General features: G+C 37.2%; 1 protein-coding gene across 1 annotated transcript; it reads right to left on the bottom strand.

Moving 5' to 3' along the window:
* Positions 1 to 25,211: 25,211 nt before the first annotated feature.
* On the bottom strand, positions 25,212 to 50,113 carry LOC139732373 (uncharacterized). The gene is made up of 2 exons (XM_071643240.1): positions 49,501 to 50,113; positions 25,212 to 25,522 (listed from the first exon to the last, which is right to left on the bottom strand). Exons 1-2 carry the CDS (start codon positions 50,111 to 50,113, stop codon positions 25,212 to 25,214), a joined length of 924 nt encoding a protein of 307 aa, XP_071499341.1.
* Between the last annotated feature and the right edge of the window lie 7,544 nt (positions 50,114 to 57,657).

Raw genomic sequence — 57,657 nt, 5'->3', positions numbered from 1 at the left:
GAAAACAAAAACAAATTTAAGTCAGGAAAGATTAAAGAACACATGAGAAAGAAAAACGCGTACAGAGGACATCCTCTGACATCACAATCCCAGGTGCCGTTCAGAGAAATCGGAAATGTCTTTGTTTTAGTTTACTTCCGTTTAACTGTTTAACAGCTGGTGTGGAGCAATATTATTTGCCCGTGAGCATTACGTGGGCATCCCATCCGATACTGCACAAACTTTCACGTCGAACTGACTCACATCCGAGTAAAAGTGATAAAGAAGAAGGTCAATCGGTACAAATTCACAGAAAGACGGACTTAACTTAGTCCTGATTAGGGTCAGCATGGATGTGAAGTTCTCAGAGGAGGAAATGATGCAGGTAGTTTTAGTGTCGGTGACTATCATCCCGTGGCACCAGTCCTGACAGTGAAACTGGGGTTAACAGTTTAATGTCACCCGCTGGATGTAACCCATACTTCGTTGGTAGTTATTTGACACAGCTTAGTTAAGATAAGACATTCGTTTCGCTATGGAAATTATTGATAAAATCGCACTAACTATTGCTGCCTGTGAAACGGGTGAACATTGTATACAAATTAATGAGCATAATCTGTTTTAAACGCTCTCGCCGTCGTGACATTAAACTGTTTCATTCCATACACTTTCCCGTGCTCCATCCTTTTTATATACACAACATGTGACAACATTGTGCACGCCGCAGCGGCAATGATTTTTTTTTTTTCGTTTTTAAGCTGTCAAGGTTAAGAAAAAGAAAACATGTTTGCGGTTTTGTTTTTTGTTTTTAGATTAAAAAAAAAATTGTCATTGTGTGGTATTAATGACAGACTGTATAAAGCCTTTATAACAATAATGCACCGTGATTTTTTGTAAACTTACTGTGTGATGACCTTTGCATGTTCAGGTGTATTGATATGCATACATTGATACAACGAAGTGAGTGGCGTATTTACGTTTATGATACTCACTTGCTATCGAACAAGGCCGATGATGTAGTTTTTATTTCGAAAGTCTATATTTGCCTGCAGGATTATACTCTGAGAAAAAGTCTGAGAAAACAAGGTGTCCACCAACACAAACCTGAATCAGGAAATTTACTGTGCCAACGAAAAAAAATATTATCTAAACAAGAAGAATCCACAATAATGCAAAGAACAAGTCAAAAGAAGAAGAAGAAGAAGACGAAGAAGAAGAAGAAGAAGAAGAAGAAGAAGAAGGAGAAGGAGAAGGAGAAGAAGAAGAAGAAGAAGAAGAAGAAGAAGAAGAAGAAGAAGAAGAAGAAGATGTACTATACTCTGGCCACAATGTGCTCGGTTGAGTGAAAAAGTAATGAAGAAGTGCAATAAATCATAATCTCAAATAATACTGGTACCATCACCGATATTTTGTCACAACTCATTTACGAGTCCTATTCACAAGCATACATATTTTAAGCAAACCATTTATCTTTACACTTTGAACTACTAGTAATAGAACAACCCCGACGTCAATCATATTTATGAAAGTGCTTTGTCATATCATCGTGTTGAGTGTTCACCTAGGAAGTACGAGATAGACTTATAACCACACAAATTATGCTTATGCCATTGTTCCATTAATATAAAAAAAAAACCAAAAAAACCAAACAAACAAACAACAGACAAAAGAAGCAATTCTGGGCACTTACACTTGTAAAAGTGCTCGTCAATTGTCAATGTGTAGATTAAAATAAGGTAATGTAGGATACATCATCTTCATCACTGAACTGAGCGATCTAAAAGACTACGAAGATTTTTTCCCCCTCTTAGAATCAAACGGTGCACATGACTCTGTTAAAACGTAGGCATGATTAAGGAGGTTCGAGAAATGGAGTCACAAATTACAGTCTTATTCGCTTTGATCCCATGCTCGAAGCCGCCACTCAAAGGTATTTGAAGTAAATGTGTCAAACTGGATCCCCCCCCCCCCCCCCATAAAATGAATTCACGTCTCATTGCATAATGACCAGCCACTGTCTAAGGAAGATAAGATATGTCTTTATGATGGTAATTACTTTTCGCTATCCATTCTTACAAGCGATGGGCGGTAGACAATGGCAAAGGCACGGGGGTGCGCGAATAGAAATTGCTCAAATATTACTGAAATAAATATCAAAATTACTTGATTCTACTTGTCTGTACGCTAATCTGACATATTAATTTATAAAGAACTATACTTGAAGATGATACCATTTTCATTTGGCGGAAATAATCAGAAAAGTAATAAAACCAGCTTTCCATTAGGGTAAAATTTCAAACATTTTCACAAAATACAGCTCAGATTTACACTTTTGCACATATTTTCGAACGGAATTGATTTTTGTTTTATAATTATGCTTTATCATTAGGCCTAGGTGAAATTTCATTGCATTTGATATACAAACGAGCAGCATATACTCGATACTATGTTAGCGTTAAAAATGAATCTTCAGATTGCTCAGAAAGATGTACATCAAAGGCATGAATGCTCTAGTCCTTTGGAATTCATTTGTCCATCCATAGAAAACTGACAGCTGATTGAATAATTATGGTCAGTTATAAATCCATCTCTCGAACCTCCTTGGCATGACAAAACAATATGTGCACAGTGTACCGTCTGTGCTCGGAAGGAGTCTGCCAAGAGAGGGCGCTATTACACGAAGGTTGCAGGGACATGATTACCCCCGCCTTACCAGGCCCTAGGCTGTCCGGGCTAGCTACCTGGGCTTGTTGCGAGTAGGGATTTTTCGGCACGCAGGATAATTTTCTGCGGGCGGACAAGAATGTTTGCGAGTTTCGCACTTGTGTCTTACCTGCTAGACGCGTGCTACTTACCTTCTACTTGCGTGTGAACTGCGTAAGAGCTTTGAAACCGATCCGTTTTCTGTTACGAGCGACTTACGGGTACTGTGAGGTACATATACCTGCGTTGGGGTTGCCTGCGAGGTGCTGCCGGTAAGGGTCTCCTACTGTTTTTCTGCTTATGCCCGTAAGTCACTTAACTCGGAACATGCTATGAGCATGCTCAAGGCCTTGTCATACCGAATCTGGGGAAGTTTTGTGGGTTGACTTGCGGGAAAAGGAATTTGCTAGCCGGAGCTCTCCGCGTGGTCCGCACCTGACAGTATCTAGCGCGTATCTCGCCTGTATACCCTGAGGTGCGCATGCAAGGCCGATTTACCCGCAGTTTTGAGCATGACCAAAACTTTTCGCGGGTGAGGCCCGGGGATTGCCCGCAAAGGTCCACGCAGAACGCCAGTAGGAGGCCCTTGGCAGCAGCACCTCGCAGGCAACTCCCACGCAGGTACTTCGCTGTCCCCGTGTACTGCCAAGATAATGACATTCTGTTGGACTTCTGCCATTCCTTCAGAGGAATTCATTCACTGAGTTGTCAGCCCCAACGCGCCTGGCAGGCAGGTCACACAGAATACCCGTAAGTAACATTTAAGTAGAACGCGTCCAGCAAGTAAGACACATGCAAAACTCTCCCAAATCCTTGTCCGCCCTTAGAAAATTGTTCGGTATGATGGAAAATCCCCACGAGCAATAATCCCGCGCAGCTTGCCTGGAAAGGTGTGACAGGGCCTAAACATGGTTGCGGGTAAAAAGGATTTGCGTGCGCACCTCCCGGCGACTAAGGGTGAGATACGTGCTAGGCACTGGCAGGTGAGGGTCATCTGCGGGGACCTCCGGGTAGTAAAAATTGTTCTTCGCAAGTCGCAGGCAAGGCTTGCCCGGAAAGGTGTGACACGACCCTTAACGGTAAACAAGTTTGCCTGTACAATTAGACAGACCACTCTAGGAAACCTCCATCCCCCTCAGGTTGAAACTACACCGCAATATTTGAGATTGCATTCACGTGGATGACTGCAGAGTCGTACGCTTGTATCAAATCTCATTTCACCGTGAAGGGGAAAGAGGGGAATTTTAGGGGAATTTTTAGGGCAATCTTTATATTGTGCATTTAACTTTTGCATATAACACTGATATGAACTCGGAAAATAATATTCTTACATTCTGAACCTGTGTCTGTGTGTGTTATGCTCTGCAAATAACTTCTGTTCGGCGGCGTCGAGGCGTGACCGAGCCAGATAGATTGTCATGCCTGGTTTCACACTTTTACCCAGACTTTTCTTTTTTCCAGTGCTGCGTAAATGCTTTGTGTGGGAATTGATAGAAAAATACTTTATTGCCAGAATCGTTTGCCAGCTTAGGAGTATAAGTTTGGAACGACGGCTCGTAACTGCCAGAAAATATCATTGTACATGATCCAAGTTGTCACGCCAGTCTGCATCTGTTCCATCTACTCCCGTGGATTGTTCACAGGACTGCCAAACACACATTGTGGAAGTTCCATTGGTCTGGTCATGGATATTGGCAAGTCGATTTTGGTTCTGACGGTTCTGGCCGTGGTAAGTTGTAATTATTTCAAATGCTGGTGCATAACACATTCACTATTAGTAGATTGTTGTTACCTTAATCTAGACAAATCTCAATGTAATCTTACACTTTTTTGTTACCCTTTTTGACTAATTTGACAATGGCCTGATATCAAGTTGCCAAGCATCACAGAACCATCAAAAATTCGCCAGACATAATTTTTTCGTTAGGGAGAGATTCTGAAAGAGCAGATTCTAAGCTTTGAAATGCTGTTTTAATATAAAGTCAATACTCATAGATATTTCCAAACTACAAAACTTAAATAAGTGGAAGAAATACACACTTAAGGAAAGTATGAACGAAGAAAATAGCCCCTAAAGTTGTGGGTCAGTTTGATTTCTTAACCTTTTAATACCAAGCTGTACTCTGGTCAATGAATGGGACCAGAGAGAGAGAGGAAGGTCTCAGGACTAATTCCAACTTTCAGAGCAGTAGTATTATCATATGAAAATGTATTAGAGTTGAACGTAGAGAGAGTATGTATAATAGAGAGTTATTGGGAAATGAAAAGGGGTCTTTAGAGACAAAACAAGTGAACTATTCTACACACACACACGCACACACAAAAGGTGTTCTGGAAGAAAAAAAAAACAAGAATGTCAAAAAACATCATTTCCCATTCGTTTGTGGTCCTCAAATTTAGTATGATGTTGGAGACCCTTTTACAGAAGATATATCAGTTCTCAAATTAAATCAGGGCATGCGACTTTTTGTTGGTTTTGTGATGCACGGTCACATATTGTGAGGACGCTTTGGTGCTCCCCAATTTACAGCATTGATAGTTTGTCTTCATTGGAAGAAAAAAACACATAGACATAATTATAGAAGTACGCTATCTATTCAAACGAAATACAGAATAATGCAGTATAATGCGATTATCATTAGACATCGGACTTGCGTCATGTAATCAAAAACATTCAAGAAAGTCGGCTATCCATTATAAAAGTCTATTAGAAAAATTGTTTGTGAAGATAGGTCGATATCTGATAAAATTAACTTAATTGGTGTTTCCTTATTGAAACAGGAAACCACCCTTGTCGTATGAAGTTACTTAAATGAAAGTTAAGATTATTAAAGAACAAATAAAAACTACACATAATGTCGGACGCGGCATGGGACGAATTTTGTTTTCGAAATCCAGCGATTGTTGAAGAGAGCATAACCAACAGATTTGCAAGTGAATGACAGTGATGTGCACTACATTTAGTATCTTTTTGTGACTAAGATAATCCTCCTAACGAATCAATGCGTTTTACGCATTTATTATGAAACTAAGTTGAGCTATGAGAGCATAGAATGTGAATCAAAAGCACACATTTTTTTTCTTAAACTGTGAGTTCAAAATAAGTGCCGACTTATTCACAATTTGTACCCACAATAATGACTATCGCAATGCATCGGTCCGTGTCACTTTCTATGCCCGAGCGTGTATTTTACCTACAGACCGGCTCCAACAGTCCAAGACCTGTTACTGTCTATTACATGCTGTCGTGCTTGGTTGTGTTCACTCCGTTTTATTACAGCCTATAAGGTTTAGCACTACGACTGCCGTAGTAAATTTTTTGACAGTTAAAATCTGGTTGCCGGGAACATGGTGTAAACGCAGCCCTACATCCTGATCTATTGTGCACCCAAAAAAAAAAAAAAAGATTTGTCAAAAAGCAGTATTAGCTACCTACTAGGTGTTTCAAAAAACATTTTCCACTTTTCATTCTTAATAATTAAAAAACTATATATCAGATAGCATTGTCATTGATATGAGTGATAGCTGAATAGTGTACAATTTGGTTGAACGTGGTTTAAATATGAAAGCATAAATCAGTTTCATGAAATCCATGATTAATTTCACAGTTAGGTTCCAGAGTTTGCCCTATTTTCAACCCTCTGTACAAAATTTCACTTTGCACAGGGGTCAATGGGTGTGTATGGGAGTGTGTGGTTAACACCCTGACAATGGTCCTGAACAATAGCCAGGGTTTGAATGCTTCATTATTTATTCATGAGAAATTCCACTATCACAACTAGTCTTTATTCAGCCCCTGGCAGTATCTGTGTAAAGTCAAACGCCTGCCGATACTGTCGTTGAGTCTTGACAGTGCTCTCCCTACTTCTGAAACACGAAATTACAATGAAAACCTTCTGTTCTATCGTAAACATGGTGACAGGAAGCAAAGAGTATACACTTGTGTATATGGAGCCTTAAATTAATCTACTGTGAAACAAATTGCCCCAATGATAAATGCTGCTGAACTCTTTACCAAAAATGATCTCTTTTTATCGAAAAAGCGAAAAATTTGTCAGACTATCTATCAGTTATAGACAGTTGTATTAAAATGAGGAACTTTAGATAATTTATTCTTATTTATATCCCAAATTTAGTGATATGTGAAGCAAAATTTGAAAACGATCGCCAGCTGGAACGAAATGTGGTGTTTGCAAGCACTTTACCGTGCATGAATTCAGACTAGCAGTGCCCAGGGCAATCCACATGAATTATTGATTAAGCATTCATGTGCCAGGGAGCGCGAGACTGACGCCTAGTCAACAGGTGGTTCAGGCATGTCCATTGTTCAGGGCCATTGTGAGCACACACTCACATACACATCATTGGTTCCTGTGCAAAGTTCAATTTTTGTACAGAGGGTCAAAATTTGACCAAAATCTGAAACCTTACTTCAAAATCAATCTTAGATTTAATGAAACTGATTTATGCTTTCACGTGCAAATTATCTTCACCCAAATTGTACACTATCCAGCTATTATTCATATCAATAACAGTTTTATCGGATGAATAGTTTTTGAACTATTAATGATCAAAAGTGGGAAATGTTTTTTGAAACACCTAGTACGAACAATGTATGCGCTGCCACTTTCCCACACACATTAAAAGAAACCCACACAAGTAGAAAACAAAAGGCACATCAGTTCACTTTGAACATCACAAAAATGCGACGAATAGATTGTTGAAATTTTTGTTTGTCAGTCAGTTGCCCAAAATTCCACATGTTTTATGATCCATAAAACCGCAATCACTAAACCTTATTAAAGCGAACAAGACAGTTTGCCTGTAGTGTGCAATATTGACGATTCTACAAAACTCCCGCAGGTTTATTGCGTGAATATTTGTGATTGCATTCGTGTGGATGAATGCAGAGTTAGTCCATGGGCCGAAAAATGGGTTATTGTTACCACGTAAGGTGGCAAGTTCTAGTTGTGCATTTCGTAATGGCATATCTAAGAATTATTTTTTTTTTTGCTACGATAGAATTTCCAGAGTAGTAGCAATAGTCATAGACTCAGCCATTAACTCAAAAAATACCAAATATTTTTCGACTCTCCGTAACCAAAGACAGGCACAGTTTGCCCCTTGATAATTTCCATATTATTCAACCAATCCCTCTGAAATTTGGCACTTATGTACAGTATATGGTGTCCTACAAAATGACACCATCACAATTTCACTAAAACCGCCGGATGGGGGTGCACTTACATGTAGTCAAAATACGCTGAAAACAAAGAAAAATGCATAAAATAATATTCACTTAATTTGTTCTAAATCATGAATTGGACATAATGAGTAAAAAAAAAAGAATCTAATTGTGCTGTTATTTCAAATCTACAGAGACAAACGAACATGTTTTTAGCCTTGTTTTGACAAATTTAGTGCATTTAAAGGTCCAAAGCTTACAAGAAAACAGTGCTTACCACATTAGAAATAAAGACAAAAATCAAGAGTGCGCTACAACCGTTTTAACAATTAATATTTCCTTTAAAAAAGCTTTGTTATGGTTATGACTGTACAAATGTATTGTTTTAAGGCATATTAGCAGGTGCTATCGCAATTTCTATGGAGAGGCTACAAATCATGTTTCTTATCTTACGTGAAGAGATTATATCGAGCCAGGCTAATGACTTTTCCCAACCATACATCATTGGGAAAGCACTTTAACGTTATTCTAAGGAAACTCACCACATTTGGAGATCATCGGACAAGAAACTTAGCAAAGGACGTGTGGTAGAAAGGGAGCCCCTCACTTCAGTGCCATTGGCTCGACAAGCATAATATTTGAAAGTTATTTCAATTTCGCTTCTGAGCAAGCGACTGTCGTAATACAAGTATATCTAATTATTTATCAATAAGCAAGAGTGATTGTGTCCAAGTAATTATTGACTGCAACTTTTACTTTTCATCTTAGATTTCATCATCATGTTCAGCAATATGTGTTTTGAATATCCATTGTTTTTTTTTTTTCCTTTGGCCAAATACGTCATGTCGACTACAGTAAAATAATCCCTGTAACATGTTATTCATATATTTCTTTATCTCTATATTCATCTGTAATAGTAGAGCGGTTAAGCCCTCAAAATCACGAGAATTGTGCAAAATTTGACTAAAGTATGAAACTTTCACCAGTGTTAGTACATACCATAAGATTCATTTTAAGATCGGGAGGTAAGTCTGATTTGACCTCTGATGACCTCCAGAGGTCAATGAACTCTAAATATCAGAATATTGATGTTTGGAGGCATTTGTGAATGACAGGCTTAGATCTTGGTTACGCTGCACTAAATATGCATTTGTACTACAAATCTTCTGATTCCACAGGGCATTGACAGGTTTCTACCTTTGACCTCTGATGACCTTTAGAGGTCAATGACCTTAAAATACCATAATATTGATCTGTGATGTTATTAGTTAATGATAAACATGGTTAAGATGTGCAAAACAAGCATATCTGTTTTGCAATGAAACTGTCTTCATATTCCAAAGAGCAAAGACAGGTTTCTAACTCTGACCTCTGGTGACCTTTTGGAGGTCAATGACCTCAAAATATCATAATATTGATCTGTAGTGTCATTAGTTAATGATAAACACGGTTAAGATGTACAAAACAAGCATATACCTGTTTTACAAGAAATTGTCTTCATATTCCAAAAAGCACAGATAAGGCTCTACCTCTGACCTCTGGTGACCTTTAGAGGATGTACAAAACAAACACAATTGTAGCCCAGATGGCTACTAGCACGTGTTTATAATAAAGAATAAAATATAATAGAATAGAATAGAATAGGATAGAGAGTAAAGGAAAACAACACTGCAGTCCTTTTCCTAGCCCTTTTTACACTTGTGTTTCTTAACCCGGACTTTCTCTGACCCAGGACTATCGTTAGTCCCGTATCAATTGTTTCAGCTTTTTACACTGGCCAATCAGTCCCGTACTATCTCTTGTCCGGGGCTAAGGAGAAAACTGACCTTTTTACACTCGTATTTCTTAGCCCCGGACTTTCCAAACCACATTAATATTCATGATTACGCTGTGCACTGTACACGTACACGCACGCACCGGCAGCACTTGATTACCTCGTTTCTGATTGGTCAGTGGGGGTCGGACTTCGTCTCCGTTGCTTAACCCCGGATTATTTTTTCGTTCTGTTTACACTCACTTGCTTGGCACCGCAATTGCGGTGCTAACCCTGCTATTTTGCAGGGCCAGATAGTACGGGATTATCGGTGGGGCTAGCCCACTTTGGCAAAAACGAGTGTAAACAGTGGGCTAAGGATAGTCCCGTACAAGCGGTGGGGCTAAGCCCCCCCCCCCCCCCCCCTTAGCCCCACCTTTGGTACGGGACTAAGCAAAAATTTACAAGTGTAAAAAACCCTTATGAAACCGTTTATGTTCCTTCCAGCTATTTCCTTTCTTTTGTGTGTGTGTGTCAAAACCACCTCTTCCAAGAAAAGTCTATGGTCATAGGAATTTATGAGTTTGATGTTGGCTACTTTCCCCGCTAGTGGTCAGCACTCTCCATCCCCAAAGCCCCGCGCCAAATTACGGGGAATGACGTGATGACTTGTTTTTGCCCTCTGATCCCCAAACATAAATGACCCTCTGAGCTGGAAGGTGGCCCTCCTGCCAGAATTTATCCCTCTATTTTAGCATTTATTGTTTAGTGGAGTGGGTCAAACAGGAACTCCAAAGACAAATTCAGGGATAATGACCCAGAACAACGATGACGTTGGTTGCCATAAGGACACTAATATTCATTTGGTTTATCATTTTGATATCCAAGAAACAATAAAGTCTTTACCAGTGGTTACAGAGAACAAGTGAATGAAGAAACTAAAAGACAGTGGGCGAGTTAATCAGAAATTGAGATGAATCATAGAAAATTGAGTTTTCACAGAAACGAATAGGAGGAGCAAATTGAACATTTGACCGGTAAGAAATTAATTTCCAGTGAACGCCACACCCCAATGTAAGATTGAGCCAATGAAATGCTTTAGGGAAAGGAAGTTTGTTAGTAAATTAGTTACAAAAAAACATGTCTCAGCCGAGAAATCAGTTAGAGTGGCAAGCACAGTGGGAGCGGCTTCACACTATGTAATGAAGCAAAGGCTGCAGAGTATTTTGGAATTTTGAGGAACTTTGAGAATAGTTGGAGACCACAGAGATAAAGTCAGGAGTTCCCCTTTCTTGGTACATCATGCCCCCCCCCCCCCTCCAAGTCAACCAACTAATCTTTATTGACGCCGAATGCACCATCGACCTACGCTGTGAATGTGATGAGGATCTGACTGTCATGACTGAACCGGCGAGCAGCAGGACATTAGGAAAAACTAGGAGTCACGATAGCACAAAACTTTGGTTTACGCCAATTTGGAGTGCAATTACAAACTCCAAATAGTCAACTGGTGTCATCGGAGATGTTGAAGCGCCCTGTCAGACTGATACAAAGTGGAGAGTGATGGTGACGAAGAGAATATGCCTACTGACAGCGTGACGGCAGACCGCTCAACGGACGGCCCATGCAGTCACACTGACGAGATCGACAATGACATGCAGACGAGGACCTCATTCGTCGACCGAGAGTAATCATTTAAGAGGAATGACTTTAATTTACGTTTGAAGATATTTCAAGAGATGTAGTAGTCTGACATGTTAAGGGGCAAATCATTCTACTCTTTGCAGTCTTGTGAACATCCGCTTGTATATTTAGCGAAAACTGTTCGAGTACGTGGACAGTGATAAGTAGGCCCCTATAAGTCACTCTGTCGAGTAAATTATATATGAACCAAATGGCTTCTTTTGAACATGTATTGTGTTGAAAAGTTCTTGGTAATTCTTTTCCAGGCAAAATGTGTACATGAAAATTCCGATGTTAAAATGCATGTGATGGGAAATGTAAACAGTATGTGCGAATGCCTCTATTATGTTTCCTGCTATACTTGTTTGTTAGTGGGGAAAAGAAAAGAAAAGAGAAGTCTCGCTCTACCACGACTACATACTACAATGCCTACGGATATCTTTGTTTCACATTGTTAGTGGGGAAAAGAAAAGAAAAGAGAAGTCTCGCTTCATGAGAGATGTTCAGATCCCGCTCGACACCACAACGTCTACGGATGTCTAGGCTGAAGGTGGGTTTGAATGTCTTATAGGGCCGATAGAGCACTAACAGTAAGTGCAGATTAATTGGCACGCTAAAATGCATGTGATGGGAAATATAAACAGTATGTGCGAATACCTCTATTATGTTTCTTGCTAAACTTGTTTGTTAGTGGGGAAAAGAAAAGAAAAGAGAAGTTTTGCTCTACCACGACTACATACTACAATGCCTACGGATATCTTTGTTTCACATTGTTAGTGGGGAAAAGAAAAGACAAGAGAAGTCTCGCTTCATGAGAGATGTTCAGATCCCGCTCGACACCACAACGTCTACGGATGTCTAGGCTGAAGGTGGGTTTGAGTGTCTTATAGGGCCGATAGAGCACTAACAGTAAGTGCAGATTAATTGGCACGCTAAAATGCATGTGATGGGAAATGTAAACAGTATGTGCGAATACCTCTATTATGTTTCCTGCTAAACTTGTTTGTTAGTGGGGAAAAGAAAAGAAAAGAGAAGTCTCGCTCTACCACGACTACATACTACAATGCCTACGGATATCTTTGTTTCACATTGTTAGTGGGGAAAAGAAAAGACAAGAGAAGTCTCGCTTCATGAGAGATGTTCAGATCCCGCTCGACACCACAACGTCTACGGATGTCTAGGCTGAAGGTGGGTTTGAATGTCTTATAGGGCCGATAGAGCACTAACAGTAAGTGCAGATTAATTGGCACGCTATCTTTTGAAGAGAAACAATACTTTGTTTCACACAAAATGAAAAAGCAGAAAAAACAACTGATAATCATCCGCTCATGTAAAAGCAAGCAGAAGTTTTTCAAAACATTTCAAGAGGCATATTTGTGAGTTACAGTCTGTTAAACATGCCAATATACTCTGAAAAACAAATTGAAGGCCACCTTCAATAGGCCACCTGCAATACAGCCTCGCATTTTCGGAACAGGAACTGATTCCACGTAAAATACATAAACATGTATTTTGATTTTTCCATGCATTTTTCCCATATCATTACACACAATCATTACACACGTATACTTGATATGGTGTTCAGCTCACTGTGTGCAGACTGAGCACGACCTGATAATTCAGAACCTCTGCCTGAGAAAGGAGTGTAGAATATCCCGCGATTCAAAAAGAACCTTTCTTATCAGCTCGTGCATCCTGTACTCTAAGTGCAATGCACTCATCATAGAGACAAAAGCTTGCCTTCACCCAAACTGTTTAGATATTGCCATTGGAAGACTCTGATGATCACATACAGTGGCTGTCGACCTATAAGAACGCTGGTCTGACTACAGGATGTCTATCCAGTTTAGTCGTGGAGGAGATCTGTGTGCCGATCGCGTGCTTCACTGAAGACGCAGATGCTGCCCTGTCTTAAAAGAGATCGAGGGTATAGATCTAGACCAATTTCAGCAGGTTACACTGAATCACCACTTGCTGGCAGAGAGTCTTAACCGGATCATGCAGGTGATATTACCCGCTGCCAGCGTACCCTGATTCACACATATGATGCAAACCGGATGGCGGCATATTGGAAACAACCAATATTTGGGCATGGGGGCACAACTCTTGGCCAGGCCCAAGTGTTAAGGAGTATCGAGCATAAAGAAGAAAATTAGAGTAAATAGTAGTTCCACTCCTATTTGGAATTGAGGTTCCTAAACAGGTCATTGAAAAAATGCCCAAAATTGCCTGACGTAATGACCCAAACTTAATTGGATGACAATAGCAAGTTGCAAGACACAGGGTTGCTTCATGTGGAATGCATTTTATGCCTCACAGTATGTCGCCTTCCAAATGGTCCATGACGTCACTGTATGCTCCTGGACCATGAGTCGTTCACCGGAACCATACAGCCCACGAGCTTGACACTGACCAACACAGGCCCGCCAGCTGGAAACTAGGTAGCATTGCCCATGAGCTTGACACTTAGGCAAACCAGGCCCATACGAATCCGACACATGGAGGGGGGGGGGGGGGAGGGGGAGGTCCACAAGACCTACACTGAATAGATTAAGCTTTCTGATGTAATACATATATTAATCTCGTGGGCTTTGTTTTCCTCGAGTGTCGAGCTCGTGGACGGCACAGCTTGTGGGCCTATCATATTTGATGCCGAGCTCATTGACCTTGTTTATCTAGTGTTTAGGTCACGGGATGTATGACTCGTGGGCTGCGTAACTCATGGGCTGTACGAGTCGGGTTGTTTGACTCGTGACGTACATCGCTGATGAGGTGGGCCTGTTGTTTTCTGGTTAGCATCTGTCACCCTTTCATCCAGTTCAAGGGACTTTGCCATATGCCTGTTCACAAACTATTAAGCATCAACCCAAAATATGGTACTCCTCTCCCCACCTTCCATGTTTAAGCGTACAAATTTTGTCCAGTGCAAATTGGATAATGTTGCATATAATTTCATGCAAGCTATAGTCTGCATAACTTACCCAAACAAATATTATATTTGAGGTCACTGCCATCACTGAAGACACGTAAGCTTCATTTCTGAAATAATTGACCGCTCACATTCCTCAGACCTGTTACTATGAACCAATGCTTTAAAGTGGAATGTGCATACATACTTTGATTATAACGTCAAGGCGTGATTTGTACATGATTAAACATTTAGGATTAAACCAATGAAGCCAAACATCAATATTTGCAATCCTACACAAATTTTTAGTGATATTCTAAAAGTCTGACCTCACATTGTCCTTAGAGGTCAAAGTTGGATATACTCAGGGTAATGACCAATGTTCTGTGGAATGAGAAGACACTTCTTATACAATGGAGTATATGCTAATAGCATAATGCATGATTGCACACCAGGTAAACAGTTAACCATTGAATATACATCAAATATCAATATTTTGATATTTTGAGGTCATTGACCTGTCACAGTCCTCAGAAAGGCAGAGACGCGTAAATAATTTCCCTTGATCTGAGGAATAGGAAAAAGATTCAGTTGTAACACAAATTAATTTTTAGGACAGCGTTATGTTTATCATCAACCAATTGCACCAAATATCAACATTCTGATAATTTGAGGTCAATAATTAACCTCTGGAGGTCATTAGAGGTCAAATGTAGAAACCTGTCAAGGATCTATGGAACATGAAGACAATTCCAATGTAACAAAAATGAGTTTTTAGTACATCATTACCATATTCAACATCAATCAATGACGCAAAATGTCATTTTCTATCAAATTTTGAGGTCATTGACCTCTGGAGGTCATCAGAGGTCAAAGGTAGAAACCTGTCAGGGTTCTATGGAACATGAAGACAATTTCACTGTAACGAAAATGAGTTTTAGTACATCATTACCATATTTAACATTAATCAATGACGCAAAATATCAATTTTTATCAAATTTTGAGGTCATTGACCTTTGGAGGTCATCAGAGGTCAATTCAGACTTACCTCCCGATCTTAAAATGAATCTCGTAACATGTACTAACACTGGTGAAAGTTTCATGCTTTAGTCAAATTTTGCACAATTTTTCGGCTTATCTGCTCTACTATAATTGCATTATGAACTTAATATTTTGTTTAATATTATATGATTTGGCATCTTTAGTTTGATCCGGATCATCAAATTCCCTACTTGTGATATTCATTTTAATATCATATTGCATCATGTGTAATCCACGTGACTGTAGACTATCAACACTCAATTTAAGTTCAAGTAATGCACTTTTTTGATGGACAGGTTTAATTTGAATACTCTTTATATGAACTCCTTTTTTTTTTTACCCATAAGCAAAATTGAATACTGGAGCAGAAAGAATTGAATGACCTTTGCCTAAGATGTACGAGCATTCTACCATCAATATTTTAGAGTGCGCAAATCTGTTAATAGATTAGTTAATTTGAACGATGACAAACGGTTTTGAATGACAATATTTTGATGCCTGAGCAAATGTGACAATGTTCAATGCTCAGTCTGATATATTTTGTTTCTCAAACCTGCCCGTCTTTTCTTCATACTAGTTTCAAAGACTCACTCTGCATATTCATTTTCCGACCTCTCTCGACTTCCTCCTTTTTCAAATGCAAGACTCGTGTATTTTTCCCTTCCTCGATCACTGCTTGAATTCTCATACAATTTATTTGTTTCTCATACTCTCTCTGTCTCTCCCCTTCTCTCTTTCTCATTTTAAAACTTTACAATGTTTGTTTACAAGACCACTTTCTATAACTCTCTACATTGATATGAAATTGAGGGACAAAACAATTAAATTAGCCGAAAAAAAAACTATATCATAAAGGAAATTTACTATCACTTCACTTATCCAATCTTGACGAAGTCTGAACTAGGTTTAACATAAACTTCGATATTCACTTACAGCGAATGTGATCCTCGATTAAGCTGTAAAACATATAACTCATTTTCTAGATATGATAAATGTAACCGCCTTTATTGAATTAACTTAACTCCCTCGATTAGTTTTTGAGCATTTGACTTGAAATTTGGCACATGTGTGACAGCTATGATATAGAGCTGTGCAAACTTCATTTTTTCTTAATGTTAAACATTGTGTTGCCATGGTAACAGTATTTTTTATGAAAATCATAGAAATTGTTGATTCATTTACTTACTTACTCAGGTTTTGAGCACTTTACTTGAGATGTGGCAAATGTCAGTAACTGCACATGTGTTAAAGTACGACATTGAGTGATTAGTTTGTATTACAATACTTCTTGGATATTGGAGGATCAGATTACATCTGTATTCTGAAATTATACTCAGTATACCTTCATGAAAAACATAAAGAAGTGAATAAAATGCATTATGAATTCCTGCAATAGTGGTGTAATTTTCCTTCGTACATTTGCACGTGACTCTGCATGTTTCTAGACAAACTTATCAATGTTCTTGGATCATTACTTCATAAAGTGGCAACAGTCAGCAAGAGATAAAGATGACAAAAAAAAAGGACTTCAAGTCTTGCCTGAGATTATGCTCTCCTGCAAATCGACTTTGCTGAGAATTATGCTCGAGTCAAACTGAAGTCAAGTCTGCTCATTGGAATCAGGCAAATATATCACTCTCTGTACATTTGTGATATGGTCTAAGGAGAAAAAAAAAATTACATATCCCCATCAGTGATTACATGTAGCCGATCATAAACAGCATTATTTTGTTGTATTTGTGTGTGTGTGTGTGTGTGTGTGTGTGTGTGTGTGTGTGTGAGAGAGAGAGAGAGAGCTTCTGTCAACGGTCAGCAATTAAGTGTCACGAGAGTCACACATGCGTCACGCGAGTCACATTTTTATATGCCAATTGACTTAAAAATGTAAAGTCGAGAGATAATGAAATTATGACTACTTATTGCCTAATCTCTTAAATTAAAATCTACGATTTTTTAGTGTGAACAAGACAAGCTCTTTTTTGTTAATGAAAATCTAGTCAAGTACAGAAAAGTCATAAATCTTCAACAGTGTGGCTTCAGAAGAGTCACACACAAAAAAAGAAGTCGAAATACCTCTATCTAAACAAAAATGACTTAACATCAAAGTTTCCGGTAAGCAAATGGTCAATGTATTGAATGAAATAATGTGAAATAAAGGGGTCTGTGAAATAAACCGTGCAAATACTCAACCATAACATGACTTGAAATCGCGTGTAAAATGTCACGCGAATCACTATGGAATAGCTGATATATAAGGTTCGACACTGACATTTTATATTTTCCTTTTTGTGGTCCGTCACACAGTGACATGTGTCACTGCGTTCAATAACAGATAGGACTTTCTAATACGCTATAGTTCTCCGTCGTCGAATTCTATTCACTTTCTCTGTCATGTGCCCCTCTAATATAGATAAATGGGCTCTCTTTTTTGCGTTAGCCGTTGTAATTGCGAATACTCATTAAATACTTCATTTCAGTGTACTGTGGATGGAAATCCAGGTGTGGTTCAGAACCTTCGTTTTCCGCTTTCCTCGAGGCGACAATGGGGATTTACGGCAATTTGGGATCCGCCCGTCGAGGGAAGTGACGCTGTTAGCTACCGTTTATTCGTCAGGAGAGTAGACTCAACAGAAGTGTACGATTTTACTTACACGCCGACTGAGTCATGTTGCACGTTCGACATAGATCATCTTGCTGCTGCCGAGTCCTCCGTGTACGCGTTTGGGATAGAAGCTGTAGATGCTGACGGAGAAGTTGGACTTCATCGATCGAAAGATGTTCCCCTAGGTCAGTAGGTACATGAACATGTGGACACATGCCCCTCCCTTCCCCCCCCCCCCCCAGAAAAAAAATGTCAACAACGACAACAACAATTATAATAATAATGATAATAAAAATAATAATAATAATAATAATAATAATAATAATAATAATAATAATAATTTAGATAGTTTTGTCACTCAAGTTCATTTCAATGAATTCAGCTTTAGAAACTATCTTCTGCCGATCGAAAGAGGTCGTTCAAATTTTTAATCCAGCAATTCTAATACTGTATATGTCGAGACACGCGAATTGGTGTATGAACATCTGGATGTATTTTTCGACAAATTAATTAAATTAGGGAATTGCATCCTTTTTTTATCTGCTTTCGACTTGTTTCAGGGAATTTGAATTAGCGATCGTTTTTATGAATTCGTTTCATTTAAATTAAATTTCATTCAAGTCAAGAAATTATGCGATAGGATCCTGTTTGGGCATTTAAGTGTCAGTTTACGGAATTCAATTAAAGATCTTACGTTCGTTCATGTCGTTCATGCAATTTCAAGGATCTAGTGTTTTTTATGAATTGTTCATAGATGTTTGTTTGTGTCTGTGTTTTCTGCATATGATTATATCTTTGTCCAGTACATTGCATTATATACCACACTTTAATGTCACACATTCCAACCTATCTTTATTACGTATGTAGGCCTAAATGTGTGTATTTTGTGTCATGACAAAGAGCAAAATGAATTCCAAACTTTCACATTTTGATGATTATGCGAGTGTGACTATTGATTCTACGTTTTCTTCAGTGTACATATCTAATTGTATGAGGTATCTTTCTGTTCATAAGTTTATGTTGCACGACTTAAATCCATGACAAACAGGTTAACCGTTTTAAATGATTTTTTTCATGTTTGTTTCTCAATCTATTTTTTTTTTATTTTTTTTTTACTTTTGTGTCCATGGTATATCGATCTATACAAATCCTGATGTTTAAGAAATAACCATGCGAATTCTACTTAAACCTGCATGGCCTCTAGATTGATGCTTTTGACTTCTATGGGTTGTTAGATATCAACTAATTTTATTCATTTATTCTTTACTCATTTTTTTTTTTTTTTTTTTGGGGGGGGGGCTGATATTACACGTTTTTGTCGACATCTATTGAACGCACTAGGTATACTGCATTTTGCTGGCAAAACAGATGGGTTTACAAGTACGCGTATATAAGGGTAAAATCTTTATCATCACAGTTGAAAATCTGACACATCCCTGCAGTGCTACGTATTAAAGTTCCATAAAAATCAACATTGTTTAAGTATTAGGCCGTATAGGTTACTTTTGAATACATGAAGATTATGAAAGACATTTCATGTAGTAGAGTAACAATTCCCGATGTTATTCATCGTAGTGTGACTTTATTTTGTTTTTTTGTTTGTTTTTTACTCCATATAGAATGTAAAATATGCATCGTGCAAGAAATGTCTGAGCTTGGGAAGACTTTCATGTTACCGACTCTGATACTTGAAGGTGTGACCGGCCAATTGCACCTGAACGCCAGTCCAGTTGACACTTCCAACGCTAACAGTGTCAACGTCATATATACCGTTTCAGCTGGTGAAAATAGGACAAAGTTGTCCATTTTCAGCTTGTCACCTGGGGTACTTTATGAGCTCAGCGTGACCACAGATAATGGTACAAGCAACGTATTACCTCCTTCAAGATACAGAACAAGTAAGTATTTCTTTCATTTTTTAATCTCATGTCTGAAAATCCAGCAGTCTTCACCTTTTCTTCATTGTCGGCTTCTTCCATTACATGTTTGCCTTGTTCGTATGTTATTTTATGTCAATTTGTTATATCTTGTTTCGCTTAAATTGAATCGTTTTCGAATAGTATTATAGGACCTCTTTAATCACAGTAATTCATGTCATGGTATTATTCTCAACTAAACATGATGTCCACATCAATTCGGTGAAAAGCAAACAAACAAACAATCAGAATGTGTCGACAAGTCTGGTGTGAAAATTCAGAGGTGCATGCGAGTCCAAAGAGTGGGAGCTTCTCATCGAGGAAGTGAGACGCTTATGCATGGTCTCCCTTTGTGGATCAAATGGAAGATTAGACTAAGTTGTTTCAGGGATATAAAAGTTCGTCTTGTGTAATTGGCATCGAAACTTGTTACGGATTTTGTCGATGTTTAGTTGTCTTACCACAGCATTTAACCAGGCAAGACGACGTAACTACCGGACAGGCCGGGTATCGTCAATATACATCCACCTTCTTTCTGTACTTTTGATTACACGTGTATCTTGTAGCACAAATTCCCGATATGGCTTCGTATTATATTTAAAGGATACCCTGAATGACGTCGCATTATCATCAAAAGTTAGCATTCTATATATATCAACTGAAGGTTGTTGACAGATTGAACCAATGATTAGTTATAATGTGAGCCTCAGACAGAATGTCCAATAAAAGCCGTAATTAAATGAAAACGTTTTGAACCACTAACTCATTGCTGCGTATTGACTAGGAAAAAAAGTTTGTTCAATTGGCGGATCTTTGTTTTATACTTTCCGACATTATTATCAAAATGGTCCTTCATTGAATTTTCTTTTATTCGACCTCCTTAAAGAGATGATATTATCTTAAACTATTAAAAGTATATGCGGGATGGAGCGGGGAGAGCAGTGCCCCCCCCCCCCTGCACACGCACACACACACACACACACACACACACACACATACACATGCACATACACACATGCGCACAGCATTCGCGGCCCGAAATCATTGGTGTATCCTCAAAGTGTAAGCTATTTTAGGATTCCATCAAAACCAATATGTAACCCATATTAATTTCATTTTCATTTCATTTCATTTCATTCATTCTTTCTTTTTTTTCAGCAAAACATAACACAAAATGAATCAGGAGTTATAACATAGCATGTATTTGACTTTACATGATAGATAATGGTTAAAAAAAAATACATACGTGCATACCGGCAAAATACAGCGTCATGTTTTGAGAAAAAAAAAAATAAATTGTAAATTGTGACTCAATCAAAAGGATTCTTGTGAACAAATTTGTTTACAAAGACAGGACGGAACAAGACATGACAAAAAAAGAGACAGGAGACACACAACATCCCATTGAAAGGGATAAAGCACAACAGAATAATGGAAAGAAAGGAAAAGAAAGGAAAAACCCACATGCTGACGTTTGGGATCGGAAGAGGGAGTTGAGGTGCTTCGGAGCTCAAGCAGCTGAGCAAAGTGTGTACAAATAAGATGATGTAAAGATTACACAGTGATGAATTCAATGATTGACGATGAACTCGTAGATTGTAGAGACCAGCTACCTAATGAATAATAGTATGAATTTAACAAAGCAAAGTTTCAACTTGCGTTTAAAAGAATTCAAAGATAAAGCTATTTTTATATCACAGCTTAGAATTCCAGTATCTCGGGCAGGTGTATATAGATGTATTTTGAGCCAATAAAGTTCTCAGGAGGTGTAAATTAAGATTAAGATTCAGATTCAGCTTCAGATTTTTTCAACACTTTCAGTAAAAAAAAAGAACAAAAAACAGGAGAATACAGAAAATTGACAACACCATAATAACAAGAAAAGAATACTCACAATAAGCATCAATACGAAAATACAATACATTTGAAAGTGTTAGGAGACAGACAGAAAGGCTATGCCTTATATAAAAGTCCTATCCCCATACTATTTCATTCATAAGATATTAAAATACTGAATGAATACATTTCTTTATGAGTTAGTACACACATACATACGCGCACACACACACAAACACACACACTGACATATTTTACCAGAAAAAAAAGTTTATCACACCATTTCGGCATACTGATTTAAAACACACATTCAGCGATGAAGTCTGTCTTATTTCGACCGGAATAGCATTCCAAATTTGGGGCCCATTAAAGAATATAGAATTATATGATGGCATATAGTTCTGGCATAAGGCAATGTAAATCTGTCTTTGATTTTCATATCATATCTTCTATTATCACTCATTTGAAAATAGTTAATCAAACATTTTGGAAGCATCTTCCTAAAGCATACGTACATATATATTGCACTTTGATAATAATATATATATGATTAGATTTTAAAATCTTCAGATTTGAAAATATAAGCGATGTATGGGCAAGAAAATCACAGTGATGAATAATACGGAGCACCTTCTTCTGCAATAAAAACAATCTCCTGGCATAGGTCACAGTTTGCCCAAGCTATTGCACGGTAGTTTAGATGAGGTAATACGAGAGTATTATAAAGAAGAAGCAAAACCTTTCTCGGCAGAAATCGCAATTTATAGAATATCGCTACATTTTTTGACAATCTATTGCAGACGGCACCAGTATGTTCGTTCCAATTAAGTTTGTTATCAATTGTCACACCAAGGAATTTGATCGAACAAACTTGATCAAAATGTAAAATCTTTAACTTCAATCTTAATTTCGTTGATATCTATCTGTCTTTTCGTAAATACCATATAATTTGTTTTCGTTGCTATCAAGAACAAGTTTATTACAGTTTAACCAATCAAAAAATTTCAGAAATTCTTTATTAAAATCATTTTTAAGTACAACTGGATCTCTACCCTTCATGATCATACTGGTGTCGTCCGCAAACATTATCAACTGCAAAAAAAAAAAATCTGAAACATTACACATACCATTTATATATCACAAAAAAAGCAAAAGACCAAGGATAGATCCTTGTGGCACACCACATCTTGTTGTCATCATATCAGATTCAACATCAGCATACACAACATATTGCTTTCTTCCACTTGAATAGCTATCAAACCATTGTAGGTTCACTCCTCTTACACCATACAAATTAAGCTTTTGCAATAAAATTGAATGGTTTAATGAATCAAAGGCTTTACTCAAATCTAAAAGAAAAGACCAATCATTATTTCTTTTTCATCAAAAGCACCAGCGACCTTGTGTATAAATTCAACAATGGCAGAAGATGTAGAATGTCCAGCAGATAAACGATTATACACACATTTTTCAAATATCTTTGTGAAAAGGGGAAGAATAGATATAGGGCGATAATTACTAACTTCTTCTTTTGACCCTCCCTTATGAATTGGAATGACCTTAGCAATTGTCTTTTGATCCGGAACAATGCCCGATGTAAAAGATAAATCAATAATTGAACTCAGTGGATAACATAGAATATGATTTTTTTTTTTCAATATCATAACATTAACATTATCATAACCAGGACTCTCATTATTCTTGAATTTAGAAACAATGTCAATAACTTCTTTCGGGGTACATGGCAAAAAGAAAAGAGGATATTGGTTTTTGTTGACATACCGCAAAAAATTACCAGTGCCTCAACATTTTGCGGCTAAAATTAGACCAACATTAATAAAAAAATCATTAAAAATGTTACTTATTGCATACTCTTCAGTAACAATACTGTTATTGCACTTGATTGAGGTTGATAAAGTTTTTTTTTTTTTTTTTGCCCAGAGCCAAGTATACCAAGTATGATATTTCATGTAATCTTCATGTTTCCTGCAGCACCTTCAAATTTCTTCGTAAATTACAATCTTTTAGCTCCTTTAATTTTCTGTGTCACTTTATTTCTCAATATCTTATACTTATTATACATATCTTTACTATATTTTTTCTTGCATCCTTTATACAAACAATATCTATTATTACATAATTAAACCAAGGCTTATTCATTATTTCTAAACTTCTTTTTCAGGACTCTCGTAGTTGAAAAACACAAATCAGAAATATACATGAACTTTTCCAAAAAAAGCATCATAAGATACATTTACATCATTATCATAGACATTCCAACGAGAATTCTGCATCTCAGTAATAAAACGAGCAATATTATCTTCATTCATAACACGTGTACGTTTCATCTTAATATCAGGCTTCTCATTTTGGCGTAAAGATACATTGGATATTGCAAAAATCGGGAAATGATCACTAATGTCTGCTACAATGACACCTGAGAAAACATCTTCAAGGTCATTTGTTAAAATGTTATCTATCAAAGTAGCTGACTTACTGGTGATGCGTGTTGGACTATGGATCAAAGGATAAATACAATATTTGTCATACAAATATTAAGAAAATTATTTACATTCTGAGAAAATGAAACATTAAGTAGATTTAAGTTATAATCCCCTAGAAAATAGAAAATTTCTTTTCTCCATTTACAACTCTCAAAATTTCTTCTAAAACATCATTAAATAATTGCACAGATTGATCAGGTTGACAGTATACAACACCAACTATTAAATTTCTATCAGTATTTTGTATCTCAACAAATACAGATTCCATGTACAAAGTATTTACATCTAAATCTGGCCTTTGTTTAAAATTCAGAATATTATTTATGTATAATCCGACTCCTCGTCCTCTTTTTATTTCTCTTCCTTTTGTAATAAAAACATAATTATCAATATCAAAAAATGAATCATTGCTTCTCAGTCACGTTTCAAAAATACATATCACTGAAAATTCCACATTCAACATATTAAGTAAAGTTAACATACCGTCAAAGTTTTTGTTTAAGCTTCGACAATTACAATGAAAAATATAGAACATATTTGATGACACAATATTTTGATTATTGAATTCATTTGGGTATAAAAGGAATGAGAAGGCTCAATTACATGGCCATCGCTGTGAATCGGAGACAAATATTCAGAAATTCCTTCAATATTGCACGAACTTAGTGATTGCTGATATCTTTCTACGTCAGTCATCTTCAAACATTTCAATGCACACACGCACACTCACACACACCATACAAACAAATAGAAAATGTGGGAAATTATAGATACATACAATCAAAACATACAAAAATATAGTTAAAAAACAATAATCAAAATAGCATATTGGACCCTGGAGATAAAGTCTTTTTGCTTATATATTAACCTTTTATGTATATTCCATATGAATAAATAGCACAAAACTTAAAAAATAATTTCAATATATACCTGTAGGTTATGAAATGTTGAACCAATGCTATGTGCCTTTACAGTAGATCGAGGTCTCTTTTCGAGTGGATCACCTTTTTCACCATCCCCCAGCTTCTGTGGTCATTGAAACGTGGATCCGACCGTCCATCGTCCAGGCATGCTTGATTTTGCTGTCGGGGGCCTCCATCTTTATGAGAACGCCTCCCACAGTAGAGCTCTCCTCAAGTCTGTCAGGTCTTCAAACATGCTGATGCCTTTGTGCTTCCCTTTGGCGTCCTTGAGCTTCTTCCTATTCCTGAAGAGCATCTGCCGGTACCTGTAAGAGGACAGCTTCACAATGATCGCTCTTGGCTTCTGTGGAGCGCTGTCAGTTAAGGGCTTCTGGCGTCTGATGCGATGGCTCCTGTCGATTGCAGATAGGGGGAGGTCCACATCCATCACTTCCTTGGCGATGCGAATAATGGTCTCGTCTGTGTTATCGATGTTGCCCTGATCAGCCTCTGGAACTCAAACAAAATCTGACACAGTTGCGCCTTGGGTATTGTTCCTGATCATCAGTTTTGATTTTCAGTCGGATCACCTCATTTGCATTTTGTTCTCTCCCCTTCCTCAGTTGCCTGATTTTCTTTTCTAAAGACTGGCATTTGCTTTCCAGGTCAAGTACCCTGCCCTCTTGTTGTTCCAGCCTACTGATCACCTCATTCATCTCGGCATCGACTGCCTCCTTGACAGCTGTTTTGATCACATGGAGTACATCATTGTCCTATAGAATTTCCTTTATCAGTGCTTTGGTGTTACGGGTTGACATAATGGGCAAGAATTTTCGGCTTGATGAATGAATAGTTCAGTGCAATGTAGATTGCAAGGAAGGCGGAAGAAGGCACAAACACAGGAACGATGATGTGGGACTGTAAGGCTGTCTAGTCGATTCTCAGCAACTTGTCAGGATAAAAATGACGGTTAAAGGTCTCTAAATGTAGTAGATCCACTCACTTGGTATAGGTCTTAAAAAAATCTTTAGGTATTGAAGAGTCAGATGACGATGATTAAAACATGTAGTTCAGTTGAAAAACGTAAAAAGAAAAGAGAAGAAAAAGGGAGAGAGAGTCTCAGAGAGTCCGATGAGTCATGAATTTGTAATGAAACTCATTAGATCGCCTGGTGGGATAAAACATTGATTTCGTGAAAACACTGAATTAAAGATGCTGGGAAGTGCATAGACTGACCCAGTTGAAAGAAAAAGAAATCTTTGATTTTTTAAATCTTATATTAATTTTAACAAATAATGTAAGATTTAAACCAAAATAAAGGTTTGTTTTTCTTTCATGCAAGCAATGCACGAGTGTAAAAACAATTTAACTAAACCTAACTACCAAAGTTATTGGAAGAGCATAATGCAATTAAAAAAAAAAAGGTTAAGCTCCGCTGAATGGGGAAATGTTGGTTTTTTTTTTTTCTCCGAATGTGTTCCTTCAATGGAGCCGTTCCTTCAATGGAGCCGCAAACCTTTCTTTGCGCAGTTTGTGTGTATAGTTCTCACGAGGTATTTGCAAATGTCTTGTGTACCATCTCAGGTAGGTACGTGAGACTGTGCCATTGCTGAACTATGTATACTGTCAGTCACATACACGAAGGCATGCGACTTTTAATGCGGGACAACTTTTCGGAGCAAGTTTTCTGGTAATCACAGACAAAATGTTTTCAAAGAGAGTTGACATCTGTATTACGGTAGTTGAAATCATTCCGTTCTTTCTTTTTCTCCTTTTTTTCTCTTTCATTTCTCTCTGTTGTTTATTGGTTTGTTTCCATGATGTAAATTGTATCACCACGGTCACACTTTTAAAATACTTGCCAAGAGCACTTTACAGGCCTATTGAGAAAATGTGAAAATGCAGTTTTTTGTTTACATCAAAGAGATCAAAATCTAACGTCTGGTTGGCAGAGTGACTCTGGATTTGCAAATGCTGAGGATTGGACACAAACACCGGAAAGTTTTCTCCCAATTCAACATGCAGTCTAACCGATGCAATAAAAATTTGATACTAAAAGTGAAAGTACATTACTTTAATAGGGACAATAGTGGCAGAATAATAATGTAATAGTGAAAATAATGATAAAACAACACTAACAACACTAAAAAGATCACAGAGTGCAATGAATGATTGCTGCAAATGAATAGTCTTGTTTTGTGAACCTATAGTGATCCTCTGGACAGTCATTCCCAATCAAATCAATACTGTATGATTGCATGTACATCTAAGGCAGTAATAGTTTTTGATGCGTGGTCGTATAGCTGAGTCCCAAGGAACGCGTCATATAAGTTTCGTGTGATATGCATAATATCAGCACACTGGTGGACCGTATACATGTCAGTGCCTTTTTGGCAAAAACATCGGCAGATTTAGTGATTATTATGAGTCAAATTCCACTTTGCATTTAAATAGATTCATCAAAGTATGTGTTTGATATTGACGATCGAAGTCTGATGCGAATCCTTTCTGCAGCACATGTGATTAAAAATCACAATTTTGCGGGGGATTTGCTTCAATGTTTCGAGTTTCATTGAAATTGCGTACTCCTTCCAGCAGTGTTGACCGTTAGAATCATTAGTGACTACCTGTATTTATTTCACGAGCTACACCATGCAACCCGATCATCATTTCACAACACAGACAGATTACATTGTCTTGCAATCTATCACTCATTTCTTTCCATAGTTCCACAAGAGGTTCAGAACGTTGTTGCTACAAGACGATTCGAACGGGGTGTATTAGTAACTTATGACTCTGCTCTTGCTTCGTTCGGCGGTGTTCAGCGTTTCGACGGGTATAGAATCACATACAGCGCTTACAACGATTCCGGGATACTTGAAACTGAAGACACATCTGTGGTGATCACTGTCCTCCGGTTATCTGTAGCGTATACCATTAACGTGCAGAGTTTCAGTGGCATCCGAGAAGATTTGAAATACTCTCTAGCTAGAAGCACCACTTTTACTCTCGGTGAGTATATTTCCTTCATATATATATATATATTTTTTCTGTAAACTAACACGTTTGTCGCAACTTATTTCTCCAGAGGAGAAGAAAAAAGAACATGTTGTTTTGCAGTTCCTTTTATAGTTTTTTTTTTCAACCTAGTGGCCAGATAAAAATGCCCTTCCTTCCAAATACTTGATATAATCATTTCCATTATCATCGACATTTTGTAATAGGACCTATGGATGATTACAATAGATGATTAAAGATTTTACTTTTGAAACCTGATTTTTTTTTCTTTTGTAATCACATTGTGGTTATAGCCGTGTTCGATTGAAGGAAAGGTCAGTGTATATGCATAATTGTATATGTATGTATATATATATATATATATATATATATATATATATATATATATATATATTTAAATTACAAACCCTTTTTCGAATTGAAGATTAGAAGCAATTTATAATAACGCAAACTGTGAAAATTCCTGATTCACTGAATAGCTCACATAATGGAGGAATATGCTATACTCATACTTCAACCATGCATGTTCAAAATTGTCTGAGGCTGCTTTATTTTGTTGCTGTTGTTTCGTTTTCACTTAATACCATGTTTGCCATCATGCAGATGAACTCGAATTGACGGAGAGGTCTACCACTTCACTGACCATAGCCTGGAACGTTGCTACATCAGGGAACTACACACTAGCCTATGCAGCTATTAATCTCAGCGTATCCGACACCATCAACGTTGCCGGTGTTCAAAGTTATATGCTCACGAACCTTTCACCCGGCATCGAATATAATATAACTGTTTATATCTACGGAGAAAGCACTATACTTGCAACAGGAACCTTCCGCACAGGTAAGGCTGAAAAGTTTGAAATGTGCGTTTCTCTCTCGAAGGCTATTAGGGAGCTTTTAATAGACTTTGACGCGCGGATGTTTGAGACGACGTGTGCGCTGGACGTTCTCCTCTCCCCTGCCTCATGTAGAAAAGTAGCTTTAGATTAATACGAGTGGGTTGGGACACAACGTATGAAAAATAAAATGGCGCCCCCATATGACTGGTGCATGAAGTAGTCCTCTACGTCGCAAACTGTGCGGACGTAAAAATAGCCCAGTACCACAGAACTCTTACACATAGAAGAATCACACCCATTCACAACCCGCTGAGCTCGGTGTCGCCACCGCGCGCCCCGGATGTGACGCCTCAGTGCACACACCGCCATGTTGCTTAGCGGAACCTCAGCAGCTCCTCGCGAGTACGATACGGTCAACTCACTGATCGGACAGTATGACAGCCGCTCATAGCCCTTGATATTTACTTGAACTTGTAAACTGTCTAACTGGTACTTCTCAATCCAGCGTTGACCACAGATTCATGTACTCATATTTATTTCACACTCTTCCCTGAAAGTTGTCTGTCTTGAAACAGGTGTTTTTCCCCTTTCGGATAGATCTATTTGACTTCGGAGACGTGATCTCCTTTGGTATAAAATAATCTAAGACGCGCGCCTGTCCTTGTCTGTGTCCTGCCATTTTTCTGATACCCCTCTCAACCCTATGTCTTGCATTTTTTCCCCTCCAATGATATTGTAAGAAGATGTGTGTTCGTGCTTTTGATTTTTCTCCCATTAAACAGGTCAAATTAAATTTCCAGTTAGTCCAGTTGTAAAAATCAATGATTGGTGGATATGATCATGTACTGTAATACATCTTCCCCATCTGACATATACTCGTTCAACATAATATTAGAAATTTGGAAGACGACATCACCTTAATTATCTATATTCCTGCTGTTATCATTATCATTAGTAGTGTGTAGTACAATGTAGTTATCACTATTGCACATAATTATTGGTATAGGAAGCAATATGCCTATAGGCATATATACACTGTATATCTGTATACATGAAATAAAACAGAAATCGAGTTCATGCTAATCACCGACAATTTATTTCACCACACCAATTTTTGAGCGATTTGCAACAACACTTGAGAAAGAGCGAATCGCTCCAATATTTGTGTGCTGTAAATAAATTGTTGGTGATCAACATGAACTTGGTTCCTGTTTTACTTTCGATATCATGATATTGCTGCACCAACAAGTAGACTACCCGGTACTCAATATATATATATATATATATATATATATATATATATATATATACATATAGTGGTATTATTATCCGCGTGTTGGAATAAGAGCATGACGACGATGAAGACAAACAAGTTGACATAATGCATTAGAATCCAACTTCATTTATTTGTAAACCAATTTTCGACCCTTGCACGGATCTTCCTCAGGGTGGAAGATCCGTGCAAGGGTCGAAAATTTGGTTTACAAATAAATGAAGTTGGATTCTAATGCATTATGTCAACTTGTTTGTCTTCATCGTCTATATATATGTATATATATATATATATATATATATATATATATATGTATTCACACACTCACACACACACACTTTACAAGCATGAACTCCTTTCAAGATTGTCTTCCTACAAAAAAAAAAAACAGGAAGTTAAGTTGGACAGAGTTAATTTTCCTGATTTTTTACAATTTATTTGACATTTATCAAGGTCAAAGTTGATTGCTGAGAATCAACCACAGTACAGTGATATACCATTTGCTTGAAGTACATGTACCATTATCATACCTAATACGGCAGCTATAATCACAGGCAGTACATGCGTCAGGAACATATTATGCAAATGATAGGCAAGACCACCAGTGTCGCAAATTTGTGACAACTATTGTAATCACAAAAGCAAATGCATATACAAATGTATACATCTATAATGGACATGCAATAGGGCAACAACATAAAATTCATGAATAGTGAACACTGTCTGGCAAGATTATCTAAGGCAATGCATCAATATAGTGCACAATTTCACTTGCCCTTGATAGCTTCAAGCGTGATTCAAAAAGAAAATCCTAATGAGTGTAAAAACGTACTATGGTATAGTATGAAAAACATATTGTGTTGATCCGCATGCACTATGGCAATATAAATCTACGAATTATGGACATTGAAAAGAACACCAAAGGCATTCCTGGCAACAGTATTAAAGGCAATACATTTGTAAATGTAAGATTTCACTTGTACTTGTTAGCTCAGCATGATTCAAAATTAAATCCTTAGTAATGAGTTTAACAAAAACTATCCCATACACTGTGTAGTATGAAAACATAATTTGGTAACAACATGTAAGCAAAACAAGTATCACAGATATATACGACAAATGTTGTATATCACGAAAGCAAATGCCTGTATAATCAACTATCATGCAATATAGCAACAACATAAAATCCATAAATAATGAACACTGTCGGGCAAGAATATCAAATGCATTCTTGGCATAACAATATCAACTAAAGGCAATACATGAACATCTGTATAATGCAAGATTTCACACGCACCCGTTTGCTTTAAACGAAATTCAAAAAGAAATCTAAAGAGTGCGAAAGCATACTACACTGTATCTCAAAGTATGTACATGTAGGCAAAACAAGTGTCACAAATATGACAACTACATGTCTTGTATATCATGAAAGCAAATGCATGTACAATCACTTAGCATATGGCAGCAAAATAAAACCATGAATAATGGACACTGGCAAGAATAATAAAAAAAATATCAAAGGCAATACTGTATAATCCATGATTTCACTTGCACTTGTTCGCTTCAAGCGCAATTCAAAATGAAATCCTTATGAGTGTGAAAACATACTATGGTATAGTACGAAATTTTAATGTAGCAACAATATGTAGGCAAGACAAGTCTTGGAAATACATGTATGACAAATATTGCATATTGCGAAAGCAATGTTTCATTAATATGCATTAAATTGGCAAGTTGGCAACAACATAAAATAAATCCATGAATAATGGACACTGTCTGGCAAGAATATGAAAGGCATTCTTGTCAATGATAACAAAGGCAATACATTCATATACACATGTAGTGCAAAATTGCACTTGCTCTTGTTAGGAAGCACCATTTAAAATAAAATCCTGCAATATAGTTTGAAAGAACAGATGTGAATGTGATAAAAACCTAAAATGGCAATAGACCTAAAAACGCTTTATCCTGGCGAGGAAAGCACATTATTTAGAAACAAGACACCAAACAGGTTAGTCATCGCATTCTTCATCAGTGACCAGGATGCGATGTGATGGTAGATTAAAATCCGTTTCTGAAGCAGACATACACACAAGGGTATATGTCTGCTCCTGGTCGGACGGATTTCAAAACTAAAACTCAAATTTCAAACACCTAACATGCAAAATTAAAATTTGTTCTTCTGCATGTACCCTCATGAGATGTTGTGGAAAGTTGAATAAAGTTGGTACAGCATCTGCCCGCAGCCTTGTTATCTGGCCGGTGCGATCGAAGTACTTCTCTTCAAAGTGGTCAGAACACAAGGTAGAGTATGGTTTGGGAATCCAGTGGTCTCTTCTCATGTTCACAATCCATCTTTGGCGAAGAGCAACACCCCTTCTTGGAAATCTAGGATTTTTAACACACAGAGAACATATGATACATGTGAAAATTATTACCATATCAGATTTGTATAGACCTCATATTCATAATCATAAAACATGTGTACCTACAATACAACTATGGCAAGCATGATGATGATTGCATGCATGGACATGGTCCATGGAAAGCTCTTGATAAGATTAATAACAAGGCACCGGCAGCTGACAGTTTATATCCAATATCACCCCTAACTTTGTTGTAAGAAGAGACTTACATGTCAGCGCAATAACAGTTAGTGAGTTACGCATCAGTCAGGTCTTGCTAATTCAGACAGAAGTAAAAATAAACAGATAAAGGTTACCAGAAATTGGGCAGAAACTAGAATCTACAGACTCAGTACTAACGTGACACTGACATTACCTATATGTAGTGTAGTATAGGCCCTAAAGTAAGTAGTTTGAGTAATATACTAAAATAGTTAAATTTATTCAGTATTATCAATATCATTGGAACTTCAGTCTACCCTACAACTGTTCGTACTACTACTACTACTACTACTCTACTTTAATACTAGAGTACACAGTCAGTCTGGACAATCTAGTATCTACTAAACGACTGTAGTGTTGTTACTGACACTGACCCACCACTGGTACTGTGACTCTAGCTACATAAGAATAAATCTACGTGTAAAGTTTACACCTAAGCTCAAATTTACATAAATAGATAGTACTTTTTTCAGGTACAAAGCTGCTTGCCCCAACACACAACGTACAGAGTGTATTGCCCCAGGGCCTAAATTAGGCTTACTTGATCTTTTTTATTTTGCATATTTTGATAGTTGGTGGTAAACACATATGTCGACGGCAAACACAAAATCCAGTATCTGGGACTACCTTTGCTACTGCGCTCACAAGAAAGCCAACATACGACCGATCCGCCTAATTGTAACGTTACTTGGGGAATTAATTACTTGTTATTCTCATCATGGCTTGGTGTCAAACTTACCTGTTTCCAAATCCTTTTGTCAAGTGATTTGTGCAGTTTACAGCCTCATAATACGGCATTTTAATGCCTCGTTCAGGGTCAGAAAACCACGGTACAACATGCAGTCACTGTATATGGATAGCGTCTGCTGGGATTTGCACGCAAAAAAGTTCCGCTATTAAAGCAAAATGGCGGACGTCACGTGACAATGATTCGAGCGACGGCGACAAAACGGGTGGCGAGTGATTCTTCTATGTGTAAGAGTTCTGTGCCCAGTACGCGTAGTGAAAAACTCAAGCAACGAAAGCTAAAAATAGATCAACTTGACGTGCACTTCTGCGCATGCTCAGAACAGGTGGGTTTTTTTTTCCCCTCTGAACGTCCGCGCATCAAAATCTAAAGCTCCCTGTTGTATCAATGCGCCGCGAATATCTTTCAATGACTATTGCATTGCCTCCCATCAAATGATTGTGCAAAGAAGAAGTAGTAAGCCCCTTAGATGTTGTTATATTGTTATTGTTATTACTGTTACCATTACTTTCATTATCACATTATTATTATTATTATTATCGTTATCATTATTACAACACCTACTTGTAGAAGGCTATCTGTGTGTTTCTTGTGTGTTTTTTGTTTGTTTTTTTCTGGGGGAATTTTTAACATAGCAACGAACAGAATTAATTTCAGGGTTGTTCGGTTTCCTTCTACGATGTTCATTATCTCTTGTGAGTTTTCTTTTTTTTTTTCCCTTCTTCTTCTTCATCTTTTTTTCTTGTGGTGGAAGTGAGGTACACCGACTTTCATTATTGAATTTAAAGAGAATGTACCCCCACCCGTCCACCCTTATTGCCACCAAAATAATCTTATCTTTTCTGCATTTTCCGCACTGGGCCACCAGGATAATCAGAAATAATGGCAGCAGTGAGCAGTTTTGTGAAATTTCTCGTGTGTCAAAAATCGTGTAACGTTCGAGTCTGTTGTTGTTGTTTCTTTGTCTGTTCGTTGTTGTTGCTGCTGTTGTTGTTTGGTATAGTTGCAGTTGGGATAATCTAGCAGGTCTGATTGGGTTATCATAGGTCTTGTTGAACTTGAATGAGCTGTCAAAGTGTGGTGCTTCCTTGGTAGTTATCAGAAGGATGGTAATGGAGAAATTACATACTGAAACTGAGTGACCACGTATATCCTCTCATGTACTTCATATCAGTTCTTCGCTGTTTTAATGTCCTCTTCTCCTTTACTTATTTTTTTTTCAAGATATCGATGCATGCATGAGCTACCCTTGCATGAACGGTGCCACGTGCCTTGATGGACCAGACTCATATACCTGTCACTGTGCGCCTGGATTCACTGCCGGCAATTGCTTGCTTAGTATGTCCATTAAGTATTCGTCTGTCCAGTAGTACATGTACATCTGCACGTAAAAGATAAAACCTAAAACCGCTGACAGTCAGGAAAAGGCTTGCATATAGGGGGATAAAGATTGTTTTGTTACTTTGTGTTTTACCGAAAAGATGTAGCAGTATCTATTTTCTTCGTATTTACAACCGTGTTTCTATTCACTACAAGCTTTATATGCATGAATAGAAAGGAGGAAAACAGTAGCAATGCCACAACATACAGGTTATGTCGTCTGTGGGTTTGTTTGTTTTTTTCAAACACCCTGTCTTTGTTCTGTATCTGTGTTTTTTTCTCCGAACTACGAAATGCCAAATGATTTCCGATATTTTAAGATTTTTAAGTTTAGAACTTTATAAATCAGTGTTTTGTGTCCAATAGATATCGATGACTGCAACCCCAACCCGTGCATAAATGGAGGCATTTGCAGCGATGGTACAGATTCACACACCTGCTCATGCTTACCAGGCTTCACTGGAGGAGACTGTGAGAATGGTATGGTGTTATGTTAATCCTGATACTCAGACCTTAAGCTGAATTCAGAACATTCTAACAAGAATACATGACAACAGCAGTAAGAATTTTTATCTATTCATGTTAATTTTTGCATTTATTCCACTTGTAGATGAGCAAGGGAGCTCAAGCCATTACGGGTCAACTGTGCCATTACAGTTAATATAAACGTGTTTTCAATATAATTATATATACACGCACACAGACACACACACACTCACACACACACACACACACACACATATATATATATATATATATATATATATATATATATATATACACTCAGCAAAAAAGGTAAGTTCCCCCCTAGCATTTTTGGATATATCTCAAAAAGTATCTTACCGATTTTTATAATTCAAACGGAAATGGATAAGGAATTGTATTACTCATAACATGAGTGGCAAATCATTGCCACCAGATATTATTATTGGTGTGAAAAAATGCATTTTATGTCAAAATGCATGGAAAAAAAAGTTGCACTTTAGTGATTTGCAATGACTTTTACACTAATAATCAAACAATCACTCATGATTCTGAACATTAAAGCATGGTTGATTGCATATTTCTCTATCTCTTTCTTTTCATGAACATACAGTGAAGTATTTGATAATTGGTATGTCCACCAACAGCTTCAATGACCAGCCGGCATCTCTTCCTCATACTGTTAACTAAAGTTTGTACTTGGCGCTGCTCAATGTTGGCCCATGCTCTCTGCAAGATGCGCTTAAATTCTTGCAGTGAAGTGTCATCTTTCACCTTTTTGCTCGCTTTCCGGTTAATGACATCCCAAAGATTCTCTTCTGAATTACAGTCGGGCTATCTTGCAGGCCACTCCATACGTTCGATGCCATTTCCCTCAACAAACTGATCTGCAACTTTAGCGCATGATGCAAAATTACCATAGGCACAATAATGTGATCAACCCAGATTGGGATTACAAATCACATGGCTTCTACCAATTTTTCATATTGAAAAAGCTATTGTTTAAAAAGTATGCATAACATCTGCTTAATAGGGAAGCACATTGTACCTGAAGAAATTCCTGAGAATTGCACAATTTAAAAAGGTCATTTGCCAATTTACATAGGAATGTGTGTAATATGCTTCATATAGCCTGAAGTGCAACTTTTTTCCCCATGCATTTTGACATAAAATGCGTTTTTTTTTACACCAATAATGATATCTGGTGGCAATGATATGCCACTCATATTTTGAGTAATGAAATTCCCTATCCATTCCCGTTTGAATTATGAAAGTCGGTGAAATACTTTTTGAGATATATCCAAAAATGCTAGGGGGAAATTACTTTTTTTGCTGAGTGTATATATATATATATATATATGAAGAGCTTGCATCCAAAAGGCGCTGAGTCCACTGAAAAAAAGATGGATTTAGCGCTTTTTGGATGCAAGCTCTTCATTTAATATATGTATATGTATATATATATATATATATATATTCATTTCTTCATAATTCACCTCACAATTATGTATATATATATATATATATATATATATATATATGTCAGAGCGTATCAAAAAAAAAAAAGTTACACCTGTGAAAAAAATTTCATGATTACGTTTCAAAATGTATCGGAGATTTTTTTCATATTTATGAATGCCTAATAGTGTCATCTATCAAGTGCAATCAACAAAACAATTTTTTGTTCACACTTGGCTGAACACTGACGCTCTTTGTTCAGAGTGTAAAAAATGACTAGCGCGAAATTGAAAAAAGATGGAAAATTCAGCCAGCGGTCCAAATAAGTGCTCCCATTCAAACATTGCTCTTTTGCTTGAAAGCTTTATGTTATGATAGTCTGGGTTTTTTTGTCAGCTTTATCGTAATTTTAATGATTTCATTTCTAAATTAATCGGTGAGAATTGGAGTGTGTAATTACTTCAAAATCTTTAAAGCACAGTTTTCACAATATACGGACACATCAATACCAAACAACAAGGGAAGAGAGCAGTAAGCAGTGGCTATTTTGGATGAACAAAATACCAAAAACCTAAAAAAAAAAAAAAAAACAGCCTTTAAGCCGGGGGGGGGGGGGGGGGGGGATGGGATGGGAAGGTGGTATTCCCTATGTCGATCTGTCACTTTAAACATGCATACAATTGTGACTGATTGATCGATTGATTGATTGATTGATTGATCGATTGATTGATTAAATGATTGATTGCTTGATTGATTGAATGATTGATTGATTGATTGATTGATTGATTGATTGATTGATTGATTGATTTGAATGATAAATTGGATTGATTGATTGATTGATTGGATTGCTTGAATGATCTGAGGATGCATTAATTTTGTACTTTGTGACTGGCATGTGGGTTCCATATGTCTGTGCATAATTTGTGATAACTGTGCTTAGAACATCTTGATGTTGTTAATCAACCTTCCATAACACAATGGAATCATTTAAAACGTGACAGAAAATCGCCAGAAAATTCCAAAAACTATCATAACATAATCAAAACTGTGAGCAAAAGAGCAATTTGTTTGAATGGTATATATAAATAAATGAAATTTATTTGGACTGCTGGCTGAATTTTCCATCTTCTTTCAATTTGGCGCAAGCCATTTTCACACTCTGGACAAAGAGCGTCAGTGTTCAGCCAAGCGTGAAAAAAAAAAATGTTTTGTTGATTGCATTTGATAGATGAGACTATTGGGTATCCATAAATAAAAATCACTCAAATATCTTGAAATGCTATTTAGACATTTTTTTTTTTCAAAAGTGTAATTTTTTTTTATAAGCCCTGTATATAAAAATATTCAATACACTAATATATGTATATTTCATTCTTGTTTTCACGCATTGGCGATCTCTCTCGTCCCTATAATTTTCATAAAAATAATCGAATTATCATTCTTTTTAGTTTCTGTTTGCGGATGGTCATCCTCGCTTTGATATCAACTATTGCCGTTGATCGGTATTTTGATACTAATTAGGTCTCCAACAGTCAGCGATCAATCTTTGAGTACGCATGGGGATAGAACACTTCTACATTTGGATTCAGTATTATCGTCATTTGCCTAATAATTCGTCGTCTAAATTCCAACTTTCACTATTCTGAAAACAAAACTTGAATTTGAAGCTTGGAATTAATGTTTGTTCAATCTTGAGAGAGCAAAGATCGATGATTGAAATGAACACGAATAGTAGGGAGAGGCGAAAGAGAGGGTGTCAAAAAACCCTTCTCAAAAGACAATTCTACAGTTAAATAAAGACTATAATTAGACTCTCATTTGCCCGAATTCAGGAAGATTGTACAATTATGGGCATGGTTTAAACCATGGACAAAGACCGTAGTTTTGTATGGGGCGCCAATTGCCTATTTTATTACGAAATCAGTCATTTCGTCAACGAAATGGTGATTACGTTACGAAATGTTTTCATATAAATATGGACTGTCCAGCCATAATTTTAATTTCTCAAGTGGAAATTAAACAAATAAACAAACAAACTAGGCCATTAGGCACACCAGTTCGACACTAGGCATAAAGATGACCATGATCGAGTTCGACATTTCCATCACGGGACCTGATGTGCCTTTCCCTTGGTCCTTTTGGTTTAGTGTCGAACTCGTGGGCCTTGTTTACCAGTCCGCTATGTCCTACTGTCAGACTCATGATGGGTCTAAATTTACCAAGACACTAGTGTCGGATGTTGGTACGTTCGCATGTTATGCATACTGCAGTCATGTTGATTGCTGACCTCATTGAACTTAACCCTAACTAGGCCGGGCTATTTAGGTAGTTGATAGAGCCGGGGGGGGGGGGGGGGGGGGGGGGGGTTCCCAGCCCCCCCCCCCCTCCAGATCTATGCATAATGATACATGAAATACCTATTTGGTATAAATCACAGAATAAAGCTCAAAATAGGCACTTTTTTGTGTAGATATTCTTTTTAGTGTCCTTAGCAAATGTAATAAAAAAGAATTGTGGTATCAGAAAAAATTCTTAAGTATTTCATTGTTTTTTGAATTTCTTACGTATTTCTTTGTTTTTCGACTTTGTGTTTTTCATTGTTTTTTCGATGAAATTTGTCCGCGACATCGCTCCGAACAAGAAAATATGTTATTCATTGATTTTAATCAATAAAACACCCAAATAATCATGCTTTTATGAAATTTGCGTGTAGGCACAGTTTGCATTGAAATTGAACACAAATTCACGTTTTTGAGCAATTTTTGGTCTGACATGCATGTACATATCTATGCGTAACTTCCGAACTGCGCACCCGGGCGACGCAAATTTGGTGTCAAAAGATGCGGGAGACTCGAGAAAAAAAAGTCATGAAACGTCGCGGCGATAGCTTCTTGCGATTGCGATACATCGCGCGGAACGTCGAGGGGGGGGGGCCTCGGAGGCCACCCGCGGCGCCCCCCCACCCCCCCCCCCCCCCCCCGGCCTAGTTAGGGTTAACAACGTAATAATTAACTTTAGGAGTGAATTCCTCGTGGTCTCTTTTTTTTTAAACAACAATAACGTTTTGTTGAAATTCAAATATTGTATGCTTTTTCTTTATGCTAGGTGTTACAAGAAAAACACCAACATTCCCACTCTTGATCCTTAATAGTGTGAAAACTATACATCATCTGATAACACTGTCATTAATATGAGTAATAGCTGAATAGTGTGTAAAATTTAGTTGAAGGTGATTGAATATGAGAGCATGAATCAGTTTCGTTAGATATATGATTAATTCTAAGGTTAAGTTCCAGATTTTGTTCAAATTTAAACCCTCAGTATAAAATTGAACTTAACACAAGAATCAATCATGTGTATTGAGTGTGTAGCTTACAATGACCCAGAACAATAGACATGAATACCACGAATACCCCTTTTATCAGTCAGAACTGTGCTGACTAGGCTTCTGGCCTCTTGCTCCAATTTTCAATGTTCAATTCAATTTCAATTCAATCATAGTTTATTTCCAGTCAACGAAAATTAAAACATAGTACAAAGTATACATGTCATGAAATGATATTGTTCAAACATTTGCAAAAGATTCATGCAGTATGTATAACAACACAATATATATATATATATATATATATATATATATATATAATATATGTATATATATATATATATATATATATATATATATATATGTGACCGTGCACCTCAAAACGAACATAAAGTCGCACACACTGATTTTGCATGAGGACTGAATATAAGTGAAATGGGTCAAACTAGCCGAACTTGACTTTTCCATATTTTCTGAAAGAGCGGGTCTTCTTTTACATTATGATAAAATTTGGTATCATAAAACGGGCAGGAAAGTGTGTTTTTTTAGCAGTTTATCTCGAACATTTTTGGTAGAATAGTGTGATTAGGTGTGTCTTTAGAATCCCTTTTTCATTTCTGAAAAACCTTGTCCACACTCTTCACTTTCAACTCTAATAACTTTTGAAAAGATAGTGCTACTGCTTTGAAAGTTGGCATTAATTATGGACAGAATGTGTTAATGAGGCATGCCTAATTTCATTTTAATCTGATAATCTCTTCATTGTTGTTACTCTGGTGGTTTACTTCCTGTTTTTGTCCCATTCATCGCACAGCCAGCACGGTTTGGTAAAGATTAAGCGCTTGAATAGACACTGTACTTCAGAGCCTCTTTTCTCAGTTCCCACTTTTCCCGAGTCTGTGCTTTCTTTCCAATATTTAGATAGGTTAGGAGAGTCTATTTGATTTGAGTTATACATCATTTTAAAGCTTAAAGTCTGCTCTTTCAGAATATGGTCTTAACAAAAAATTCATGTCTGGCGACTTTTTGTTTGTTTTGAGGTTCAGGGTCACATATATCCAATAATTAGGAGGAACAATGCATACATACTTCGTGGGCGTGCGGAAAATAAGTTCAATTATGGAAAATAGTGATCCACTCAAAAGCAAAGCTTGTTGGATGTGGATCGCTAGATAAAAAATGAGCAAACAATATATCATTCAAGTTTTTTTTTATAACTATTGTATTTAATGTAAATCATTTAAGTCATTTGTAGAAATAAACATGTATTTATTTTGAGATACGCAGGGTTACGCAGATACACACGAGTGCTTTATTAATAATTCATCACCGTTCATGATGGATTGCCCTGGGCAATGCTAGTCTGAATTCATGGTAAAGAGTGAAATGCATGCACATGAAAAAGAAATGATAATAAGCACATGTTTTCATATGTGCATGCATATACTCATTTCAGGATGAATAAAGACTCGCTGTGATAGTGGAATTTCTCATGAATTTGTAATAGAGCATTCCAATCCTGGCCATTGGTCAGGACCATGCACTGTCAAGGTGTTAACCACACACTTCCATGCACATCAATCACCCCTGGGCAAAATTAAAATTTTGTACAGAGCTAGGGTTGAAAACAAAGCAAAATCTCAATTTAACTTTAAAAATAAATCTGAATTTAATGAAACTGATTTATGCTAAGATAACCTCCCACAAAATTGTACACTCGTCTGCTATTACTGATATCAATGTTAGTGTTATGTGATGATATATATATATATATATATATATATATACATATACATATATATATAGTTTTTGAACTATTAAGGATCAAAAATGGGAAATGCTTACTAAGCGATTAAAGGTCAATGACGTAAACACTAGACACTTGTGGGGATGATGCAGGAAAGATATCACCCTGCCCTTCATTCATTACTGTTGGATACGATAATTTTATCATCGTTGTTTGATTTCTTTAATCTTGTCCAGAGCTGGATCCATGTGATAGCCAGCCCTGTCTGAACGGAGGTTTCTGCTATAAATCACCGGTATCGTACAGCTACTCCTGTTCTTGTCTTTCATGGTACGGAGGAATAAATTGTGAAACCGGTAAGTCCTATACATTTTGGATTTGGCTATTGCATCCACACTCCCAGTTGTATGAAGTTGCATTAGTTTTTGTCACATTTGCCTTATCTGCCAGAAAACTCTACACATGCATCCTTGTACAGGACAACCAGAAAGGCATATGCTTCGATTTAGCATGATATCGGATCTGCGTTTGATACATTGGATTATCTTTATATCTCCCGAAACATTGAATATTTAGGGCTGATTACGTCGACGTAGGGTAATTTCCAAACAGTTGTAATACAAACAACTCGACGATTTATTGGACTAAATGCAGTATAATCGCTGCGTGCTATAGAAAAATTTGAACTACCGTAATACTGACACTGGCTGTCGGAAGGAAGACCAATACGTGGCCTGTAGCCCGTTTAGCGCTATTGCTGTAGGAGATGACTTGTCCAACGGAGAGTTTTGCATTTATTATGCCCTTTAGCGAAATAAATCACAGCTTGCCTATCTACCCCCCCCCCCCCATTCCTGCTTGAAATTCAGATTTTAATGCCTGCCGAAGCAACCCGTGTGACAACGGGGCTACTTGCGTCAATGATGGGAGTGACTATTCCTGCGAATGCTCTCTAGGATTTACCGGATTATACTGTCAAAACGGTAAAAAAAAAAAAACTTTGTTGTGTGCTCTCTCTGTCTGTCTGTCTGTCTCTCTCTCTCTCTGTGTGTGTCTCTCTCTCTCTCTCTCTCTAACTCTTTCTATACAATTGTGTGTGTGTTTGTGTGTGTGTGTGTCCTTCCCTCTTCAGGTATATATATATATATATTCGTATAACACTAATGTTTATGTATTCTCTCAAATACTAGTATCATTATCGTTTACCTTTTGCATATTTATCTGTACTGTCTGTATCACAAATAAATATGTGTCTCGACAGTTGATGAAAAAAAAAGCTTTGTTTTTCAGAGTTTCTAAGATATCATTATACGTTATTATCTGTGAAGTGCATTGAATTTTCTCTTGTCAATGTATATGTAACGCACGACACATTGAACTTGCGCTGTAGTGTTTAAGGGCTATAGACATAGGCCTATAGCGAAGGCGCGCTAACGATATAGCAGCCCAGACTAATAAACGCCTGACCCTTGTTTTGATTTGGAGATAATGGAATGGTGATGATTCCAAATCTGATCAATGACACTCACTATAATCTTTCTATTTTTTGTTTTTGACAAAATGCAAAAAACCAAAAAGACTGTCAAAAGTAGGAATTTGACGAAGATTATAATGAACTTTTATTCGGTTGCCTGTTATTCCTCTAAACCTTGTGTACTTTTGTTCCTTGAATCTCTTTCTACATAATCATATTATGCAAGTGCGTTTTCGTCTCATATGGCGACGTGCCGTGTATAAGGACAATTTTCATGTCAAAAATGGTCGTTACTCGTATACTTACGCGTAGTACACTGCAGTATGAATGACAAAAAAGAAGAGGAAACATGGATAACTAGATATTTCGCTACGGCGACTGATATGCCTCCGCCATAATGCATGGTTCTCCTAATAGGTCTATAGTACAATGTCTTGACAATGTGTGATGACAGTTTCACACAATTGGCAAAATATCAAAATGACAGGTTTGACATAAATGTACTGAATGTTCACTTTCCTAGAACTAGGTTCAATTGGATGAATGATTAAAATGTCAGAGAGCAGGTATTTGGGGAACTGATGATTTTTACTTGACTTTTGACCCTTTTATAAGTTTATGCATTGAGTAATATTCAAGGTATTGAGAAAAGTGTTTCAGTATCAAATGGAAAAAATAATAGCATTATCTAAATCTGGCCTTTGACCTTTGACCTCACAGTTCCAAAGAGAATCACTGTTAGGTTGAACATGCATAAATATGTAAGTTTCATTATGATACCTTGAATTACTTTTAAGATATGGAGGAAAAAGTGCAATTCAGCACTTTCACTTGACCTTTGACATTTTGACCTTTGACCTTTTGGCAAGAAACTTTCCACAGAATATATATTGGGTAATACATGTATACATCAAGTTAAAAAAAACAAAAAAACCTTCAGGCATTGCATGAATATAAGAAAAGTAGTGATATTTTGAGGAGTTGACCTGTGACCCCCTGACCTTTGAACCATGACCCCCAATTTCCCTAGATAACCACTGCCCATTGGAACAAGCATATATACTAAGTTCCATGAAGATGCCTTGAACCATTTGCGAGATATGGAGAAAAACATTAATTTTCAAACTTTTTTTCACAAAATAACCTGTGACCTTTGACCTTTGACCCCGTGACCCTAAAATCCAAACAAAGTATTATCCCTCCAGGATATATTCTCATACCAAAATTTGATGTAAAACCACCACACGGTTCTTGAGATATCGACAAAAACAAAACGGGACGGACGTACGGACGGACGGACGTACGGACGGACTGACGGACGGACGTACGTACGGACGGACGGACGACCCGAAAACATAATGCCTCCGGCCACTTCGTTGGCGGAGGCATAAAAATATGAAACAGTTTGTGTATGTGTGTGTGTGTGTGTGTGTGTGTGTGTGACTGTCACATAATTGTCTACGCTGTTTTAAATCAAGATTGTTATACTCATTACAAATCTGATGGGGGTCATTTACACAAAGTTGTTCTTTTCTTCTTTTACAATGTTAAAAAAACGAAATAAAACTCCCAACTAGCAACTGGATTTTCATCAGGTGCATATCATACACACAGACTGGAACTTGTGACGCTTATGTTGTTAAACATCATAATGTTATTGCTATAGTGATAATAAAGCATAATCAAGTTTGTATTTGTAATTAAGATACCAACAGTGACGACACTGGAGTCAAAAGGGACCTGAGCTTTCGATCCAAGCAGAATCTTCGTCAGAGGCAAAATGATTGTTTTTCTGCAAGGATCAAAAACTCAGGCCCCTTTTGACTCCATTTGTGACCCTGCACCTCAAAACAAACAAAAAGTCGCCAGACATGAATTTTTAGTTAAGACCATATTCTGAAAGAGCAGACTTTTAAGCTTTAAAATGATGTATAACTCACATCAAATGGACTCTCCTAACCTATCTAAATATTGGAAAGAAAGCACAAACTCAGGGAAAGAGTGAACTGAGAAAAGAGGCTCTGAAGTACAGTGTCTATTCAAGCGCTTAATCTTTACCAAACCGTGCTGGCTGTGCGATGAATGGGACAAAAAACAGGAAGTAAACCACCAGAATAACAACAATGAAGGGATTATCAGATTAAACTGAAATTAAGCATGCCTCATAACACATTCTGTCCATAATCAATGCCAACTTTCAAAGCAGTGACACTATCCTTTCAAAAGTTATTAGAGTTGAAAGTGAAGAGTGTGGACAAGGTTTTTCAGAAATGAAAAAGGGATTCTAAAGACACCTAATCACACTATTCTACCAAAAATGTTCGAGATAAACTGCTAAAAAACACTTTCCTGCCCGTTTTATGATACCAAAATTTAGCATAATGTAAAAGAAGACCCGCTCTTTCAGAAAATATGAAAAAGTCAAGTTCGGCTAGGTTGACCCATTTCACTTATTTTCAGTCCTCACGCAAAATCAGCGTGTGCGACTTTACGTTCGTTTTGAGGTGCACGGTCACATTTAACTCCATTGGATAAGCAGTTTTCAGCAGCTTTTTTTTGCTACTATGAGTACACTAGCGAACCTTCTAGATGACTGTCCTGCCCTACATCTAAACGCAATAATATGTACTATAACTATAAGTATTCGTTACACCAACAATAGGGACTCTTTCAGCTTTCTCCCCGTTCCAAACTGTTTATTGTATACAATAATAATGATAATAACAATAATAATCATCATCATCATCATCATTAGCATTATTATAATGATAATTACAATAACAGCAAATTCTTATATAGCGCATTTCAGACTTAAGAGGATTTCAATGCGCTTAAGGCCCCGTCACACTACAGTGAAAGCCCGACGAATGCCCAACGTATGTCCAATAAATTTGAAAATTTGAAGATATGTTAACATCCATTGTAATACCAGAATAGTTCGTAACATGCTTGGCGTTCTTTGTATTCATTAGCTATTCGTCGTGATTCGCAGAGATATGCTGGAGCCGATTTTATTTTCTAAACATGTCCAAAATCTCCAGCGTATCTCTGCGAATCCCTATGAATAGCTAATGAATTCAAAGAACGTCAGACATGCAAACTGTCTTCACATTTTCGAATTCGTTGGGCTTTCGCTTGGCATGCGTTGGGCATTCACTGTAGTGTGACGGGGCCAGTACACAACAAATTCTACCGTAATACAAAATATAGTAATATACATTGCAATTTACCAAACACAACATATTCTAAAATAACTATTTCTTATACGTGTAAAGGGTCAGAGTTGCCAATGCATCTTACAATACTAGACTTAGGAGTTAGACTAGACTGGACTTCGAAACAAATTAGGGGATCAGTTCAATTCGTGATCGGAGCCATTGGCCATTAAATTTTTGAGATGTTCATCAATTCGAACTTGGAGTTTTGCGGACGATAAGCTAAAGGTTCTGTAAATGATATGAGATGTGTATTGCACAAAATCTCCATGTTCCATTCGAAGCGTAAACTGCAATTTCAAGCAATATTTTTTGATAAAATCCCGACATGCAGTCAGTAGACAGAGGTCATGTTGCAAAAGCCTAATACATGATGTACAATTTATAAAAATCTAGCAAAATGATAATTAAGCTACTGTTTAATTAAGAGAAAGAAAAAAGTCATGCCAACTGGCATTTCGGAGCAAACAACGGTCTACCATAAAGATATCATACCATAATGATCAATTTTACATATTAGTATTGAATTGATTTTCTGCTGACGACGTCATGAAATTGAAAAACTAATGATATATTCGATGGACAATTTGATAAGATACAACATTCTGGAATTTTAGGACAAAATTAGTAGAACATTGGATGAGATATGCTCGGATAAAGTTGACGTCATCAATTAAAAATGACAAGGTTAACTTCAAACATTTTGATTTTTTTCCACAACGATGACGTCATCAAAATAAAAAGTTATCTTTACTTTGACAAGGAATATCGTATGAAGCTACATTGTATACACCATACTGAAATCTGGTCGAAAACAAATTCAGAATAACTTAAGTGAGGTAAGATCAAATTAAAGATTGACATCATGTACTCGACGTTTTCACAGTAATGACGTCATGAAATTGAAAGGTTGTTACTAAAAGTTCGATAGACAATTAATGAGCTTCACTATAACCAAATTGTGGTAAAAAGATTGTCTGGTAAAGGTGAGATTTGCTTTAAACAGTTTGAAATTTCATGACGTCATTTTTTTTCTTAACAATCATCAAAATTTTTAGGCATGAATTCGGCATTCAAATTAAAAACAGGGAGATGATTGAAAGTGTCATCTACATTATATATCGAAATCTGGGAGAAATCAGTTCAAGTTAGCTGCTACCAAGCTGTCAAAAGCATGTCAAACAATACTTCGCCAAGCAATGAAATAGAATTCTATAGACATAAAACGTAAAAGGTTTAAATAATACAAGACTAACTCTAATTGACCTTTTCTCACACTAATAAGGCTATAAAAGTAAAAAGAAAACAAATGTTGGGTTGTATCATTGCTTAACTTTCGACTTCAACTTTAAGACGTGATTCAGACATTAATCAAGTAAAAAATATGTTTCTTGCAAATTATTGTTATTTCGAAAGAATATTCAACATGTTTCAACGTGCTGCAATTTTAGTACTTATTGGACAAGTTATCAAAAGTTCGAATAAACTTTCATTCTGATGACGTCATTATGAACTTTCATATTTCAACTTCATGCAGGAATCGATACCTTCAAATCGTTTTGCCGGCCTTACAGACCCATTAAATGACTCACTATGACTCATCACATTTCAAAATATGTAGAGAGAAAAAAAACATAATCTTATAGGGGTCATCGGCCACCCTAACGTGCTATGATGGATTTACAATATGCATTTTTCACATATGAAAAGTTTTACACCGTATATCGCCATTAACATATACACGGAATTTCAACTTTGACGGGGCCGTACGAGGTTATATCTAGTCGGAGAGCATTGAAAGTTCGTCAGAATATTTCCAACAAAAATTTAAAAACCGAATCCCAAAACTCACGGAATAGTTTTATTCACAACAATATTGCTCAGTAAAACTCGTGAATTGAACAAGGTACCCGTATGTATCTGGAGGCAGACGCGCTACCGACTATAAAGCCAAATCACAGTACAATTGATGATTATCTTACTCTATCACTTTGCTGTACGGATGAACGAAATACTTCTAAGGTCCATGTTTACCTTCATCACAGTCGTTCCCTTGTCAATCCAGTATTACCAACAATGGCTTTCCTCAACCCTAAATATCACTTAGCGTTTGTGCGTAGCAGTGTCTCAATCCTGGAATTATAATATGTGACCCCCTGCAACAAAAGGATCCAAAAGTTGCCTGAGGACAATTTTCTGAAAATGACATGCTATTATTCCCTTACTCTTCCACTTTAATGTTTAGTATAATTGTATAACATAATTCATAAAAGTACTCGGTTGCGGAGGTATCGATGATTTTATTAGCGCATGTCGAGTGGTTTAGGAAATCAGCGGTTCGAGAACACCGCCTTCAAAGTTTTCTTTCCGACGCTATCAGGATAAAGGGGAAGCAAGAGAGTTTTCACCATTTGACAATAGAAGGTACGCTCCTAGCAACCTCCGCGATGTTCATTCAAGCTACGCATTCGGTCTACGCACAACCAATCAGTAACCAGGATGCATTGCACTGACCAATGAGATCACTCCCTCGTTGCTAGGGGCGGAGTCTAGCTGCGCCGCTAAATCCAAATCTTCGGACACTTTTCTGTTCCGTTGAAAGTTGGAAAATCATGGCCAAGAAAAATGTTATTTTCTTGTCTTTCCTGTGATCATTTAGCTTCGAAACTTCGGCAGATGACAGAAGATACATTAGACTACAAAATTATGTCAAAAACAGAAACCCGAACGTTCTGACGGATTTTGATGATCTGGCTTCAAACTCGATTTTCTCGGCTCACCCGTCAGCGACTTTAGGATCCTTTTGTTGAAGCGGGTTACATATGTTTTATTATCTACATTGACAGATGTCAGCGTTGCTCCATCATAATTCAGAATCAAACTTCGTTTTCTGCTTGTCTACCGAAATCATGTAAGCTTTGTTCAAGTCGCTTCCAGCAACGTTCTTCATCCAGGTTGTTCCACTCTAGCGTGATCAAACGATCGACAAGAACCCTTATGGCCTCGGGGAGATTCTCCAAGAGCACTGGATCGAGAAGTATCAGGATCAAATCAGTTTGCTTGATATGGGGTGGTCCAAGATCATCTCGATGGAGGTAGTCACATGCGACTTCCAGAGCCTGCCTGCATCTGGCGTCAATAACGAAAGCATGGCTAATTACGAACACGGCACACATACTCGCCACAAGCGACTCTCGTAAACCATTCAATCTCTTAACACCAAGGCGGAAGTCGCGGATTAGCGGCAGGCAGAGTCGGAAGTTGTTAGGATGATTTTCTAAACGCGGTCGGAGACGTTCGTCTACGAATTCCACTTCGTCATCGTGATGGTAGACGGCGGCATCATAAACTAAACGTTCTTCTTGTCCATTATTCTTTTTCCGTCGAAGACCTCGACCTGCGAATATAAATCCTCCTCTCATCAATTTGATGCGCCTAAATCGTATAAATACGACCACGCCGAAGATCACGGCAGCAAAGGCCAAAATACCGACTCCTCCGCCAATCGCGTACATTCGTTTATTACTGTTCATTAAAAGCAAGGGAACGTTGACGTCTGTCGCCGAAAGGTTCGAATCGATGCGGTCGTTAAAACAAATATCCCAATATACAGTTTTAAAAGGCTTCCCCCAGTATTTCAATGGAGACGCACATTCGTACTCGCATGTTTGAAGTTTCCCCTTGGTCCAATCCAGTGGTGAAAATAAGAAATTATCATATAGAGGCATCAAGTCGCACAAGTGGGAATCACAAAGGAATGGGTTATGGCACAGTTTAACCTCAGGCCAGGAAGAATTATATACCCAAGCGATAATAGCATCAGATTCTTACGTCAAAATCAAATTGTCTTCCAGCGACAGAGTGTTTAGATTTTTCATACCATGTAAGAAATCGAGACCGCGAATGTCGGATATTTGATTGGAACTGAGGTCTAGCTCTTGTAAATGTTCGAGGCCGTCGACTGCTCTCGGAATACTTCGGAGCGAGTTCCGACTGAGGTCCAACGTTTTGATACCTGTAATAGTGTCCAAAACGTTGTCGGGAATATCTGTCAAGTTGTTATCATCTAGAGACAGAGTTGTCAAATTGACGAGTTCAACGAATGAATCAACATGCAGACGATATATAGCACTGCCTGTAAGCCGCAGCGTAGAAAGATTGGAGAATCCGCGAAAGTCACCGTTGCGGATCTCTGTTAGTCCGCTCTGAGAAAAGATGTCCAATTCCCTCACAGATCCTGCGACAGGGGCCAACGCTTCCACTGGAATTTCTCGAAGTCCGTTGGAGAAGAAGGTCAATGACTGAAGGTTTGACAGACCATTTAGGAAGCCATGTTCAATCGTCTTAAAAGTGCATTCAGCAAAGTTCAAACTGCGCACGTGGGGAAAACGTTTTACCAGCTCGTCATCCATTGGCCATGTCAAAGGCCCACTGTTCTCTGGAGCGTCACGAAATACTGTAACAGAAACGATATCCGGTGACTCCGGGATATTTTGGAAGGGATCCGATGCATTGAGCTCGCTTGTTAGGCATATAAGTGCCTGCCCGTCGTCCCAGATGCACCTGCACACACTACACTCGACTCCGCCTGACGTCCGTTCATCCTGTTCTCCCGACGATTGGCACCTAGATAAGGCTGTAAAAAGTGCCATAATAAGCAGCATTAGAGCTTGTTGCTTCTGCATTTTGATACCGGGTGCCTTGCATCGACGTTTATCAGTATATGTAGGCGAGTTTGTGCTTCGTCTCTTTCCCTGTAGGACTACACTGCACTCCGCGCCAAGAATATCTGTACTAAGTCTGTGGCCTTGGAGTGAGTACGCAGTATGTGGGCAGTAACATACACATCAAACTCACACGACACCCCCTCACACATCCGACACTAACTTTTCGTGAAAATCAATTATGTCGAAATGACTGAGCATTTTAAACTCAGCTTTCGATAATAATACCACATGTCACAAATACTAGTAGGAGCTAAAATCCCCACACATGACTGACACTGTCAGCACAGCAAAATCCTTTGTGTGGTGAACTATATCCGCTACGACAGGCACAAAGTTGCCAGTTTCAATATAGCTGCGGCTGTGGGATTTTCATTACACGTGGACTTGGTCAGGTGACGAGTCATTGTTGGCAGCTGCATCAACAGAAATCGGATATGTACTGAAAAAAGTAGTGCATATATTTACTATCCTGCTCATATTTTGTTGGTGGTGTGGGTCGAGGAGAGAGTTTTGTGTTTGGAACCATGATAAGGAACGTTCTTTCTCTCAAGAGGTAATGAATAGCCATAATTATGGCCGCGAAACCGTGAAAGGGGGAGGGGGTAGGGAAACTTTGTTAATTCAATATCTCCTCTTCACATCCTATTTAACACGATGTTTTAATAACATGAATTAAGAATTGCAACTTTTATAAAAGAAACAAATATACGAATCCCTTGAAGCATAGGACTCTCAGGGTTCCTCTCCCAGATCGCCATTTAAGAACGTGCCCTATCATAGATCCACCCCCTCGACACACACACACACACAAACACACACACACACACATACACACACACACACACACACACACACACACACACAAACACACATACACACACACTTACACTTTCGGTTTGAAAAAAAAATGGGAAAATGGGACAAATAATAAAGAATCTCAACAAATATCCACTATGACCCGCAGAGGAGTCCGCCCAGTGGAACCACCCGCCCCCCTTTTTTTTCCAACTCAAAATATGGATAGGGCCAACTGTGATTCTTGGTCAGAAGCATGGAAATGTATGGCTTTATCAAGATACTGTTCTATTTTACTTGGCAAAATCGTGAAATCACAAGCAGGAAGTGCTTTTGTCCTCTCTTGATCGTGTATTTTTACGTAAACGCAATTCAACATTATTATTCATGTTTGACTCTCTTGAATAGAGTTCACTCAGACAAATAGAATACATGATGATTTATTTATTGTAACTTCAACATGGAATAATATTGTTACAAAAAAGGAAATGAACTTTGACCGTGCGAGATGGGGATGTTTCCGCTCCATAGTTTGTTTGGTTTTGTGTGTGTGTGTGTGTGTGTGTGTTTTGCTTTTTGTGTGGTTTTTGTGTGGTTTTTTTTTTCCCGCCTGTGGTTGTCATCAATACGACTTTGACACAGAGTGAGACAACCATTCAGGAAGTAAGTCAGAACGAGAAAGACCGACTTAGAGCCGGTCTGTTAGAGAGAGAGATAAGGAGAGATGGAAACTGTTACTATTTCTCCAATAGAAAATTAAATCAGTTACAAAATTATGAAATTTAGCTTTAGAATTATCCCAAAAATGAGTGAGATGATAATAATTATGTTCCAATAAATTTGACATTTCATGACGTAATCACGTAAAAATGGTTAAATCTAATTTCAACTTCAATTGAATTAACAAAGTGGTGAAATTATCAAATGGAAAATGTACAATTATAACTCCGATACAGAATTATAAACTACAAAATATTAAAATCTATCTGAAAATAAGTGTGACTTTTGATGATGGCAAAACGTAAAATGGTCATTTTTTTTTATACAAGTTTAACGTAATTTCATTTTTCTTCACATTGATGAAGTCATGACATTGAAAAATGAAATACTGTGTACCGTCATTAAAAAAAGGTATACGATACTTAAAACTGGCTAGACGAGTCTAGCATAAGCAAGATATGCTCAAATAAAGGATAATAATTATGTCGTTACATCAACACCTATATAGAACAGACAATCTTATTGGGTTAACATTCATCAATTTATTCACAGTGATATAATCATCAAATTGAAAAGGGGAAAATAAATATCTTAAAGAAAAGGGGATATATGATCCAAAAATTTGAAATGTGATTACGTCATATTTTCTTCAGAAAAATGAAACAAGTTTGTAGACATGTTTTTTACATTCAAGCAAACAAAAAAAGGGACAACAAATAAATAGCCTAACGTAGCAGCTACAATATTATCGCCATCTTAGAGAAATTCGTAAGTAGGTCAGGACAAACATTGCGAGTCATTGCACTAATAACACAGCCACATGAATTGACATCCCGAAAAGCAAAACAAAAATGAAATAAAACAAAACAAGCAAACTGTAGCCCGACTATGACGTCATCATGTGGCTTTTAATCTGAGGATAATGACTAAAAAAGATATGTTGAAATTACGTTTGACATGGAAACTATGACGTTTAAGGTGATTTTGCAGATGGCCCCTTGATGACTTAATGATCTAGTTATATGATAACCTCATAATCATTATGATAGCTGTTAACTATAAGAGAACTCAAAGATCGAGGTTCCTCACATTCTTATTTTTTCTGCTTTTGTGTTTTGTTTTCTTTTGTTTTCTTTTTTTTTACCTTTGGTGAGGTGTAGTTAATGGGTGAGAGGTAATTGGTTTATGATGATCGTCTTATAATGTGTATTTTGAGGTCATTTTAAGAATTATCAAGCATCTGCTAATAATGCTAAATTGATAACGGTCTCTTGCATTGCTATGACACTTAAAATCGCACGATTTGTCTTTTGAACAGCAGGTACTAGATCTTGTTTTTATTTCAAACTTCAAAGACACCCGTTCATATCTATATAGTTTGTATTATTATGAATAACTGTGCTGCACATTTCAGTCAATAATTCCCCAGTCCTGCATGTATTTTATGATTTTTTTTTCCTCTTGTCAATGATCCATTACTTATAGCAAAATTTCCTAAGTTATCGAATGCACAACCTTCAAATTTGCCTACGTTGGTGTTGTTTTTTTTTTCGTATGCCGCGTTTTGTACCGTGCATCCTTTATTTATAATCATTAATTATTAATATAATGATTTATAATCAGCACTTAAAGAACGATGAACAGTGTATATAGATACATGACAAGAAAATCAAAAAGGTTTGGTTTTCCAGGCCTATTTCTGAAAATCATATTGTGTCAAAGGCATACATGAGTACCACCTACAGTAGACTCCTGTTATAATGACGTCCTTGGGACCGGCAGTTTTCTTTCGTAACATGGAAATTTCGTTAAAATCGAACAAAAATAAACAATATAACAAAGAACATATACAATGCGGCCTAACTTTTTACTTAGTTGTAACAGCAATTTCGTTGTAACAGTGTTCGTTATAACAGGAGTGCACCGTATAGGACTAAGAGTGCATGGTGGCCATGTCATTTTGTTGTTGTTGATGTTGCTTTTTCGACACAAAAGAAATCAGATTTGTAATGAGCATGCAAGATCGCCGCTTGGTTTAGGAACATACGTGACCGGGGGGGGGGGGAAGTATATAAGACGTACATTTGTTTTATTTCTTTTTCACTTCTATGCATTTTGTTTTTGTCATTTCATAATGTTGTACATTAGTACCAGAGTGACACAAATGCTGGAAATTCACTTGCATAATCAGTAGAAAGAGTATCTCTTATGAATCCATGGGACAAAAATGTTTAAAGTATAAATGGTGGCTGTATACTCACCATGCGATTATACCATGGGCAAACTCATATCTTTCGCTGCCATATTCATTGGCATTTCGACGAAATTGATCGAATTTATGAAAGTGGCATCAATGGGATTTTGAATCAACAACCCAAGCTCAAATTAACAAGAAAAGATTAAAAAAAAGATGTGACCCTGCATCATAAAAATACCCTAAAAAGTCGCCAGACAAGGAATTTTAGTTCGGAGACCGTTCGCATTGCGTACGCGTTTACTTATTCGATGAAAATTGATCTTTCTAACAATAAAAAATGACCAATCTTGAGTTTTTCATATTTTCTGAAAGATGTAGTCTTTTTCTATATTATATTAAATTCTATATGATAAAACAAACAGAAACTTGTTGTTTTAGCAGTTTTTTTTTTCTAAAACACTCTTTGGTGGAAGTGCAAAGTGTTTCTCATAAAACCCTCTTTTCATTTCTCAAAAACCCTGTCCATACTCTTCACTTTCAACTCCAATAACTTTAGAAAGAATGATGCTACTTCATTGCAAGTTAGCATTAATCATCTACATAATGTGATACTGATGCACGCTCAATTTCAATTTAATTTGATAATTCCTTCATTGTTGTTGCTCTGGCTGTCTGGTGGCCAACATCCTGTTTTTCCTTCCGTTCGTCCCACTATTGCCATGGCTTGGTACAGATAAAGCGCTTGAATACACCCTGTACTTTAGAGCCGGTTTTCTCAGTTTACACTTTCCAGAGTGTGTGCTTTCTTTCCGATATTTACATAGGTTAGGAGAGTCCATTTGAATTGAGTAATACATCATTTTAAAGCTTAGAGTCTGATATTTCAAAATCTGCTCTTAACTAAAAATCCATGTCTGGCGACTTTTTGTTGGTTTTGTGATGCAGGATTACAACTGATCTTTCAGAATGTAGGCCCTAAGTTTGAAAAATAAAGATTGACTATATTATACGTTGACCCATTTTACCTGCATATCAGGACGTATTTTTGGCCCCACCTAAAATGGAGGATAGAGCCTTTCCTTTGGTTTTCTGATGCATTGCCATATAACCTATCCAAAATCAAGATTAGGTAAACCTTTCATAGAGCCTAGTCTCCAGGCAATACATTTTTATAGAATAGTACTTTTTAAAAATACTTGGCGCCGCATGAGTCCCTAGTATTATATTGCACTGCCTGCGTGAAACTGCGTACCTTTGTCGCTGTTCGTACTGTACACAGGTAGCTAGCTAGCTACAACTTGTAGCTAGTTCTGGCTTGCCTGTAGGGTCAAACTTCATTGATAGCTGTCCCCAAACTGAGAAACCAGCGATTTTTAAGGTGAGTTACAATTGATTCTTTACTAAAGCCTTTTGATTTGTGCTCACAGTAGGCCTTTTATATTAAAAAAAAACAAAACTATAGATTTGCCTGAATTTAAGATACTTCAATATCAATGGAAGATTTCTTTTACAATTTCGGGCATTCATACGGCAGCCTGGTAAACAACGAAGAACAGTGATCCGAAGTAGTATGGATAGATAAGTTATGTTGTATAGACCTTGCTTTTGAATAATTGTATTATGCTAATCGAGTATAACGTAGCAATCCTGTTGAAATCTGGCGTACCCTCTAAATTCAGTTTCACATGCGTCTATTCACTTTTTTATTTATGCTAAAAAAAATCAAGATTTCTTGTGAATGTCTACACTCCCTCTGTAGGCCTAGGCTCTAGAATAGATCGAGTTTCTATCCTAAGACTAACGTTTATCCTACCTTTAAAGGACTAACTAAAACTTATAAAAGAGAAATACCATTAGACTCAGTGCCCGTGGGTTAGTAGATATGTCTCTCCATGTCATTGGCTTTGTTAAATCTTGTATGGTTTTTAGTGTTTCATATTGCACTTACGATATGGACTTATCTGTCCGCCCTCATCCCTTGAAGGTCCAAGTCAGGGTCAAGAGAGTCAAGTAGGAGCCTACACTAGTGTAGTGTAGTGCTTAATGAGACTGAAATTCTGATCGCCGAAAGTCATGTGATTGAAATCTGAAAGAAGACTTCTTAACATGTTTGACATAATTTAGAAGCTCCTACTTAGTTTTGAGACTTGATTATTGACAGTATAAGCATAATTATGATTATGGGAGAATACATAAATCAAAACTTAAATGTGTTTCTTTGTAACATCCCCTTTAATTTTGACCCTTGTATATATGTAAATCGTTTTACTTAAATATTCTTTGAGCTTTACTTTGTAGGTGAAAAGGAGACTACATATATCAGTGTGTTGAAAAAATGATTAATTTATCGTTAGTAAAGGGACAGTGCAATTTCGGTTGGCATGAGACCTGAGGTTTCCATTTTTGTTTTTTAATGATGATTGTTTGAGATAATGAGAAACCTCAAATGAAATATATTATGAAACAGCATACAATTTTGACAGGAATTCAAGGTTCATTTGATGGACATTGGTTTTGAAATGGCCGAGATATCTTTAACAAAGCCATCATAATGAAATGTGGGACCAGCCTTTCATTATGATCGCTCGATCTCTTTGTGTTCTTTTGTGGTGTTATCTCA

This window comes from Diadema antillarum, unplaced genomic scaffold (assembly GCF_040938485.1).
Source record: "Diadema antillarum isolate AM-2024a unplaced genomic scaffold, OU_Dant_1.0 seq00000415_RagTag, whole genome shotgun sequence".
Taxonomy (NCBI): domain Eukaryota; kingdom Metazoa; phylum Echinodermata; class Echinoidea; order Diadematoida; family Diadematidae; genus Diadema; species Diadema antillarum.
Note: the sequence above shows the minus strand (reverse complement) of the source record. Positions and strands in the feature narration are given on the sequence as shown.

Excerpts from the sequence above, each read along its gene's own strand:
- LOC139732373 (XM_071643240.1), bottom strand. The coding sequence starts at position 50,113 with ATGTACGCGATTGGCGGAGGAGTCGGTATTTTGGCCTTTGCTGCCGTG. Across the intron at positions 25,523-49,500 it reads ACAAAGCTTACATGATTTCG|AGGCTGATCAGGGCAACATC; the intron begins GTAGACAAGCAG and ends TTTGAGTTCCAG.